Raw genomic sequence first — 72089 nt, forward strand, 5'->3', positions numbered from 1 at the left:
ACCGACGACATTATGTTCGAAAGACAATAATGATTAGCAAACTTCAGCAACTCTTCTTTACTTAAACACTCAGTTGTGATAAACTAAGTAACATAATGAAGTAAAACAAACAAGTTTATTAAAACATCCGAAATAAGTTAATTTCAAAGTTATGCAATGAAACTGTATGAGGAACTTGCAGTATTATGAATTGAATCCAAAATGATTTTAACAAAATATATTTAAGCATAAAAGAATCGAATGTTCCGATTAATATTCGTATGCTCGAATGAATCACAATGTCTTTGTAAATAACTCCTTTGAATAATAAACACAGAAGGACGTTCTAGCTCAATGATTACTTTGTAATTCCAATAAATAATCCTAACAAACGACTCCTCTCAAATTATCTAAATATATCATTAAACACATATGCAGACTCATTTTAACATATGAAAAAAGAACCAGAATAGAAATGAACTGAGTGCTCGAGTCTTTCAACTTATACACCTTAACAAGTCTATTACGACTATATGTCGCAATATATCCCACGTGACAGACCTAACTACTCTATCTAATACTTAAAAATACCAATTCACTTGACCTAACTCTTTTAATGGGAAATACCTTACATCTTCGAAGAACCCAACTGATACTACTAGCCAGTGAGAAATTATCCCACATTTGTCGACATATTTTATTATTAGAAATATATTTATAGATCGCATGCAATCAAGAGACACTGTATTATGATGAAACACAATTTATATCCGTGTACAAAATTATCTATGTATTATCTTTTTTTTCAGATGATCATAACAATTTACAGTCGGGTACAAAATATATATTGCACACCATAGTGTACAGTTTTGAGGAGCATTCTGAGTTTGTTGATTGAATCCCATGAAACACCAAAATGTAAATTATAAATTGATCTCACATGGCAAACTACGACGATCAGTCTAACTCAAACTCAGATATTATATTAATTATATCTGTTTTTATGAGAGTTAGAATTTTGTTTTATAATCTTGAAGGCAAGTAATGCATTCCGCTTGCTTTAAACTATTGCCATTAATTACGTTTTTTTAACATTTCCTGGTTGATTTTGAAACAAATTTGATAAACAAATTTGGTAAAATCCTACCAAAGTGAGATTTCCACACCTGGTGAAATTCTCCATCTTACCTTAATCACCCCCACCCCCATATGATAAGTAATACTCTAGCGACTTTTGAAGCGCATTAAAACTGATTGACTCACAGAATAGCCAACTTGAAATAACCAATGCTCCAGTGTTGTTCGTTTAATGTGACAGACGTGAGGCATAATATATTTATAATATATTTAATTTTTTTACGGCACTGTTGTCCTTTCCCTTGTAACGTTTTGTTTGTTCTCATTGTAACATCAGCTTGTAAATCACATTCATTTTATGAGATCTATATTCATATATTTTACATAACGTTTTAATCTTAAGCATAGTTTCTTCAAAGATATATATGAAGCTCTACACGGGAGCGTAATACGCTATATTTTGTTTGTCAAAGCACACATGATGAACTAACGGTAATTATTTAGAACTCTACGTGCACGTGCTATTTATCTAAGAACAGCACAATGACGTTAATTCCTACCTAATTACTATACACAATTGTCTTTTTGGATGCAATAACTGTAATGTATATTACGTTGCACACACGCAAAACTCTAGTTTGTGGTGTAGATCAGACAGACTGTGATTGATTCAATGGATGGATGGTACAGACACAGAATAACACATCCGTTTCTATTTCCTAGAAAACAGTGCATTTTCTATTATAATAATAAATGAACCAATGCCGGATCATCTTGACAATTAGATGTAGTTAGGTACTATACAGACTGCAGCCACCATTCCAAGTAAAAAGATTTCTTACCTGACACAATGCAGTAAATGTACCTCTTGAAATAATACGGCTGAAATTAAGTGGTTTACTAAGACTAGGCAATGAATTTAATTGCGAAATATTCTTCATAATGAATGTTTATCCTTTATTGTATGAGCCACTCATTTCTTCATGGAACACCTTTCATTGTGAAGATATGAGAGCTGCCTAAATAGGGATGACCACCATTAAATATCAGACGATTTCGTTGAAGGTGGAATATGTATTTACCGTTTATTTTTCAGCACCATTTACATCTAACATAAGCATATATATGGTATTAAGGATTTACAATTACTATAATAATTCATACTTGATTGAACTATTAACTTGCATGATTCAAAAAGAAAAGCTATTTTAACCTTCTGTAGATTTAAAAGAATAATGTTTTCGTAGCAATGTGTTACTGATGCTCGTGTTCTTTGATACGATCCCAGCATATCGGGAAGGCCAGAACTTTCCTCCTCCAAGAGCTTGTATCACCATGAGACAAAACGAATGACAAACAGCTGTATGAGATCATGCAAGGAATATTCTCTAATACATTAGTTGAACGTCTTACTTTTTGTGAATATATAATATGTTTTTGATGGATATTTTCTAGAATCAGGTCTTTCTTTATTACAAAATTTGTATTCCGTGTTGGTTTGTTTAACATTTAGGTTTTAATTATTTATTTAGAAAAATCGTTTTCGCTGTCTCCAATATTACTCTGGTTTATTAACGCGGTCCTGATATATCTGCGAATTCATGTCTCATGCACATTGGAATCACTGTACTAAGATCGTAATTCCACTAAGTATTTGTCAGGTGGATTATTAGCTTGTTTCTTCTTTTCGTTAAAGTTTGGCTATATAGATTAATGGATGAAAATACGACTGCGACATATTTAAATGTAAGTTGCATTACGTAGATCAGTACATATTGTCCATTAGATGCCTAAAGTCAAATAATTGCTATAGAGGAGTCAGACCCACCATGGAAGGGAGTCAAATAATCTGATAAGAATTGTTCGTCAGAAAAAGACGTCATGCGTTTAAATTTTCTATTATAAGACTTTATATTTGAATCTAAGGCATTTACAAAGTCTCTGTACAGTTTATGATACCTGCTTTCTAGTACTGAACTATCCGAAGTTTTGATCTGACACGTTTCTGGTAGTATTAGCACAATAAACTGCTTTCGTGCAAACAAAATATTGAAATATTGAATTACATCATATGTAATTTAACATTACAGCCCAGTCTAATACTCGTTTTCGTGAACAAACTTGTTTTAAAACGCTTATACACTCAGAACAATCGGTCTTATTGACATGTTTCATGTTGAAATGTGTAAGAGTTCAGGAATTATGAAATGATAATGATGATGATATAAATGCTACATTTTAAATACGCTAAAGTTTTGCCCTTGTAATTGTGTTCAGCTTTAGATCAAATAAAAGAGATGTTCTCGCAATGCATTTTCGTGTGATCGATTATTTAAGGTTTACACAAAACTGCATATATATAATGTTTCCTTGCAATCTCTCTTTGAATGTACATCCCTTTACTGACCCCTTGGCAGCATCCATAAAGAAATATGGCGTGAAGAACGTATAACTGTATGGCAGTTATATGTAGATATACTAAGTCTTTTCCGTTTACGTCGCAATACCTGACACGATGGTTTTTAACATTCATGCATGTTCATTGCAGTTGAATCACAGAAAATAGCTAGCATTTTTATTCGTGTATGCTTTTAAATAGCTCAGAAAATTGTTCTCAAACATTTCGAGAAGCACGATACGGGTTTTATAATCATGCCCTTCCTTGTACATGAGAATCAGCAATTGCTAGCGTGCGTATTTCATTTCACGAAGGTTTAGATACACCACAATATACCAAGACTCTATTCCCTGCCTTTTGTGTTAAAGTGATGTGTAGACTTTACATTTGTTTTTTATGTTTGATTAATTTTCCAGATACCGGTTGAAGATTTGGTGACATGAAAATAATTATCAAAGCTACACAAATACGGAATATCTTGTAGATTCCAACATAATCAAGATCAGAGATTAAGGGGAGTCATAAAGAGGTTTTATCATTAAGTGATTGAGAATGGGTTTTAAAAAGTACAAAGAAACTCACTGTTTGAAGAAAAGAAGCAGTGAAAGACGTGGTAAGGAACAAAAGTTACTAATTCATCAAAATTGCAAAGCATGGAGAGCTGAGAGAAAACGAATGACCAAAATGAGGAAATACTTTTATCGTTCTTTTATCACTGTATATGAAACGAAGGTTGATTACAATATCATAACGAGTTACAATACCGCCGAGAGTGTATTTTGCTTTTATTAATTTGTCTTTTACATATTAAACGAATATAATCATGTTTTATATACAAAGCATAATAATAATTATCTCTAATTCTATGAACTGGCAAACTATCAGCCAATCCTGGCAGCCGTTACATGTGTAACCTATTTTCGAAGTACAGGTTCATTTCTTAAAACGCCTTTTAGAAGTTTGTTTTAAAGTTTTCAGAGTGTTTACCTGCTATACATTTTATATTCCTATGCTACTCGTATGCGTAATTTACAGACAGTACACACATAATCATGAAATGAAACATCCACATTTAGTCCTTTTGTTAAAATATCCACTATCGTGGATTGGTCCGAGAGTTCTATACACTTTCACGTTTGCAATTATCTTGTCCATTGATGGTAGTGTTCTGACAAATAAGTAATTTTGCATGCTGTATGGATAATATGGTTGTAATATGGTTTTATTTTTATATGCAGTTCGGGCATTTCATACGACAATGGTGGTTGTCTGCAACAATTCACAACTATCGTCTACATGAATCGATTCAATTGTTAGAGTCTTAAATTATCATCATAAAGTTTAAATTCACATCAATTTGAACTCAAAAGATGTTCTTATTTGTTTCACAGACAGGCCCTTTACAATTTTATTTGTTATGTATTTTATGCATTTATAATGTTGACATTACATACCATGCAAACTGTATTGTTTACAATGCAATACATGACACACCATACAAGACATTGCTTGCTTACATGGTTGCCGTGCCTGCAGCGAATGTTTGTTCTGTGTCACTATTTTGTGTCCGGGGAATGTTATGAATAAGAGTGACCTGTCATTGGTGGCGCCATAATTCAAAGTTACAGAAAAGCAAAAACTCAAGTTAGTTTAATCTCTATCTTGAATAATATCACACTTCAATATCAAATAAACAATAATAGTAAATATATTCAAAAACAGTTGTCTCTAACCACATTTGACAGCTCCGCCATTATCCATTGTCGTATACAGGTGTTACAGAAATCGAGTTGTACACAATAACTATAGCTTTTATTTATTTATTTATTTTATTAAATATTCCATGATTTCTATTGACGTCATGTTAATGATACAACGCATCTCCTTCCCGCTACACTTTTGTTTTCTAGCTGGACACTCTCACTATCTATGTACAAGTAAATGTGGGATTTCAAAACGTGAAATAGAAATCCACCTCAAGATACGAATACCTCTATTTCGTCCCATTCTTTGTGAAGTGGGGTGGTTAATAAATAGTGCAAAGCAGATTTTCGTGTTGACTACCACACATTTAAATGGCAAAATCCACAGATTTTGAAATCCTATTTTGAGTGAATAAAGAAGACGAAGGCCATTTTGATGTGATTGATGAAGTTCAATGTCAACATGAAGTTCATATTTCAAGTCAAATTGACAGTGATGTAGAAGAGACAATGTACACTAGACTGAACAAAAATTATTCACATCAGTAATGACGGTACTATTCCTGTCCGAGTCTTCCATAGTTATGGTTATACTTTAAAGCCTATACAATTTAATGTTAAAGAAAGCAAGAAAGAATGCATATTGCACTTTGAAAATTGTATAGAAGTATGCAAGTGTACGAAGCGGGGAAAAATTTCTCTTTCTAGATGCAAGTTAGGGTGTCAAGCTCGAACATAATATAGGAGTTTGACAAATGAGGAAAAACGATTATTCGATGCACTTATTGCTTTACTTATTCAGTGATTTGACAGCTATATACATAAAAACCTGTGATTGGCTAATGAAATGAGAAAACGGCACTATGGTGAGCCTATTGTAACACCGAGAGATGACATTAGGCAGCTGGTGCAGAACAACTAATTTAGATTCTAAAGCGCAGTAAACTCTTGCTCTGAACCAGTTCTACAAGATAATGCCCATTCAAAATAAGTGTCGATATATTAATTAGAACTGTGAAGAAGGTATTGTGAGACAAGAAGAACATTCTTATTACATAAATTCCAAGATCGCCTCTTCAGACACTGTTCCACCTCCAAACCATGATAATCTCGCATCGTTCCTGTAAATGATTATGGAAAGAATAAAGCGTCAAGTCGAGGAAAGGAGAGTATATCTCTAACATATAACTAGGTAAAATACAAACCATAGATTCAACAGGCCTGGTGTCAGCGTGTAGAAATAATCCAAGTACCTAGCTGATGCAATATCAGTCTGTATTCGCAAAGTCATTAGCTGAGCTCAGTTAGACATATAAAATCAATATTGGAAAAAACTGCTGTATAAGTACGTGAACTCCTTTCTCTGAGTAAAGGGGCAACATGTCTATCCTGGTTGTATGTGACCTTTTAATCTATGGAGTGAGGTTATTCCCATTCCGGACCAAGCTGTGTAGCACCTTTAATTTAATTTAGTAAATGAATGCGTATATAATTTCGGCACACCATTACAAATCCTGACAGATCGGTTTACAGATAGTTCAAAATACGTGTGACATTCTGAAAGTAGATGAAACGGGAACAACAAGTATGAGACCCCTACCCAATGGATAAGAAAGTTGAAGGGTTTAATACAAGAAATGCTAAAATGTGCCCTAAGAAGGATCAAAAGTAATGGAATATTTACATGTCCAAGTCACGGTGGCTTACCTAGCTTCAATACACTTTAGAACAGGGTAAACGAACATATGGTGGTTTTGGGAAGACATATCTCATTATCAGTATAAACAGCTCTAGTGTAGTGATACCACTTTCCATTCTGTGATGATGAAGTAGACACATACATTTAAATATTGAGAATTCCTATTACATGATTAGACAATATATTCAAAAGAATTTTGATTACCAGAAAGGGTATTTTTGCTTGGGTGCAAAGAAACGTTCCCTATGACAGGACAGTCAGACTGGATCTGTGATTCATCCAACATAGCATATGCTATAAACCTACCTGAAAATGGAAGGGTCCATTTGTTGTTGATAAGATGATTATCGATGTCGCTTACTTGATTATGCGGTCAACAAACCATCTCGCCAAAGTATATCATATTGACAGGCTGATGCCTTACTAGGGTAGACACCCACCCACTGAGTTTGCTAAGGACGGAAAAACGTTAGAAATTAGAGTTATATTTTGCACATAATAGATATATACTTTTGGATACTTCATATAGATATTTTTCTAAAAAAAACAAACGTTTAGTTTGCCATAACTCCTGGAAGTTGTAATTGTTCCTTTTCCTTTTAGTTCAGAATTATACGAATTTTTAGTGATGTTACGTCCTAGATCCTTAAACGATGTATCGAAAAAAGGTAAAAACCCCAAATGGTTCAATATTTGAAAATATGCATTTATTTCTCTAAAATATATCATCAAACTTTGTGAAATAATTAAAAGCAACTTAAAGTGTAATATGAATTCCTATATTTTTTTGCCAATGTAATATCATTTTCGAAATAATCCGTGAACGATCGAAAATGTATTCCGAGTGAACGTTCTAATGTGCTTATGTACTTACATCACATAAAACACAGCTCTAATATCAAAATGTTTTTACTTCAAAGTAAATTGATTGAAAGTTGAATGTCATGAAGTCCTTGAATTGTTCACGGTAGTCCACTGAAATATAATTTCACAATACACCATCAAGATAATGTCTGTTTAGGATCAATGTTCTCAATTTCAACGTTCATTAAATAAATTAATCTAATTCCTGTCGGGATTCTTAAAAAAACTGAATTATTACTAAAGGATCTAACGCTGTGTATTGGCTTCCTTTATATAGCCACTATATACTGATAGGTTATTAAATACATTGTTGGCAATTCGTTCCAAGTAAATAATTTGTATCATGTCTTCGATGTACTGCATCTGAATTAGATTAACATTTTCTGTATGCATACTAGTTTTTTCTTTTTAACAGCAATATAATGTTACAGATTTCTGAAGGATTTCATGCTCATATTTTCATCTTTTAATATTCATTTTCTTCTTCGCGGTGACTTGTATACAATGTATGATTGAACAGTCATGCAAATGACTACGTTTCAAGCGTACATCCACCACCATGCATGTTATTATTTTTCAAGGTCATTATGCAAATATCTGCAAATTTTTCGACAAACAAATAGACTATAACATACATGCATTTTGGATTAGCGTCTAATTCTCATTTCTTCGTGATTTTCTGTAATATTAGCCATCTGCTGCTGTTAACTAGCTGATGTACATATCTGCTTTGTTATGCTTTCCTCAAAAAAGGAAATAAATCGAAACAAACAAAACGTGAATGTGAGCACATAACATTTTCGTGAATAATGCAGAGATTTTTTTATCATCGGGGAATATCTTATAATAGGATACGGAAAAGAGGCCACATAATTTAGGAAAATACCAAGACCATTAGAGTCGAACATAGAAGACATTACATTCTTTAAGGACAATAAATTATCATATGGACTTGTGCATCAACAATGTCTTGAAATCGAAAAACATAGAATTCGCTTACTGTTAGGATAGCTATATGATACCTTAGTCTTCATTTAATTTTGATGTGCTGTCAGTTTTTTGGAACAACGAATTATGTCCGTATGATGAGCCTATTAAAGTTTTCTAGATAAAACTACTTCTTTCTTGCAACATATAACAATACCTATTGAATAAATTGTCCTACATAGGTGGAATGAGCTGCAGCTATAATTTATCTCAGCTGTTTCCTCATATATTGTTATTTCTAAGGACTTGGTAGTGATACATTTACGTATGCATGCCACATACATACACAAGGGTTTGAAAAAAGATTTCGTTGGACAAGACAATATTCACGTTTCTCTTAGCTATTTGACGTTTTTAAAATGTGACACAGTTTAAGTTACGTTACATCAAACATATTAACAAGTATTGCATCTAGGATTAAAAATTCAACACATACAAACACACACACACACACACACACACACACACACACACACACACATATACATATTGCAATTTCATATTTTCAGACTTTTTCCTCGAGTTCTAGATACAAGGTTTGTTGTTGCGGATCTTAATACTTTTAAAATGTACCTCATAGTATTTAACTATCGGAGATAACACATCACATGAATCCGGTAGCACAATACTTTTTTATGTCGTCTAATGCTAATATCTTGCAGAGAAAAATTACAAAATATGACATATGATGAACAATTTGCAATGCAGTTTATTACTAATTGAAAAATCAGTCCTTATGAATCTTTATGTGTTGTAATATATATACATACAATTTGTATTAAGCTTTGGCTTTCCAATGTGAATATATATATATATATATATATATATATATATATATATATATATATATATATATATATATATATATATATATATATATACACACACATACATACATACATATATATATATATATATATATATATATATATATATATATATATATATATATACATATATATATATATATATATATATATATATATATATATATATATATATATATATATATATATATATATATATATATATATATATATATATATATATATATATATATATATATATATATAATTTGTATTACGTTTTGGCTTTCCAATGTGAATATATGTTACGTATATATTTAATGTGTGCTTGACCTTGATCAGTAATTGATTTAGGGCCTACCTAATTACTCACATATTTTTGTGTTGTGTAAACAACTATTACAAGTCTAATAGTTGTCTTTGATTTTAGTTAATATATCAGGATGTGTATTATTTGGAGGAAAACATGTCGTGGCCTTTCGAATTAGAAGTTTCCAGAAACGCATTGTGTTGATAGTTTGAAAGTAAGTTTCCATTCAGATGAAAGAGAATTTTCAAAAAAACGTAATTGGGACATTACGTCAAGTGGAGACGTATAAAATGTTATTTGCATCAGAATTATTCATCCTACATTAGCATCCTAAATATAAGAAGTATTATTGTTGTGTTCAGGTTTATTTTGAGGATTTATTTTTTTAAATTATTGACTGGAATTACACAGAGCTCATTAATACTTCTTGGAAAATATCACTATTTTCGAGGGATTGTGGGTTCATTCAAGGACATTTTTCATTATGTTATTGTGATTCAACACAGTCAGCACATCGCCACATTCCAGGCTATTGGTACATCAGTACATTCAATATCAATATTCATTCCGATCACCACTGGAATTAATTTGGAACCATATACATTTGGACAAGTGATGAACATTTCATGTCTATTTGGGATTTACTTCATCACATCGTTAAGTACGTTTCAAATTTTCATTTGTTATTCTTGGGAAGTAAATTGTGTCAAATTTTACAAAACGTGACGGGTTTCGCTCCTTTCCTTTACTTATTTTAATACCACAGGGTCGTAATAAATGTGTATTACCAGAGGAATTATGTAATGATGTAAAACCGAGCTTTTAACTATAATAGGGTAACACTGTGCACTTTGGTACACGTCTAGAATAGTTAGTAGAGACGAAGTATATGATTTTCTATGTGCTATTTCAATGTTAGCTTGCATATATATTATGCGCATTGCACCTAGATCTGAGAGTTGACACGAGTCAAGAATTATTTAAATCTTGATAAGGAACATGTACGAATGTTATCACTAGATGTAGAGGCGATTTGCAACCGAGGGTGGAAGACCATAGGCTGGCATATACGACATATTTATATCAAAATTAAAATATTGCCTTCGTATTTTCTTTCATTTTTACCGATGTTTTGTCCTTCCTCATAACGATGATTCATCTATCAAATCTAGTGTCATGATAATTATAGATATCACGTCTTTTTCCAACTGATGTTGCTACTGCTGACACGAGACCTTTATCGGGTAAGCATGTACATTAGAAATGAACCACACACAATAATGCCCACTTTTATTTGCGCTTATATGTCGATGTTCCAGAGTCCTTTCCAGTGGTACGTAGTTACTTGTAATCCTATCTTTGTAAGATCTTATGAATATAATGTATTTTTGCATGGCCTTCCATCATCTTTATTATCTATATAACTGTCTACGTATTGAATATATTTCCTTATACTTAAGATGTAATTCAATCTAACGTCGTCATAGGCGATAAGAAGTTATATATTTCAGCAACGTAAATCATATCACTACAGTATTCGACAGTGTTCTCCTCCATAATGCTTGACTTAGTATCAATTTGATTTAGTCAACGCAAACAAATAGAGCATGATTTATGTTAAGTCGCATGTTCTGGACAGCAGTGTAAACAGCTTTAGATTTGCGAGCTTTCATGATGCTATCTTTACGTAGTCACATATGAAAATACACAAGCACACTGTAGTCCACGAATCCGTTCTCGTGCATGTACTTCTAAGCGTGGATAAATCACGTTATAAATTTCTACATACAAATAAAGCCAGTAACATGCGCTTCAGTGGACATCTTTCAGTTGCCTTTGGTGTGATTTTCTGTAGCATCACACACTTGCAAACTATTCGTTCTTGAGATGAATATGGTAAATATCTCATACAGATATTTGCTGTACATCCTCAGAGACAGATGTATTTACAAAGTGATGAAATTATTCCCATTCTATATTTCATTCAAAGGTATTTGTAAACTCCGAAAAAAGTTCAGCGCTTAACTCATTTATTGATCGTCTTCTATTATACATAAAAGAGCAATTCTCTTATGCAACCTTTGAATTAACTCTGAATGACCTCTGCTAGCTAATAAAGGGGACATCATTTCAGACTGCAAGGGCTTGCATATTTAAGGACACAGACATGGACTAAGAGTTCGAGGAATGAATTACTCCTATAAAAGTAAAATGCTATTGTCATTGACGTAGTGCAGTGGCTTCATGCAAGTGTTGTTGCCCTTAACATCTTTTAGGATAAAAATATCATCCGCCAAATACATTAATCCCCGCTTCATTTTTACTATTCTGGCAACAATCGCAATTATGAATGCTCTCCATTCGAAATCTATAGCATGGTTGTCTTTTTTTTTAACAAAGATGCACCAAAGATGACATCGGCTGTAGATCCTCCTTCAACGTTTTCTTAGGAATTCATCTCTAAATTTCCATCCTTTGCCTTTAGGAAATCTAGTCATTAAGGACACTGTCACATTTAATGAGTCTTTATATAATGCTGTAATATTTGATATCAAATGAATATATATATATAGTTCTGGTTCAACCGTTTTGATTCATCTTTAAGCAATATAAAACATGTAGTTATATATACATGTATGATTGTGGCACATTGATTTTCTTTTTCAGGATGTGTAAAAAGAGATTACTGAGACACTTGACGCAATTTATATTGATGTTATTCACATTTACATTGATCGCATTGATCGGTGTCTATGCAAGATCACATGACTCACTGCTTCTTTCCGCCAAGAAAACAGCTACTCACACAATAAGGCCAGATCCTGATGTATCATGTCCTAACAACTTACCAGAATTGTGGGCAGAAATGAATTCATTAAATGATTCTCATGGGATATATCCAAAGAACGTTAACATCAAGTTAATCAAATCAGCTATAAGATGTGCCAAAATTATAAAAGTAGAATCATTAGAAGTTCAGAATTCCTTTAAATGGCTTCTCACACTAGAAGGTGAACAGAAGATCCTCTTTAAGCCTCTACTTTTGTGAGTATATTAACCAAATATTAATTTTGGTTTTTTATATTCGTTTAAAAACTTGTTTCATCACTAAGAGCTTTATTATCGCAAAATTAAAATTCTTTACTGTGTGAGAAACAGAAAGTGATTATATATATATATATATATATATATATATATATATATATATATATATATATATATATATATATATATATATATACATTTATATATATCAGTTTTACAGAACCTGATAGATTACAAAATATGAGCCAGAGTTATTGGGGGTTCGTGTACGAAGTAATGTGCTCAAAAATGTTAAGATACGACACTTTGTTTAGGACATGGACAAATATCTGTTTAGTATCAATGGTAACGTTTATCTCCAGCACATACTGTCATGAAATGCTGTGCTCGTGGTCAAAAATTTATGTCATTAAAAAATTAGCAGCTTGCATCGATCTTATCAGATGGCAGTATTACAGTCGCTGCAAATGGCAGCTACATATAGTATAAAAACAATAGATCAGGCATATCAAAAAGTATTATCAAACCTTTCTTGAAAACATCTTTAGCGTTGTTGTTTATAGAAAGATCGAAACGCAGTTTACATTGTAAAAGAGACCGAAATGAACAAATCATTTTACTCCTTAATAACAGACAAAAAGATCAACGCCAAATGACCTGTAATACTGGCTGTGAACATCCTGAGTATGAAATCACGGCGTTTGTCATAAACAGGTAAGGTTTATTGGTTTATATGGCTATTTAATCTTTCTTTACCTGACCGGAAGCTATATTTATCATAACTGTTTCTATGTATTATAACCAATATTCGCGTTTATGTAACAGGGCCATGCATGTGAAAGTTTGAAGTGTTGTTTCCGTTTTGTGTTATTTCTACAGGAAACAGTGAATGTTTCAATCATTGAAAACATAGTGACTTTGATAAATAATTAAGAGATTTAAAAATTTAGGTCCGTGTTATTGTTGTAGTTGAATATATGTGATCAGGAGGACATTTATACACGTTACTATATATAGTACTTCATCTATAATTAAGAAGTGCATCGGAACGAAATCCTATCAACATACATAATTATTGCCAATCAGCGATTGCCCACCAACCGATTTGATTCATCTTTAAGAAGTGAAAACAATCTGACATTTTCCTTGAGATCTTGTCGTTCCAAGTCATAATTGTGGAAGGAAACCAGAGGTTGTTGTTCCCGTTTGAATGGTCAGTGCAACACCCACCTGAAAGTCTTTATCTGGAACTGGCAACATCATAGTGAGGAGTCCATTGCTTCGCCTGTTGCAAACAATTCTAACGTCATGGTGATACGGCAATCAGAGATATTTTAAACGACAAAACGAGACGAGGGCCAGTCAATGTGCAGCCTTCACTATCTCAGTGATAGAAGTCCATTAGCACCACGCTGAGTTTGCCTGAAACATTCTACACTTGAAAGATGATTGGACAACGTAAACAGCAAAATAGGAATTTTGACACCAAAAACATATAAATCTAGTAAATGTGTTCCCTCGTGCTTTCAGATGCAATTTACTACACTAGTTTTATTTATCATAAGCAGCACTACCTCGGAACTTTGACCTCTCTACTAAAATATAAATGCATTTTCTATAGTGTTCATTGCGGGAACATTTATGGTCAGAAGTGTTTCATCTGGCTTCAAGAAAAAGCAGATTTAGACAACACGCCCAAATTTCAACTTTGTCCTCCAAGCTTACCGTTATATCGATATGGAAGGGGGTGTCCAGAGGTTCTCCTGCTGATAACCCTCTTTTAGCGATCACCGAAGCATGGACAAATTTAAGTCGCATGTGATCATAATATCATAATTTGATGACTCAAGTTTAACGAGATTGGCTATACAGTCCTCGAAATGTTAGCGGCAGTCCTTGCTTACGTGTGTACACACCTTCTACGCGGAATGTGACTATTTGGTTGATTTGCGTGTTTAAACATGAAGATGAGCACAACACATTCCATCTCTGGGTTGGTGAGATATTTGGAGTACAACATACTGGCTGTCTACTTGTTTCAATTGATTAAAAGTTTCAAATTAATAAGAATGACTGCAGATTCTTCACACATCATATTAAAAGTTTCGAGTGTTTCTGCAAAAATCGTCAGCGTACGCAATCCTGGGTCATTGTAATGACGTCAAGAGATAAAATGATCCAATATCATGCGGTGTACAAATAAGGTAGAATTAAGAAGTGTTTCATACATACACAATATGTCACAATCTCTCTAGAAGAAAATCTGTCAAAAACGTATCCCTCCATGCGTTGAAATAATAATAAAAATTCTATGTTAAATGATTTTTGTATATCCCATTAAATATCAAATGAATATTATATTAAGACACACTATGGAAAGACGATCATTTTATCAAATATCTAATCGTAACAAAACTGTTGCTACTATCTCCAGTTTTAAGCTGGATTTATCCGCAGAGCAATCCTGCTGAGAAGGACCAGACAGTGGGTACCGCAGACAACAAGCTCATAATATGGGGAAAAACCCAATCATGCTTGTTGCAAATTTGTATGACCATTACCTTATTCTAAGTACAAAAATAACATCACAACTAGCCTCTAGCTTGACAAAGCTAAATTCCCCATCTTCCAACAATAACAGGGGAACATTATTATTGGTGTTTATCAGAACATAGAACAACCTAAGTTTAAGTGTGTGTGTATATATATATATATATATATATATATATATATATATATATATATATATATATATATATATATATATAGTACATACGAAGTTATATGTAAAGAAAAAAGAACTAAACTACTTTTATAATATAGTTAAGTCTGAATTAGATAGACGTATCGGAAATATAATTTTCATATTTGTTTCGTTCCCATTTTCACATGAGAAAGATATACCCTTATAATTTTACATGGGAAAAAATATATCCTCATCTTTTTACACGTGAAAATGTAAGATTACCTGTAATGCTATGCGAATGTTCATTGTATGTTCCACAAAAGTTGTAACTGCAGCAGCGCTACCGAGTACATTGTGAGCTAGAACAAATAATTAGATTTTGCATTGCAGACATGGAAATTAATCTTTGAAGCAGAAATCTGACCAGATGCCTTTCGCGTCTGTCTGAAGTTTATTCCCTTTTACTTCCTTGACAACAACGACAAGCCGGTTGTGGATGCATTGCTGAATCGGAAATGCGTTGTTTTCAGAGAGGGTCAATATTATACAAAATGACAATAGTGTAATTTACTGCGATATATTTGGTCAAACAAATCCTATCGCTTTCTTTTGTCAAGCATATTTATATACCCGGGCTCTGAAAGTTAGCGAGTTTACGAAAATGGGGTCGGGTTGTGCCGGTGAGTGAGTTAAATCTGAAGAAACTTCGATATTGGAGAAAAGTTTGTATATAATAAAAAGAAAATTTTCTTTTCTACGTCAATACCAAATATATTTTATCTTGTGGTACCAAAGATATTTCTTTTAACGCGTGACTTCGCCACTCGGTAAAATATGTTTTGGTACTAAACGATTAAATAGATCAGGTATTAATGTACCAAATGAAAATATGCACTGTAAATTTGCCTCGTATAACGTTATTTAATGTATTCACGTTTTCTAATTGCGTGATTTAAATAATAATACATATTTTTGTAAAAGATGAATCATTATTAATTTAGTTTTTTATCGCTACTTATTACCCAATTACGCTAAATATATTAACTATACCAGTGTGGCCATCCTTTATGTATTTGCGATAGATATTAAGCAACCATTTTTGTCTAAACTCTTATATATTGTGCTGTCTATTATATAACCTTCTTTGTCTTAGCTCTGATGTATTGTGCTATCTATTACACAACCTTTTTTGTCTAAGTTCTAATGTAATGCACTATCCATTAAACAAACGTTTTTGTCTAAGCCCTGATGTATTGTGATATCTATTACACAACCATTTTTGTCTAAGCTCCGATGAATTGTACTATCCATTACACAAACCATTTTGTTTAAGCTCCAATGTGTTGTGATATATATTACACAACCTTTCTTGTCTAAGCTCTGATATATTGTAATATCCATTACACAAACTTTTTTTTCTAAGCTCTGCTGTATTGTGATATCTATTACACATCCGTTTGGTCTATGCTCTAAAATCTATTAAAAAAGTTTCAAAAAAATCATCAAACTAGTTTCATGTTTTTCTTATTTATTTTTTTCAATCGGTTAAGTATTAACAATATTTTCTCTTGGAATTAAATCTCTTTAAAGCTGTCTGGATCGACTATGTCCAATTTGGAGGCCAGGTGTTTTTCAATTAGTACTATTTCACGCCTCCTTTGCTGCATCCTTTGGTAGGTCTGACTGTAGAAATCCTACAGGATATGCTGTTCACAAGTACTTTGTCAGTCGTTTGATTTACCAGTCATTTATTCATTCAGCTTCATATATCATTATCATCATTATCTTTTTATCATTTTTGTTATTTATTATTATTATCATTAATTAAATAATTAATATTTTGTTGTTGTTCATGTTGTTATTACTATATATTAGTAGTACACATGCTAGTCTTATTACTGGAATATTCATTTTGCAGACTGCTTGGTTTTAACAACATGCCTTTAACAACTGGAAGACAGATTTCCTGGTTTGAAGAGATTTATCCCGTTGCAACGCATGATATCAAATCCCTGATTAAAAAAAAGAACAGTAAGTTTTTTTCGGAATGTTATTTTGCTCCATAAATATGTGTTTGGACCAGCTAAGGCACACATTTTGAAAGCAGAAGTATTTTATTGCAAAGTAATTAAATCTGATGCAATGAAAAGGTCGAAACACAGGAATTATATTGACATGCATTGACTTGAACGTTCCGAAGGTAAAGTCTTTTTCAAACTACAGAAGTATCGAAAACCATGATAGTAGGTAATTTCTGTGAATACTGAAGATGCCAGGCTATCTTTCTGTTCTTGAAAGTGAGGAGGTGTTATATATATATATATATATATATATATATATATATATATATATATATATATATATATATATATATATATATATATATTCATTGCTTTCTTTCCACAGATACTGATGTGTGTTTTAAATGGCAGTGCCCATATATAGATGGTATAAGCGAATTCTGCTTCACAAGAGGAATTATACAGGGTTCTGCTACGGTTTGGCTTAACAAAACCGTTCACATATTTCATCCAGAGAACAAGACGGAATTTCAGTATCATGACTTTCATTACTATTCAAGAAGAACAGTGTAAGATTACCTATTTATTCTTTCTAACTTTGAAATTTAGAGATAACAAAGGAAAAGGACATGAACATTGTTCTGATGTATAACAAAGTCTGTAGTCTGTATGTACACATAACACTGATATATAACAAAGTCCGTAGTCTGTATGTACACATAACACTGATGTATAACAAAGTCTGTAGTCTGTATGTACACATAACACTGATGTATAACAAAGTCTGTAGTCTGTATGTACACATAACACTGATGTATAACAAAGTATGTAGTCTGCATGTACACATAACACATTTCGATAGGAAGATGCGAAGCTCTTTCTTCTCTTTGTGAAATCAGGGTTAATTTAATATTCAAAAATGGGTGTGTTAAAATCGTTTTTGGCTAATGGTCTTTCTCATGAATGAACAATTTTGTCATAATGTACTCTTTGAATTGTTCTAAATGTTATAATGTGTTTATTTAATCATTTTATTGTGAAAGCATGTACAAATATTTTACAAGCAAAATATGTCTCCTTAGTCAAAAATGTAATTGTAATTTGTTGTTTGTTAAGATGAATTCATTGATCCTTACAGGCGAACAAATGTGCCATTTTGTCAATTCACAGTTTGAAATACCCAGAAACAGCGGGTCTAGAACTATAAACATTATAAAACTGTGTTCTTACGATTAAAATCATCTTCGTGTCTCTCGTATTTCCTTTAACTACAGGCAAACGTATGTAGTTTCCAGGATTTATATACTCCAATTAATACGTAACATGCGAAACGTAACATCTTTTTAACACTGCCTTTGTTTCACTATGTAACGGGTTACAGGGCATCTACACCATGTATAGAAGAAATTACGAGCATGCAGCATCTGCAGTCTATCATCATGCTTAATGTGGAAGGTGTTGATTTGTTTTTAAACGTACCTCAAATCGACATAAAAAATGTATCAAACATACGGCAGATAATCAGGCAAATGACGATATAGAATATGTGCTTTTTTCTTACCCATGTCAAAATTACTCCGTGTGATGTATAATACAGTGTGTGATGTGGTTTGAGGTACTTTCTTACATAGATTTTGTGTTCACATCCTTTGTTTTTCTCTGTCCTTAGAGAAATATCAAAGAAGATAAAACCAATTTACATTTTTCCCACGTATTTTTCATTGCTTCTGTCCTTAGAAAATATCAAAGAAGACATGTACGTTTTTCATTTTTTCCACGAATGTTTCATTGCCACTATCTAGCTTTGAACTATCACCACATTGGAAATGACATTGTGTATTTTTGTTAAATTTCTGGTATAATGCTGCGAAAAGTTGGATTTTAGTGTGTGTTTTTTTTAAATGACGGGAGATAAACCATGTGATTTCTAAACAGTCTTTACTAATGTATGCCCGTGTCATGGAAAAAAAGGTTAATGCACGTATTTTATTGTTAAATTAATGGCAAAATATGATTGATCGTTTTAAGCAAGGAACATAAATATACGAAAATGCTTGACTTATTTTGCCATCGCGAGTAAAACAAGATTAGTCAATACAACCGGGATAGTTTGATATTACAGGATAATAAAGGACTGACGTCTTTCTAATGCTATTCAGCGAATTTATTCCTGGTAATCGAAAGCATTGTCTATTTGTATAGACCTACCAGGTCAACGATGCGTTATGCGACAGCTAACCACATTTTCTGTGCCTTTCTGGATGCACTTCCGACAGCACCTACTGCAGCAGCTTTTGCAAGTACTGCTGCTAAACAACGCTGGAATAGCTGCAAGGAATGGAAATATTCCACGGTCTTTTATATTTATGTTACCTATGACTTTGATGATTTTAATGTCACTGCGGTATTGTTTTATTTGGTCTTATTAAGCTGAGCGAGTTGTGTTTTGGCTAACTACACGGGAACATTTCCGGTCAATTTTCCAGGTTAAAGTTTCAATGCAACCCTACCATTGTTTTATTGCATTTTCTATTGTTCTTATCTGATTTTCAGTTTAGGACTTCCTTCTCTTTGTGATAGGACAATATTATTGAAATCGAGGATCATAATTCAACCACTAGCACCCTCCAACAAGAGTCTTCTCAAACAGTATCACATCATATTCCAGTGAAAAGTAGTAAACTGGGTACGGTGTCACGAAGTCATGTTTGGAAATTTGCAAACCATGGTACATTTTTTCATGCCGGTCCAAATACGACCAAATATTTCAAACTTAAACAGAATTTCTTCAGAAGTTTCTTGGAGACTTTTTAAACGCAAAGAAATCGCAGTCACCTACAAGATATCAAATATCATTTTACTCTCATCTAGGAACTTATCTTTATTTGTAAGTTGAAACGCTATAAACACATATGTTGGTGCTGCAAGGCTGTGTTGGGTACTTATTTGCCAAGTAAATTTTCCCATAATAGTACATGGTGGCTGCGTGTCTGTAGCATTACGTTGAACGATAGCGTTGAAGAGGTTCCAGACTGTATAAATGATAACACGTGTAATTATGTAGGTAAGGAAGTGAATAACACAGGCATCTGCAATGTATGTTTGGCTAAAAAAAACAACAACATACGAACATCTCTGCAAAAGCAAAATATGTGACTGAAGGGAACCGCAAATGAAAATTGTAATAAGGTTCCTAGAAGATGTCCTTGGTGTTGAGCAAATTTACCGTTAACATGCCGTTAACACCTACACCAGCTTCTATATCTGCATCAGCGTTGCCTGCACGATTTTGAAGGTCGCCTACATGAATATGCTTGAAAGTCCTGTCGGTTGTTAAGTCGCTTCATTAATAATTTTGCCAACAGGAACCGGCACTATTTCTGCTGAAGGCACTGTAACCGTTTTGATGTGTGTCGAGTCACTAATCGTTGTAGTCGATAGCGAAGCTTTTAGACGTTTGCAATTCCTACATTGTCTTCATTCGATCCAGAGTAGAATTTCTGATGCTATCAACGACTCGCATTAGTTTATTGACTAGAGCAGTCCGTGATGATAAGATTACCAGCACCTTTGTTGCGTCTGTGAATATTCCACAAACACTGAGGCCAGTTCCATAATATGTCGCATAACGGGTTTTATCGCGTTAACATCATGCACGGTTTTAAACGTCAAGGTGATTAATAAACTCTCAGCAATGCTAATGATATCTCAAGTGTGCGTGATTCTCCATTTGTAGCTGGTGTAGCAAAAGTCACCCGTAATTCTGGTTATGTTGATGAGATTCTGATAATCGCGGTAATGCATTCAGTTGTATCTACAACAACCTGTTGCAATGCAGCATGGATTTGGTGCAAAACCGACTCAGAACTCATCCTCATTGATATCGTAACAAGTTCGTGCATCAACGAGCAATGTCTTTGTCTCTCCATTATGTCACATGTTAGCAGTCGCTGTAAAGTCGATGCAACTTCATTAATAACCTCTGATGCATTGTTGCTTGCACGAATTGATGCCCAAAATGTTTCCATCAATCGGTAAGCTCATTAGCGTAACGCAGTCCTCCAAGACCGCTTCCTGTGCCGGTGTACGTTTTGGTATCTGTTGCTGACCCCATCGTTTGCTTTTCATCCATCTGTCTTGTTCTTCCTGGTCTTCTTCTGACTGACTGAGTGTACGTTCTGAATTTTTATTTTCTTTAGCACACAAATTCTTTCCAATCGTCACCTGTTGACATACCCTTAATAAACTTCTTTTGATATATCCATCTGGTCCCGCTATCACTGGCAATAATTTTGAAAAGATTCTTATAACTTACCTTAACATAGTTTGTTCAATCAGCACGAAAATTGGCTGTAAAATTCATAAGATCCTTTCATCGTTATATATTCCAGCACGTGGTAACTTTGACTAGTGTTTGGAAGGTGTTGTTGTCTCAGCCGCCTTTTCTTGGACTGCAGCCTCCTCTTATTGGACCTCTGGGCCTGCTATACGTGTTGGTAATTGTTTAATGTCTCAGTGGTGTCACTTGTGCCTTTTTATATACTTGTTGCGTTGACCTATTTTAGGAGTTAGACCCAGTTCTTACGTTACCGTTAGCCCTGCTACTCTCATCTACCATTGTTGCTCGCATTGTCTTTTTAATATCTTCGGAACGATCGGCAATTTCTTTTGTTGGTTTAGTCAGTGGTGCAAATGTTTGTTTTCCTTCGAATCCCACTGTTAGGTCTTCTCGTGGAGTCTGCAGAGACTGAAACATATCTTTGAGACTTTTACGACCTGCAATAACACCCCCAACTAATTCCTGTTGTACACAAGCAACTTTACGGCGTTGCATTTCATACTCTTCAATGACATCATTGGGAGACATTTTATATAATTGTTTATTTTATTGTAAAATTGTTTTGAGAGAAATGTTCGTGTCCAGTTTCTCACGATATGTAAGACTGTGACTGGAAGTTCCAATCAAATCAATGGTAAGAAAACTATATGGGTCCTTAAAAATTCTCGCAAACATGTCAATAAATTTATCCAATGAATGTTTCCAAGACTGATTTGCACGAATGCCACGAAACATCATAAACATGTTGCAGTTGGCACGAATCACTTTAGGCATATGTGCGTATCGTAGTCAAATATCCAACATCAGTATTTTGTGCAACCTCGTGAAAATATTTGACTTGGATTGACCTGGATTGACTTGGTGCCCAAGCATCACTTCATCGTACACTACAAGATCGTTTTCTTTTTGCATTCAAATCGTCAATGTTAAGTGTTTCCACGAAGGTGGAAAATAAATCAACGGTGGCGTTGTCACTATTTTCAATCAATGAAAATCTTTGAGAACATCACAACGCGGCTGACCATCATCCAGTGGCGCAATCAGGTAAAACCTATCCCACTCTAACCATCCTAATATAATTTTCAAGAACAATTGAGTTTTTCCTGATGCAGCAGGACCATGAGTTGAGTTTGGAAATATATCACCACGCTTGGATGGTTAAGATGTCGCAAAATGCGTACTACAAAACCAACCCATATACAAACAGGCAATGGATGAACTGCAATTACTGGAACTTGCGTTCGATTTTGAGCAAAGGTCACGTTCATTAAACACGTCGGCGGTGATACCACTACTACATCCACACATTAACTGGTGACACTTTGGATTAAAATATCCTGGTGGAAAACGTATTCCTGGGTACATTTACTGCGGTTGGTTTGATGTCCAAACACCTTATGAGGTTTATCAGGCTGATATCATTTCTTCCACATGATCGTGTACGTAAAAGACAAGTTCGACAAGGACGATTAAACACAGACAAGTACACGTTAAATATAGTCAATGATGCCCACAGATACAAATAATCTGATCAGCACTGATACGGAGAATACCACGTAGTCGGGCACCGACAACGCTTCGGGTACTAACTGAAAATAATGTACTAGATATTCCAGATGAACTTCAAATAAGTGTCCGTTGTCACTGTTGATGATGTATTAGTGAACGTGCTTTTGTATGTCAATGTATTTAGGATTAGTCCGCCTAAAACCACCAACCGTCAACAGTTGATTCCACGTCCAATCGTTATTTGAATTTAATGTAAGTGTGCGGGGAAAAGGGGCTAATAATCATCAAGTTTTTAGTTTGTTTATGCGAGTATATCATTGACTCGCCATATAAATCTCGCCACGAAAAGAGTGCTTAATAACATATGTTGGTCAATATCGGTGAGCAATTCCAACTCGACTTTGACTTTTGATAACAATGCTTTACAGATCATTCGTGGTGTTGATATGTAATGAGCAGGATCGAGCTTATAACGTACATGGCAGTGTCCCACAAGTTTTCCAAAACGTCAGCAAGCAATTACACATCGGTGCTCAGATATAGATCGTTAGGGTCACCCATACTTTTGCAATCCTATGCAGTCCATCCTTGTTAGGTGGCATATTCAAATGCTCATTAAGGCAAATATCTGCTTTATCTCCAGATTGGCCAAAATGATGCAACACCGATGTGATTCCAGGAATAATAATTGTTAATAACAGCTGTCTAGCCTCATTTCCTAGTTTGTATGTGTTTAAGATAATTGCCATGCGAATTTCTAATTAACCACTACGTGCATGAAATTTCAATTCAGGTACTTGATATTGCTTTAGTAGCAATAACAGATTCTATACGTTTTTGTTCATTCATAATACATTTTTTTTTCATCCCGACGGCTGTTTTTATTCTTCCTCCATACTACGATCGTTTTGTTCAAACTTTGTATATTATTCTGACATGAAAATTGTTTCAGCTGCTGTACCATTGCTGTTGTATTAACTACCGCTGGTGGACTAACAACCGGTGGTGAAGTATGTTTATCCAGTGCAACTCTTGGTCTCAATAGTTCAGTTATGTCAGCTTTTTGCATACTTCTGGGTATTCGCATTCCTTGCTATTGTGCAATTTGTTTCAGCTGAAGCACGGTGTGTATCATTATATCTGGGAAAAGTCTTTTCTAATTAAAAACAGCTGTGACTGACTAGTTTACTTTTGTATTCCAGCAGAATCAGAAACTGCAAACGTTTCAATCCATGCAATTAGTTTGCTTATTTTTGTTTCATTTATTTCTGTATATGTTTTGTTTATTTATGTATATCGTTTCTGGAGTCACAAGTGTCTGTGTTAATAATATGAATAGATAGAAGAAAAAACCGGCAATGTTGCTTACATGATTTGACTCCCATGTCGCGTTTAAGACTGATTCGAGCACAGGGGCCAGTACGTAAAGCAAGCACATATGTTTTACAATATTTATAATGACATATTCTACCTCAGGGTTTATATTTTCTGAGGCATACGCCTTTGCCTTTGACCTCTTGATGTATGTAACAGAAAATCATTTGAAAAATTCATATCTCTAGATTCAACCCCTTCTCCTATTTTCTCAACATGATCGAGTGTAGAGATAACTGTTTTATCTCCTTCTCCTCTGTATCAAAGGGAAAAATTTATAATGAGGCTAGGCGGCCAGAAAACTTTACACGATCCATTGCACGACTTCATGACAATTGAAATTTTAAATAAGGATTTATCAAATAGAAAGGCATGCTTCTTTTGTATCGACATAAAATTTTACAAACGTAGATTTAAATTCATTTGCAAATGCGAATATGATAACTTTAAGTTTCTTCCAACCCAAAGTAACTAAAATGACCCATCACTGAGTTTTCCGCAAACTCGAGTACGACCATATCTTATACCTTTGCAAGAAATAACATCAAATGTCTTGGAGCGTTCATAAAGTTCCTCACTAACTCTGCTTCATTTTTTACTTGCTTCTGAAAATTGATTATGGTGCGTGACTCGTATTCTGCATTATTATACCAATTTTCAGAGAGATACTAATGACTGGTAAGTTTAAATTTTATTCATATGATAATATAAAAATATGGTTTAAATCATTTACTCTTGGATATCTTCATCATTAAATATCAAATCATTTAAATAACTTGCTTCACGTGATTTACTCGTCTTTGGGTATTCTAATTTTCATGCACAATATTATGTCCATTTGGCATTTGTTCTTTTCGTCTTTAGTCCTTTCCTTTGCTACGATTATTCCTTTTTTAATTCATCAGTATATTCAGGTTAGACTCACATACAACATTGTTTGAGCTTTGGTAAATCTGTATGATGATTTCGTATGCAATTATTGGCACACGACTAGTTGTAAACTGTTACATATGAGGTTTTGTGGTCAAGCTAATGTGTGTAGCCCACATCGTTTATATTGATGTCCAATGGAGTCTAAATGAACCGCTAGCGTTGCAAACAACATATTATTTGGTTCAGTGGTCACTGGAAATAACTGGATAAGCTTCATGGATTATGCTTGCCACGTATCCGTAACTGACGTCGACTTTATATCAACCAATTTATCTTTTTATTGCATATTGCACCGGCTTAAGCTGGTGGGTCTCCCAAATTATTAAAGAAAATTTTACTCCGAATGTGTTCATGGGCTGAAGTGTTATAAAGTGCTAAGAGTTTTATGAGATATGACAATACTATAATCCAAAAATGTTCTTGTAATTCACTGTAATTAAAAAAAACATGCTCCTGTTCAAAACTGTTATTGATAAGTTCTTTGTATTTGCAGTAAATAATAATCGAATAAATAATTCCACTGAGATGATCAGGTACATAATCACCTTGATTTTGAACTAAGGTCAATTACAAAGAACAATCATAAATAACTTATAATCATGGGAAAAAGAGAAAAAACCGATCCAAATTAAATACAGATAGCAATATATATGCCATTTCTTCTCTCTCGAACTGACTTTGTTAAGTAAAGAGGAGTAAATATATTATTTCCACTTCTTCAAGCAGAGCATTTGATGAGCTGATTAAATTGGTTGAAATGCCTTCACTTCCATATATCTTTAACATGAAAAATACCGCTTCAGGCAATAGCATTGCTTTCTTTGGAGTTTTATATCACTTTTGTCTTAATTCGAAATAAAAATATTAGTTCTCTTTTGATGTTATCCTGACCGAGTATAATCATTCATGTCAAGCCTATTTAGGAAATTCTGCTTCACTGGATTGCAATGTTTTGAGCATTACTTTACTTGTGTTTTGATTTAGCTAATTCCCTTCCAAATGAAAGACTGTGTTAATATACCCACTTAATTGTTCAGGAATTTATTTCTGTGCATACCATATCAGCAAAGAAGCTTACCGATACAGACAATGATGACTTTCTGTTGTTAACATTAAATATTATTTCTGGATTCAGTAATGCAAAAATGAAAATTCCTTCCGGTATCTTTTTAGATTCATGAACAATTTGCAAGGAGACGATAGATATTGTTCCGTGTTCAGATCACAACCGCCTTACAATGAAGATAGGATGTTTTATCATATCATTGACATGGCAGTTATCGACTACATACTGAACAATATAGACCAGAGACATACCTATATCATCAGAGACGACGGCAAAACGATAGTAAATGTAATGATTGACTTCGGACAATCGTAAGTATTGTTAGAAAAGCCACAACCAAAGAAATGTATTATTGCTTCAAATATACTAATACTATTGCAGACATTATTGAACCACGTTGAGTTTATACAGACTATGCTACTTCAAAGAGAACATACCATTCAAATGAAATTACCATAGTATTAGTGCAAATGTTCACTTCACTTCACTGTCTTTTGCTATATTAAATATATCGTTCAAGGCTGCATATCTTGAGCTGAGACGTATCAGCTCAATTCGCAAATATCTTTCAGTTGATGCCACTAAAACACTTGTGTGATCATTAGTACTTTCAAGACTGGACTATTGTAACTCAGTTATGTCTGGTTCATCTCAATATCTGCTCCAGAAACTTCAAAAAGTTCAAAACACAGCTACTCGGATCATACTTAGAGTACCACGATCAGAGCACACCTCCCCGCTGCTCTGTACCCTACATTGGCTATCCATTCGATCCAGAATCAAACACAATACGTTTCACTGTCGGACTCTAGTCCAACATATCTATCCGACCTCACCCATGTGTATGCACGAGCAAGATACTTACGCTCCTCTTCTGACAGTCGTATACTCATAATTCCAAGTATGCAAACAAAGTCATATGGACAGCGTTCTTTCGCATACCAGGGCCCAGCAACGTGGAATGAATTGCCCACTGAACTTCGACACAAAGACACAGTGATCACATTAAAGAGGGCTCTCAAAACTCACTTATTTCTCAAAACTCACTTATTTCGACTGCAAGAACAAGCTTAAAGACCTAATATGTTTTCTACCTTAAATATTCTCAGCATTTTTTAAATTTTTTTAAATGTTTTCTAATTTCATGGTGTTTGTTTTTTTTAATCATATCATTATATGTTTTTTATCTTATAGGTGTTGTCTAATGTTTAAAGCGCTTAGAGCTTCTAAAGATTAGGCGCTATACAAAGTCCTCATTATTATTATTATTGTTATTATTATTATTATTATTATTATTATTATTATTATTATTATTATTTACTGAGCCCTTTATCTCAATGCATAATAGATTCTTCTCTGTTCTTTCACATTTTAAAGATATTGATTTTCCAGATCATCTATGGTCGTATCTATAGCTATATTTACATTTTTCTATTTATTCCTGTTTGTTTGTGCATCCTATTAATATCACAATTATTATGTTCAGTTTTATTTTTATTTTTATAGGCTTTGTCCAACTCCAATCATGGTTCTGGGTGCACCAATTTACCAGTGCTGCAGGTATGAGAAGCCGTCTACTCACATTTAAATATAGAGTTGTCTCCACTCCTTGATATAAAGAATCCCCACTTAATAATTGCGTATTTTCTTATTGCGCGCCACTCTCGTGTCATCCCATATTCGTTGCATGCATTATGACTCCTCTTGCAGTGACGTCATGTTTAACATTAGGTCAAAAAATATTCCAAAATGTCCCTGCTATTGCTGTTGTTGTAGAGCTGACCTTTGGCTCCCGCCCTTCAAATGAAATAAGAGAAGACCAAACACTACACCTCCTCTAGTATATCGTTATCACACGGGCAACCTGTGTAGAAAAATCGAACATTTCTGCAAAGCGGTTTATGAGCAGACCGTTACAGACGGACGGATGGATAATATCTCCGTCAGAGGCATGTGGGAAAATGCCTTTCACACTTCACTTACTATTCAGATATTTGGAACAACATTCATGACCAAAGGCAAATTCAATGTGACTATTTTGCGACTGTATATGAGATTCAAACAGCTTGATTAACCTTGTTTAATACATTCTTATTTGTAATGAACATACAACATGTACTGCATTATTCGATTCAAAGAACTGCAGATGAAGCTACAGTTATCAAAGCTAGATGTTTGAACTGTACATCCAAATCCAATAATTTTACAAGTAACCCAATATGAATGTTCTTGATATATTTTACTTGTGTTACAACACTAAACGTTTGCTTCTATAATGACATAATATTCAAACATTGGAATTGTCTTATTTAATTGTTTTTATCGCTTCAGCATTCGCAACGCAACATTCAAGGCCGTATATCGACTTCGTGACTCTTTAGAGCAGGAGTTTGAAAAAGAGACCAGGGATGATCCAATGTATCCTCTGCTATTGCCAAGCGTTTTTAATCAGATGCAAAGACAACTTAAAGAACTCACCACCTTTCTTGATTTCTGTGTTTTTCACAAAGGACTGAAAAATATTATATTTGATTGATTTGACACTGAAATATATTCATTAATGCATATTATTGGGAAGAGTATTTTACCATTTTAGTGTTTATAATGATCTGCTTTTTTGATTTGTTGCATGTTTGCAGACTTTTATAGAATACATGTATATGCTATGTATGCTATATGCTCCCTAGTAATGTCTTTATCCCTGCATGATCGTGAGACATGGACCTTGATTGCAGAGCTAGAGAAGAGAATCCACCTAGTAGATATACGATGTTATCGAAAGATCCTAAACAGCTCATACTTAGACCACGTATCAAATGGGGGTGGGGTGCGCATTATAATGCAACGTCCATCTGGATCATATAAGGATCTAATTACCAGTATAAAGTAACGCAAACAAAGATGGTATGGTCATGTCTCATGCTCATCTGGCCTGTCTAATACAATTCTACAGAGTAAAGAGGAAACGAGACAGACAGAAATAGAGAGGGGGAAAAAAAACATCCTAGAGTGGACAGATAGGGACTTTTTTAAGTCTCAAGGAACAGTAAAGAATATAACAAAATGGTGAAGTCCTGTCGCAAAGTCATCAGTGGCGCCCTTCGACCAGCCATACTACCGGATAGATAAAAAATAAAACTTGTTTAAATGTTAATTTCACCCCGAGACTGGGTGATGTTTCCGGCCTATAAAAGCGTACACATATTGCAATTACAACTGAAGGTTTTCATCATTAGTAAGGTCGTTAGCTGCACTTTATACAGGAAACCAATTGTTATTTGTTCTTAAACTGAAAACTATTTGTATAATTATATGTTCTTGTCGAAACATTTTCATCATGCAAATAAAGTATTAGAATAACTATTGATAGCTACTTTCAATTTTAAATTCCTATATACAATTAAAATATATAATTATATACGTATTGTCTTTACTTACAACACGTGGACGAATCATGGATGGTATTGGAGAATTATATCTACTCTATAATTCAAAAATGTTTGGTGGGTGCAGAAGTTTGAGTGATTATTTCAGCTTTATATAAAATGTGGCATGTACATACATTACTTTCTATATCTTTGGATAAATTCGATAATATAAAGAAAATATAAGCACAGGTGAATTTCAGAAACAAGTAGAGTAAACGCTAGTTAATTGATCCCTTTATTACTTAAGAATAAGTAACTAATTAACTGGAATTAGTACTAATTTTATTTTGAAGAAAAATTAAACGTCATAACATGATCGTACAACTTTTCTTGAACACTCACGGATATACCAGAAAACACTTTAATAGATTACTGTTCCTTTTTGTTTATGCCCAGTGGATCATATATGCAAGTTTAATGATTATTATTCACACGACATGCGTTCGGTATGTTTGGCAACGTTTCATGACTTGAAGTGAACTTTTTGAATACGGAATATTACTAACACTTTGAAATAACATAAAATACAGTTATGTACCTCAAAACATATTAACTGAACGAATGCCTGCTAATATGAAACTTCTCTGAAAATTATTGTCTCGTATTTTTTCAGATTAATATGTGAAATGTATAACCAACACCAGCAGAAGCTGCAATCGAAGGCAATTGGTCCTTTTGAAATTACTGTAATTTAGTTGCATTTTTCAAACCTTCCATTTAGTTGTCATAATATAGTCACTGTTGTTATTGCGCTCATGTGCCGCAAACTGCTACATACATATATACATACATACATAAATGTATGTACATGCTGTTTTTGGCCCCTTTAAACTTCAAGTTACTTTTTAAAAGCACACAGTGTCCTTATTGGTGATTCATATTCAGTGCAAATCTTATTAAGGTTTGAGGAACACCGTTAGCAAATAACATAATAACTATATTTTTAGTAATGTTAATATCTTGTCCTCGCATCAAATATATATATACACAACTGAAAGAAAGAAAAATAAACTGAAAACCTTAATAAATATAAAATTATGATTCCAGCTCCGCCTATCTATAAACTATCTAACACAGCTGTTGTGTTGACACGTAAATCACAAATGAATTTTGAAACCTTTTCACAAAATTAAAATCAAAGAACGTCATATCTTCACGTGCAGGCTTTAACTATAAAAATATATTCTGGTTTGCTTTCAGAACGAAGCATCAAATACAGATCAAATTTAATGATGAGAACATGATAGTAATCTTACACAGCTGCTGTGCTGACAAAGCAAGCACAAACAACATTGAAATACTAACACACAAAACATACGTCACTGCTTTGGCAAGATGCCATTGTGGTTTGGTTATGATTTATTCCAGGTACCTCGCCTTCAGGTACGATGTTGCTACTGTCAAATTTGCCAGTGCTGTACATATGTACATGCATACATGCATGCAAGCATGCACACCTGCCTACCTGCATGCATGCATGCATGCATGCATGCATACATACATACATACATACATACATTCGTTGTAGAATTTTATTACAATACACATACAGTGTAAATCACAATGCTGACTTTGTAGATTTGTATTAAAATACTCGTTTCTACAAAACCTCATACAGTATAAATCACTGTTGTGGTTGTAGGTTTATATTACAATACTGGTTTCTACAAAGCCTCATACAGTGTAATCATACTGTTGACGTTGTACATTTTTTATTACAATATTGGTTGCAACAAAGCATCATACAGTGCAAATCAAGTTGATATTACTGTGGACTTTTATTAAAATTGTCGTTACTGGATAAAGTGAAACTCATAATGTTTCGACTTCAATGCGACATTCTGTCTTCGGAAAACAATATAGTAGCAACAATTCTTTTGAAGCGACACTTAGACAGACCCATCCATTTATTGGTGAAATTAACAACTCGTAGCAACCTTCGCCACGCACATGTTGAATAAAGTGTAATGCACAGAAAGCATGGTTCTTATTTTGACAGCTGACCCCAACAAGGGATATGTACAGTAGGTAAGAACAGCTGTCGAGTCCTAATATGACCACTAAATGGAGACGGCAGAAACAGATCAAAGGCACTTCTTTCGATAGGAGTTCACTTTCAGTTATGTTTATTTATTGCCTTGTTATGTATAGTAGTTGTTTGGAAAGAGACAACATATTACAATTGAAATGTTGGTGATATTTTCCATCTTTGCAGGAGTGAAAAAGCTACATTTATTTTGAAATGATAGTATTAATGAACATCAGAGACATTTTAAGGAGGGGATATAATTCAGATAAAGATGAGAAAATTCGGTTTATTTATGTCTTGTTTGATATTTATGATATATTTGGTAAATGTAACTTACATTGCTCAAGAAGATCATAATTTCTTCACAGAAAATGGCAATTTAATGTATACGGTGTCAATCAGAACATGCGTTTCGTCTCAGGTTTATCTCCACTGATTTTATTAGCCATAAATTAAGGTTTGTTTCTAGCTTTGCATCATGATATGGAAGCGTGCGTTAAACTGCATTATGTCAAATAGGTTTAGAATGGCAAAGTTTTGCATTCATCAAATCAATATACGCTCTTTCACATGGACAATTTATATTGAATTCGAATCAAATGCACCTAACACCAGTTTTTAATTCAATTATCTAAAACGTGTTACGTCGCAAAATGAGTCGGTCTTTTCATATTATATCACCTACAAAGGACTTGAAGCAGATGTTGTAATGAGAACTTTTCAGAGACGTTGGAATTTTACTGAACATTTTTATGATAGCACGTTTCGTTTTCCAATATATTGTATAATTTACATAATTGGTCATTCAAGCTACCAAACATTAACATAAAGATTTCCTTTTAAGTATGGAATCTTTAATGATTTGCTCCCCGTTTAATGAAAATTCCACACCGAGTCGTGCTTGTTGGTGTAGTTCAGAACACTCACGAAACATGACACGTCAAGCTATGTTTTACACACCGAACGCACGCTTTCAAAGGATACGAACAATTTTTAATTGAGAAATCGGCTTATCAGTCTCGAAGACGTAAGTCTGAAAAAATTATTGTTTACAAACTAGCCACATAATGATTACCTACCACGATATTATAGCAAGTCATCCAAGATAGGTGGCACTCTGATCCACATCCCAACTGCCTGGGTGTCCTCTGATGGGTACCACCTTTGGAGAAAAGCCCATTCCCGCTTACAAGATCCCTTTCAATTGTAGCTTAATACAAGGAACAGTTCGGAGACAAAAGTAACACGAGAGACAGAGTATATGTATTTTTGTTACATATTTCAACCAAGTTTTAAAAAATATTACGAGGGTGTGCTCGAAAAGAAAATGCTAACGCAATTTGAATCACATCTCTATACTCAGTTTTATTCCTTTTTATAAACATAATTTGTTATCAAAAAATCATCAGGTTGTAGGAAATTCAGCTACTGTTAAAACAGTTTTATATTACAACGAGGTTGTAAATGTGGCGGGTGACTCAGCTGCTCTAGCTGTGTTGTGTTCGTGTATACTGATAGCATAACTACTTCATCTGTAAATATAAAGATTGATGATGTTGAAATCAAAATGCAAACATGGTACACTTTCTAATTTTGTGTGATTACAATGATATGTGTATTCATTACGAAAGAAGACAAAGTTCATAAATTGGCAGTACTCAGAAAAGACAGATGCGTTAAGATCTTTCTGCATCACATTCCTGAATGATTCACTCAGATATATATTTTAGGTGTCACAGTTTGAGAACCCTTTATCGTGCAATTAAATACAGCTTGTCCGGTCAAGTTCATCTATAGATAAACGATATTTAGGTGTGACGTGACGGGTTGTTATGCCACCATGTGGTAAAGTGTGTAATGGTTGGGGTGGGGTGTTCCCAATACAATTATTATAGAAGCCCCACCTAGGCTCGATTTTGGTTGAAAGTGAAATTAGTGAAAGATAGATGTAAAGCTCAGAGCCCCAAGTCAGCAATGCCGACGGGTACATGTTTGAATATACAAAAATATTGAAATTCAACGAATACAAATTTAATGACATATCAATAATCAGATGATTAAAATTTACCAAGTACTCTCCTTCCGCTCGACCCTGTGATAGCCTATTGCATCATTTGAATACTAGTGGGAGATAGCTTTCCACATGTCCTTGTATTCTACTTATCTGTGTATTTTCCTCTCCAGTTCTTCCAATTCCTTCTCCTCTTCCTCCCGACTTCCTCCAAATTCCTTCTCCTCCTCGGCTTATTTATACTCCTCCTCCTCGACTCTCTCCACCGACTAGACATGTCGACTCCGACTGCACTGCTAGTCCCACTTCCGTCTCCCCTCTTAGATACTCGGGACTTATCTGAACCGGACGTTCTGTCCCCCAAAAGGTTTCCTGTGAAAACACAAGGACGGTACAATAGTTTCCTTAGCCCTCTCATCTCACACTACACTCAGCCTAACAGCAGATAACGGCTATTACATTTCTTTGGTCATGCATTCATTCACAATGAAATACTCATACATTTTTAATACAAGGAACAGTTCGGAGACAAAAGTAACACGAGAGACAAAAGTACATGTATTTTTGTTACATATTTCAACCAAGTTTTAAAAAATATTACGAAGGGTGTCTTCAAAAAAAAAATGCTAACGCAATTTGAATCACATCTCTATACTCAGTTTTATTCCTTTTTATAAACACATAATTTGTTATCGAAGAATCATCAGGTTTCAGGAAATTCAGCTACTGTTAAAACAGTTTTATATTACAACATGTGCGCGCCATTGTTGCACGAGGTTGTAAATGTGGCGGGTGACTCAGCTGCTCTAGCTGTGTTGTGTTCGTGTATACTGATAGATTAACTACTTCATCTGTAAATATGAAGACTGATGATGCTGAAATCAAAATGCAAACGTGGTACACTTTTTAATTTTGTGTAATTACAATGATATGTGTATTCATTACGAAAGAAGACAAAGTTCATAAATTGGTAGTACTCAGAAAAGACAAATGCGTTAAGATCTTTCTGCACACTATTTGCATCACATGCCTGAATGATTCACTCATATATATATTTTAAGTATCATAGCTTGAGGACCCTTTATCGTGCAATTAAATACAGCTTGTCCTGTCAAGTTCCTGTATAGATAAACGATATTTAGGTTTTTGGATCACATTGTTACTCTTCGAGCGCAATGCTTCATTTTTACATGAAATAAAGTTATAATTAGGTCAGAGAGAAGAAACCATCTGCCGTTCATATTTTTCAGTCCTGAGAATATCAAATAACCGAGTTTCCCTGATGAAGAAAACAGTGAAATAGTTTTCTTTTTTATATGTGTTTTTTTTTTCTTCTTCACGGAGACAGTAATGGGCGTATATATGAGGAAACACACACACGCCTCGGATGCGGGAAGTCATGGGTTCGATCCCCGGCCGAGTCATACCAAAGACTTACAAAAATGGTACTAACAGCTGCCTCGCTCAGCGCTCAGCATTAAGAGGTTATTGTTAGGACTGGTCGGCCTGGTGTCAGGATAATGTGGCTGGGTGGGACATCATGATACATGTCTGCGGCATGATGCCGCAGTGCTAGACATCACTATAAACTGCCACACTGCATACATCGTAGCGATATGACTGACAAATTGTTAAAGCTACGTTAAAAATCCAAATCACACACACACACACAATACACTGACTTGGTTTTGACTAAGAAAGCATCGTCCTACGAGAGTTATGACTGTATCATTTAAAAAATGTAACAGTCATCGTGTGCAATTGATGCAAATATACCTCTTGCAAATAAACAATTTTGCATTCCTGTCTTTTAGGCATTAATATTTCTCAAAGAAAATTGTTCAGGGTGACTGACACCTAATAACGTTATAGTAAGTGTAATGTTTTTTTTTTCCAATGAAAAAGATCAAGCATATTTTAAGATTAAATAACAGATTTGATTTATAATAAAGTATACATTTAGCAGAGATGACCTAATGACATCTTGACATCCAAAATGTGGGGAAGTGGATGATCAAAGTAAACATTCATGCCTAGCATGACGATATGATTGGCCTAAAGAGAATTCGATTTTGCACTCTTTAATAATTTGTGTATATCTGCAGCGTTATGTCGAGAGTTCTACTTTTGTCCTGTCTAAAAAACATCATGCGACTAAGGGTATGACAATGCATCCTACCGTGTGCCAACGATGCAAATTTACTTCTCGCAAACACATAATTTTATAGAGCGACTTTTAAAGCTTCATTTTTCTCCAAAGAGAAAATTACATGGTGACTTATTGAGAACTTTAGAGAAAGTTTAAATTTTTAAAATGAAAGCTGGACAAGAGATTTCAAGATGATATAAAATATTAGATTTGTTGCATTACAGTTATATTGCAGAGGAGACATAATGATCAAGTAACACTCACACCATTTATGGCGATATGATTTATCGAAATACATTGGAAATTTACATTCTGTGCAAGATGGTTGACAGCATCTGCGGTAAGCAAAGAGTTCTAATAATGACATATCCTTTCCGTTATATGTCGCGTTAATTAAAGTGAATGTTCTATGGACCAATGGTCGCAAAAATATCTAGGCACTTTATCTACTAGGACACGGAATATACTGAAGGGGCCCCTTTTAGCAATATGACTAAAGATATCGCTTTTACCGATCACATCCATCCCATCTCTGTCTGCGTGGTTTCAAGTCTTGTGTTCGGCCAATACAGGTTCGTCAGTGTGACGTGACGGGTTGTTATGCCACCGCTGTGGTAGGTGTTTTATGGTTGGGGTGGGACGTTCCCAATACCTTTTTTAAATTATTATAGAAGCCCCAGCCAGGCTCGATTTTGCTTGAAAGTGAAATTAGTGAAAGATACATGTAAAGCTCAGAGCTCCAAGTCAGCAATGCCGACGGTTACATGTTTGAATATAAAAAAATAGTGAAATTCAACCAATACAAATTTAATGACATATCAATAGTCAAATGATGAAAATTTCCCATGTACTCTCCTTCCGCTCGACCCTGTGATAGTCTATTGCATCATTTGAATATTAGTGTAAGATAGCTTTCCACATGCCCTTGATTTCCACTTATCTGTGTATGCTCTTCTCTTGTTCCTCCAATTCCTTCTCCTCTTCCTCCCGAATTTCTCTAAATTCCTTCTTCTCCTCGACTTCTTTATACTCCTCCTCCTTCTCCACTTTCTCCTCCTCGGCTCTCTCCACCGACTAGACATGTCGACTCCGACTGCTCTGCTAGTCCCACTTCCGTCTCTCCTCTTAGATACTCGGGGAGACTTAAATTAACCGGAAGTTCTGTCCCCCCAAAAAGCTTCCTGTGAAAACACAAGGACTGTACAATAGTTTCCTTAGCCCCCTCATCTCACACTACATTCATCCTATCATCAGATAACGGCTATTACATTTATTTGGTCACGCATTCATTCACAACGAAATACTCATACGTTCTTGTATGGTACAACAACGTCGAAATAAAACCACGGTGTCAATTACTTCTCATACATACATCAATAAATTGCGTCAAATCAGTACATATTCTTAATCCCAGTATACTGCACAATATCACAGCAATCAGACGGATTTCTTCACATTATAACTCATGCAAAGTATACAATTATTAAAATATCCATGATCTGATATATCCGTACATCCACAGTAACTAATCTTACACACTCCAACCATTTTCCCAATTCCCTCTGATCTTAGGGCAAAGCTGTAAGGCATAGGTGAGAAGTCGCTCGATCTATCGGCTGTGCAGATTTAAGATGCCAGGTCTTCTCTCTGGTGACGGTAACCTTGAGTAAGAGATTAGCTCTAGCCTACGGCAATGTCCAGATATCAAACCATGGCTTGTAATAATACCTTAGTTTATAAACGACTTACGAACTGGGGCTGAGCAAACGTGACAATCAGAAAGCTTGCCAGTAACATACCATGAGGCAGTGGTTTTCAATGAGGCTTTCCCGGGTTCTGCCGTCACCACTTATACTGGCCACAATGTACTGTGTGCTGAAAAACGTCGTTTATACAACATCAACAATATGCTGTATTTACGGTCGAGTGTAAACAGCTCAAACTGCATATGAACCTGGAAATCATAAACCCGTGACGTAGAGATTGAGCGTGAATTTAACATCACACCACATTTTGTTTTATGCCCGGACCGCCGCCAGGTTTTCATAAACCTTTCCCAACATGAGAATGTACTAAACGGTCAATTTATTTTGTTGTATTCAGAAAATTTAACCGTATAAGCTCCTTCAAGCTGTTTTCATAGAGGGCGTTTCGAATGGCTTAGACATTCCGTCTAAAATAAAAGTTTTACAAAGTATTATTTTCTCGGATGTTTGAGATATACAGATCTAGAACATTTTGAATCCAATTACGATCACATTATATTTTTCATTCGAAAATTTGTTCAAAATAGGAAAATCGAAATAATGTTAACTCTATTATTGACTACATGAAATCACTATGTTAATATTTCATAAAATGTTTTATAAATCACGAAGATGCATTTTACATAATATCCCTCACTATTTAAATCATCGTCCAGAAAAACAAAATTGACTAAATGACCAGTGAATCCCCTGGTCTTCATTTCTTTGGTAAATTTAAATCTTGAAGATGAAAAGAAAAATAGTAAAGGATTAATTATCTAAAACTTATTCACGCCCACAGGTTAAGAACAATTTGTAAAATGCTAAGCTTTTAATTATATGAAATAAGGATATAGGCTGAATGAAAGGATTCGCTATTCTGCAATTATTTTTATCTCATAATTTTTAAAACAAATTGATTACACCACCAGAAACATTAACAAAATATCTGCGTCGATTTTTAATGTTAAGAACATAACAAACTGTAACGCAAGAGGGAAAGTCGAGCAAATTTATAGAACGCTTCCTAATAAGCACTCCTGAAAGGAGTTTAGTTTTAGGAAAATATTATCCAATCTTCTGTTACGCGTGTTGTGCATTATCGTCGATTCCGCAAAACGAACATATTTGATATTCTGTGGCCATTAATATATAGCTTTAAAATCAATTTATATAATATAAACTAGTTTAGTTCTGCTTTTAAAGATGTGACCTATACAGTCATCCAAGACAGCTTTCCCGAAACATGACATGTATATGTATGTAGCGCAATTCCGCAGGATTTCTCTGTCGCGTTGATACTAAATTTAAGTCCCAGAACAACACCATTCTTGTTTAGACAAAGTCAAAACGATGCCTATAGACAATGCCTGACACAGTGCTAATATCCTAAACGCAGGGAGGCAATTCACATCTTTCAATTGTGTCTAACCGCAAATGTTACTACGTTCATGTTACGTAGGCTAAAATCATATTTGTGCTAGGATAGGCTCAATTCTCGCTTATAAACTTTTATTAGAGTTACAATCATGATGACTTTAATAAAAGATCTACACCATTTGTCACTTCAGTCAATGCAAATCAACAGCATAATGATTACGGATACACATTTTGAAACTGACGATACTTTAGCAAACAATGGAGAAGGAATCTCATTGGCATGTTAGTATCTATAAAAATGAAGAACGAATCTCATTTGCCAGCAAGTATTTAGAAAGATGGAGAACGAATCTCATTGGCCTGTTAGTATCTAGAAAAATGGAGAACGAATCTCATTGGCCAGCAAGTATTTAGAAAGATGGAGAAAGAATCTCATCGGCCAGCTAGTATGTAGAAAACCTGATTGCATTACAGACTCATAGTTCGCACCAGATCGACCTCGACTTTATACGGAGGAAATAGGTTACAAAATGTGATTGATGAGGACGTCTCGTTTGTACATACATAACACAAGTAGATTTTAGTTTAATTGTTATATTTATGAACGACCTGTAAAACATATTACCTTTAAAGAATCTGTTAAATTCGCCTCGTGGATAATAAGAATACTTATTACACATTTCATAATGATATCGGTAAGTATCAATGTGTGTGTTTGTGGCGGGGATAATAATATTACCTGAATGGCGATACCACTTGTGTCGCTATTGAAGCTACTTATTTTGCTATTTATAAAGTACATATGTCCTTATCGATGTTTTTCAAATGTATTTTCCTATTCTTCGTCCTATTTCATTTTTCTTCCCCCCCCCCCAAATGAACAGCCCTTAAAATAAATGTCGTGACTTTACTGTGTAATAGATGAGGAGGAACCATCAGTAAACGCCAAAATATTTCAAACAATAAAAAATAATTTTCAAATATTAACTCTTTTATGATTAATTTCCCACATGAATCAGTGCAATTGTCAGTGACTGATTTTACATGACCTGCTGCAATTTGGTGCTCTGTGATACAAATCCATGATGGTATTCCTACTTCACTACGACTATGGGTATACGCGTCTTAGAAAAGGCCTCTTTACGAAATATTGTAATAAAATTGTTTGTAAGTAGCGATTCAAATCCTCGTCACAACCATAATCAAGTTTGAAAACGACGGACGAAAACATTCGCTGACAGATGCGGTTCTGTTAAAGGTGGCACAATCTACTTATTGTATATTTAAGCCACACATTTTACACCAAAAGACACCACAAAGGTATTAACAGCTCAAAATATGTATCGAAATTATCATCAACAATAATTTGCTTTACATACTGAAGTACGAATACGCAATTACTATTATAGTTTACATTTGTAGGACATGTCATAAATTAATAATGCATTAGGTGAACGTATTCATTTTTAAATATATACAAAATAACGGTAAAATACATTTCCTTGTTATTTTCTGGAAACATATGTTTCGTTATGACATTTTGTTTAAAATTATCGATTAATGTCTAATTTATGTAAACTAGCTTCAGCTGTTTCTAAACTGACGCTATTTATGAGTACTTAGGCCTGATTCAAATGCGTTTGCATGCCACATGCATGTTGCCGTTGTTGGAAGAAGATTGCATATTGAAAAGACATATTTCTGGTTTATTTCAGCTTTTCGTCATATACCGGTTACAATGAAAATTGTACTGCGACATATATTAAGGTATGTTACATCAAACGTGTATATAGCTTATGATCCTGATTATCAGTCTGACGATAAGAATATTTGCGAATGAAAACGTATGCAAAACATGGTTTCATAATGTAATTTGAATCAAGGTCATATAAAATAGTCTTCCGATTTTGATATCAGCTTCTTTATTTAGTCCTCCTAAGTAAGATGTACGTATTATCGACTTCCACACCTTCTAATGTGGATATTGTACGTAATGATTAAACTACATAAATATAAAACTGAAACTTTACAACGCAACTTAAGTTCATGTAGATGATGTAACATGTTTAACTTTGATCTTTCGAAACATCGACTCTAACAATTCCTTTTGGGTTTTAATGTGTATTATCAGGTATAATCTACAACAGCAATCACATTGCTAATTATGGAATCCTCTCGAACAATTATTAGCTATGCACTCTACGACTTTTGGATTTACTTTTTTCAATGTTTTCATGCACACGTAGTACTAACATGAGAAACAGGTATACAGTATAAAAGTAGACACAATTTCACATTTTTTCAATATAATTCTTAAAAATGATCATGTCAGTGGGATATTGCCACTTGTATGGGCGAGGTGAAGTAGCATTTTGGCACTCGATGGTGGACTATTCAAGACAAATATAAACCACAAACTCAATTGATGGAAATTTTAGCTTTACCTTTCTTTTGATCTAGAATTCCACAAAAGAGCGGGACAAAAAATGATGTACCTATATTAGCCAATGCCGCATGCCAACAAATACATAGTGCCACAATCGACACTAAACCTTAGTCATTCTCGAAAAAATCTTTTTCTGTTGTCTAGTAATATTGCATGAATAAGTTGCTAAACGGTGCGTCATTGAATGACATAAATCTTATAAATTCAATTATACAAACTGACATAATGCATAATAGACAATACAGCACATCATTGAGACGAAGACTGTAGCAGCAAAATGGATGTTGTAGTGACAGTTGACCTGGATTTTAAATCTGGATTAGTCTTTGGACATTTCTGGGTCAACTTCAATCCTTAGTCACAACTTGACAGGTAGAAAAACTACCCAAACACCTGCATTTTTAACTTTGCTTACATGGTCCTAGATGTTTGTAAACTCTTATAACTGAACCTATTCCACATAGAAAAAAGCTGTAATATAACTTTCTTTAATTATGTTAGCTTCGTAGTAAATTAGTTTTTAAAAGCTCTGTTGTCTCTTTTCCATATTATATAAGCATAGATTAATGCGCATATTGTCAATTATTTGTGCGCCACATAAGAATGAATCTTGTTCAAATTTATTGATGTGGTTAATTCTATCGAGCAAAACGTTTTTCCTTTGTGCATGTTGGTTTTGTTCTAACATTAGTTTCATGTGACGGCTATTAGAAGAATAGCTTGATTTATTGTCATCTTGTAGTACGTTTGCAATTGCCACAACAATGCATTCACTCCAATTGATATTTCTAGAAATATTGGTTTTGTTTATCACGAAGATGAGTCGTGATTTCAGCCGATTTAAGATTTGTCGACAAAAAAAAAAAATCTGAACTTTTCCATCTCGTTTTCTAAGGAAATCTACTTATTTACCACACCCTCTCATGGAATGTACGCCTACAGTGTAAAGTATTCCATGTGTTGTTTCTTTTTTCATGAACTTTTTTTCATTAATTTTAGACGTATTTCATGCTATTAGTTTGCAAAGATTTTATATAATAATTTTCTTTTTCAGGATCTTTAAACGGGGAATTGTAAGATACCTGACACTGTTTAGTTTGCTGTTATTTACACTTGCATTGATAGATATTTATGCAAGATCAAATGGCTCACTGCTGACTCGTGTCAATAAAACAGAAACTCACACAATAAGACCAGATCCAGAAGTATCATGTCCTAAAAATCTACCTAAATTGTGGGCAGATATGAATTCCTTAATTGATTCACAAGGACTATATCCAAAGGACTTCGACATCAAGTTGATAAAATCAGCAATAAGATGCGCCACAATACTACATGTAGAACCATTAAAAGTTCAAAATACCTTTAAATGGCTTCTCACACTAGAAGGGGGACAGAAGGTCCTTTTCAAGCCGCAACTTTTGTGAGTATATTGATCCAGTATTAATTTTTATGTTTAATATTAGTTTTCAATTTTGGAATGTCAATAAGAACAAAGTGTATGTGTCTTCTTTCGTCATAATGTCAGGAGGTGAAATGTATCTGTATTCTAGCAACGTAAGCTATGAACATTAAAAGTATGGTTTTGAGAATTTAAAGAGAAATTATGACAGAATAAAAACGAAGTACCGTGATCAAAAAGAAGTAAAATCGCGAAATTACAACCCAAACCCCATGTATCTGTCGATATAGCAAATTATGGGGTTCACTTTAAGTTTCCAATCAATTTTCATTGCCTTTCTGTTATGATTTGCAAATATCAACTGTTACAGCATGAAAATGACAACACCTCCATTCTTCCACCCCCACAACGATTATGAATTTCAATCAAATGTGTTAACGGTCAAGACAGAGAAGTTCAAACATTGCAATCACATGTCCCCCGTGGAACTAAATTCTCGCCTCTGCTGCCAAACAAAGTATATGCCAGGCTTCAACAGTACCGCGTTTTCAATCAATTATTTTGGATCATATCCCCATAACGAGCGAGCTCTGGATTTTACTAAAAGCGATTCGTTGAGGGTATTTAACTGTATAGAAATCAGAATAATGAATGTTAAAACACATAGAATATATTTGTTTAACTAAAAATAAAGGTGACCCATTTGACATTTGCGCTGTGATTTGTATGGGTTAGATCATCCTGCCTTGCCAGTGGGGGTTGATTCATTTAATTCCACATCGATGATAAAGGATGTGAGTCTACAACTTCGGCTAGCGATCATGGATCCTATGTATTCTAGTGCAATATGAAAGGCTAAAAACGAACATTGCGAACTACCTGCAGAGCGTGCAATGTCCGTTTAATGCGCAATATACAAGTTTGGCGGTCTCATTATTGTATCATTTCATGTCCAAATATCCAACTGTGAACTCTCTCTGTGCTTCATAAAAGCCCCGAATTCTGCAAGCTACAAAAGTAATGTTTTATGCTACTCACAAATGGAAACATATTTATTAAAGCATGATAATAAAAGTATATATGTGACAGAACGTGGACCCTTGTTCGAACTTCAACAGATTGTGGAATGATGCAGCCTAATGCTGTATCTACTATCGAGTTCTGCATATTACGTACTATTTTCCAATCTGAGTAACACCCAAATTATTATCGACGAGTGTTAGGATAAATGTATATTTTCTTTGTGATGGTAAGTATGTTTGCGTGCGTATGTGTGTGAGAGAGACTTTTATATACATTTTTGTTTTCACTCACAAAATTAACATGGAGTCCTCCGTACTTCATTTATTTTGTGCATGATTAAGTGATAATGTACACTTTGATAAATGCTCAATCTTGGCATAATAAAACCATTTATAACAGAATCAGATACACAAGCATGGTGCTATCAAAATAGATTTTTAAAATGTATTAAAAGTTGATGGTTATACACAGAATGAAAGGTATTTGTCATTGCAATCTTAACGAAGTAAAGCGCACTCGATATTTCCTTCTCAATAACAGACACAAAGATGAACAAGGGAAGCAGTGTAATGTTGGCTGTGAACATCCCGAGTACGAGATCACGGCATTTGTCATAAACAGGTGAGATTTGAAAATTGTATATTACTATTTATCATACTTTCCATGGATTAATAACTATTCTTGTCTAAATTGTTCTCATGCATCATACCCAAAATTTGTAATTATGTAAGAAACATGCGCAAAACGTTTCGGAGAGAACTTTTCCTGCTAACCTCTGATTCACAAACAGACTCAACCTCCATCACTTCTGCAACTTCATTCTCTTAAATATTATTTGATTCATGGAGCTTTGTGCGTAACGATTGATAAAGCTACGATTATCAGCACTCTACATCAATATTTAGACAAAATTATACCGCTTGCTTATCCGACCCACTCATTTGTATGTCTGCAAATTACTTCTCCTGATTATCATTGGATTTCAACCATACATAGTATCATCCTTGAAGCTGACTTTGATTTCCATTATTGCTGCGTTAGATGTTCAGCACCTACGTCACTTTGTAAAAGAACTTTTGGCCTCTAACTGTCTGGCTCTTAGCGGCGTCGGTATAAGGATACCCATCCACATATAATTTACCCCATACATATTCTTGATCCTCTATTGTAAACTCCTTCCAATCGAATGACTTTTCTATCACTGCACATATAGTACGATCTCAAAAAGCTCAATCCTTGTCTACGTTTCCTTAGCAGATTACTTTAATTTATTGCTATGTTCGTGTCTTACCCAAACCGGTAGAGTATAAAAGTATATTTATGATGTAGGGCATGTTCTTTCTTATTCACTTTGTACTAAGTCGGGCCTCCTGTGCTGTTTTCTTTGGTGGGACTGGATGAGTAAATGCAACAGAATATGTTGTTTTGCTGCCTTATGATCTGCTGTATGTTCGTACATTCAACTCCATGCATTATCATTGCCTGTATTAACATGAGTTTTAGTAGTAGTAGTGGTGCTGGTGGTGTTTACGTTGATATCGAACCTTGAAATTGCGTTACAGAAAACATTGTTTTTAGGTTGCTTGGTTTCAACAACATGCCAATAGCTACTGGAAGACAAATTTCCTGGTTTGAAGAAATTTTTCCGATCGCACCTCAGGACATAAAAGACGCAATACACAAAACGAATAGTAAGTACTTACATTATAACTCACACGAAATATATAAATATGTGGTTTAACGAGTAAAGGCACATTCATTAAATGTCAAAACAATTTTATAGATTGGTAAAGCTGAAGTAATATTATTGCGACAAGACTACGTTGAGAAGCATATTATTGCGACAAGACTACGTTGGGAAGCAGGATGAATATTACCTGTAGACATTTGCTGAGTTGGCGTTCAGTCGATATTTATAGGTTACTGCATTTGTATGGGAAAATATGAACGAAGTTTTCGGATGGAAATACTGCACGACCTTAGGAGTGCAGTGTAGCTATCAGACAAAACGAGTTGATATTTTGTGTTTTTCATTCACATTTTTCAGAAATGAATGTTACAAAAGTCATTTCTAAGAACCATTTATAAATATCTTTCTTGTGCGCTGAGATGGTAAACTGGGTATGCAGGCTGTGTTTCTTAATGGTATTGCGATTGTTTGGTGATATATATATATATATATATATGGTCACTTTTTTCTTCCCACAGGTACTGATGTATGTTTTAAATGGCAGTGCCCGAGTACAGTTCTTATACGCGAATTCTGCTTCTCAAGAGGAATGATACAGGGCTCTGCTATGGTGTGGCTTAACAAAACCATTCGCGTAATGTACCCAGAAAAGACACGCATTCAGTATCATGACTTTCATATATATTCGAGAGTAAGAGAGTAAGATCAATTTTTCTTTATTTCAAATACTCGCAAATTATAATGGCAAAGGGAAAGGGCCCAAACATTTGATATACAACAAACTTCGAATTTTAGACATGTGTTAAATTAATTTTTAGCATGGTGCGAAACGTTTGTTTTCTTTTTAGGAAATTCGGACGTAAATTATTCCCAAATGATACTCTAAAAATATATGTTTTTATTGAATGGCAGTCGCTCTCCAGGATCGATTGTTTGGACCATATGTATACTCTAAAATGTTTCAGAAAGGATAATTTGGCTTCTTCTTCAAATGTATGCTTAACGCTTAATTCAACACTTTTGACATTAGTTTAGTCTATTCAGTTTTGCAGAAAACACGATGAAACAACAAGTATGTGACTGCAACAAATAACGAAACAGTTCTATTACATCAATGTATTGTATCACATTTGAGCCTTCCGTCTATCCATCAAGAAAGAAAAATATACTGCCACTAATTTGTTACATTAAAAAAGTAACATTTTCTTAATACTGTCTTTCTGCACTCTGTTTTGCTTGTTTAATTATAAACCATCGATAGCATCTTTTGAAGGACCTTTAAGCATGTAGCACCTGTTAAAGTAGGTCTCAGTAAGCAAAATGTGCAAGGTGTCAACACTATTAGAAACAACTATGTACGGTCAGTAGGACGCAGTATATTAAAATAGCAGAAGGAATCAATACAATGTGTTTGTCTAAACCATGAAATGCTTGCGTAATACAGCATTTGTTGCACAAATATTTCATTCCACAGGCAGATGAATGTTTTCTCTTTGCCCCATTCACGCTGCTTAGGACTGAAAATATAATTTATATCTTCTTCGAAAAAAAACTTTGATGCTCTACTTTGATAGGATTTCTTCAATGTGTCTTTGAAGTACTGGTTTACTCTAAACACAACTTTCACCGAAACTTCTTATTTTCCTTAATAATTATCAGCAATAATCGTAAATGAGATATAAATATTTTTCTCTACTGATATTATAATCACCCAGCCAGATCGATCCTATCAAGTCTATGTACTAAATTAAATCCCAGTAGCTTAAAGAGGATTCCAGTCATATGTGTAATATTTTGTCTTAATCAATATATTTCCTTTTCAGGTGATAATTTTGTGTAAACAAACTCTTTAAAATGGATAAAGTATTAATTACTATTTACATAAGGACACTAAAGAAGCTTACTGATGTAGACAAAGATGATGTTATGGTGTTATTCTTAAATAAATTCTCTTGCTACTTTAATACAATATTGAAAACCCATTTCATTTTTCCAGTAAATTCAAACACTCATTGCAAGGCCAAGATGGATTTTGTTCCGTGTTCAGATCAAAACCACCATACAATGAAGACAGGATGTTTCACCACATCATTGATATGGCAGTGATCGACTACATATTAAATAATATAGATCAGAGACACACCTATATCTTTGGAGACGACGGCACAACAATAGTAAACGTCATGATTGACTTCGGACAATCGTAAGTATTGTCCTGTATTTGTTTGCTAACAAATAATGCATTTCTCAAAGAATACATACCATTGTCTTACCTAACGTAGCTAAGACACATTACCAACTTCAGAAACAGACTGATTTTATACAGGCTATGATACTACAAAAAATTACATAAAGCTAAAATAAATCTACCGTAATAATAGTGCAGCATCGGAAAAGTTACATTATACTACGCTACGTTGTGTCTAATTCAATGTATTGTTATGTGACGGTTTACAGTAATGATACTTTAAATCCGATATCTAATGGATTCTATTCGATACTTTCATCTTAAATCATTTTCAAGATAGTTGTAAGTATTATTTACCAACATATTATTGTATTGTTATGCATCTGTCCCTGTATAGTTTACCTGTTCTTTCATATGTAAATTCTTATATTCAGTTATACTTTCTCTAGGTTCTGTCCACATCCGCTACTGCTGTTGGGCGCACCAATTTATCAGTGTTGCAGGTAAGAGAAGCACATACTGGAGTTACTTCCGTGGCTTGTAATATATTTTAATTTGCAATGAACAGAACATATGTACCTTATCAATTCAATACAAAGCACTAAAAATGAAGTCTTGATTACATCAACTGGATGTTTGAACAACACAACTTTATTCAATGATTATTTTAAGTAACATATTTCGATCTAAACGTAGCTCCGTTAGGATAGGAATGCAATAAGTTAGTAAATTTCCATTTTCCTGGCTAAATTTTAGTTGTTTTACAAATTTACAAGTTTATTTTTCTGCAATGATATACTTTTCAAATCGTTACAATGGTCTTATTTGTTTTCTTTGATTACTACAGCATTCGTAATTCAACATTCAAGGCTGTGTATCGACTTCGTGACAGTTTAGAGGAAGAGTTTGAAAAAGAAACAAAGGATGACCCAGTATATCCTGTGCTGTTGCCAAACGTTTTTCACCAAATGCAGAGACAAATTAAAGAACTCGTTAGCTTTCTTGATTTCTGTGTTGCTCACAAAGGACTGAAAAACGTTGTTATTGATTGAATCGAGAACAGAATATCAGAAGAGAGGTTTATAGTCGCATATTAAAGGAAACACTTATTAGCACAGCAATATTTTTAGCTATGTACTTTTTTCCTTCTTTTTGCAGGTATAAGAACTTTAGACGTTCTTTACACAATTTAAAATATATTCATATATTGGGAAACGGAATCAACTCTACATTTCAAACATGTCAGGTGTACAAAAAACATAGAATATTAAATACAGTTTGATAGAACAATAATGCCGACTTCCATTACACTCTCATAAGAAATTAATTATTCTGCTACAAATATAGTAAGGTTGATTTTTCAAACTTTTCTAATACAATTTTCATATCTTATCATATAATACTTGTAAACTACGTAATTTATAATTCATTGAAAGACTATATTTTAGTTTAAACATATGTTATGACCATGATAACACAACACGCATGCGTTGGACTCAAGTTCTTCTAATGTATGGAAATAATATTGATATTCAAAATATCTAGCAATCACATTTTAGTTACATCATTGCATGTACACTGAGTAATCCACATAATAAATATATAAATCATAAAATAAATTAAAGGATAGCTACTGATTAATCAACCTATCAATGGATGTGAATTGTATATTACACATAATACATACACACACAAAATATCATTTTGTGTATTCGCTTAATACTAATAGATCATCAAATATTATATCTCTAATCAAACAAATGAAGGAAACTTAGCTGGTTAACATTAATCGTGCCTGATCATATTGTAATGACACTGTCTGAAAGCAATGCTAAAGAAGCTTCATATATCTGGCTTAAGGGCTTTTCTGATACAATATGAAATAGGTCTCTAGCCATATCAAAAGGTGTTCACATTTCCATCTTCAAACAATGTCATTTACAGTTGGAAAGGGATATAAGAATTCAAAAATAAGTTTGTGTCTAAACAAAATAGAATGTGATAGTCAAATTATTTAAAATCTTTGATTAAAGCACTAATGCATATATATACGCGCGCTGGAGCAATTAATAGTTTGTTTTCATATTAAGATGACAAAATTAAGACCGTTTGCGAAATTTTGCAGAAGACGTTTTTCTTAATAATTTTGATTCATGACGTGAACGTGATATTTTATGTGATGAAGGATGGAAATTTAGTGTGTAATTTACTTGAAGTAATTCTTAATATACGATTTGGCTAATTTCGGACTTATTTACACTGAATTTTAAAGTACCCCCCCCCCTTTTTTTGAGCTCTGTTTATGTCAGACCATTGTTACCGGTCAGCGCACGCGTCCACTCTCTGCGCATGTCGGATAGTCCATTGGCGGCGCGTGTATACATTTCATTTTATATTTGCTTTTCGACCGGTCCAGCGTCGGGTCGGGCGGAATCGCTGTTTGCGGTTGTTGAAGGTAGTACAGTCGCCATTGCTTGGCGTTAGACCAGTCCTGTGTTGTTACAGAGTTACTATATCGAGACGATACGATCGTCTGGTTTGTTTTGGCGTACAAGAAGGTAAGAAATTCAGCTTGGTCCCATTAATTACATGACTTATCAAATTATTTCATACTTTCCTAATTTCCTTCCTAAATTTAGTCTCCATCCACCTAAAATACATCCTTAATTTGTAACTGCTTATTTAACTAATTGAGCTATCTTTCTTTCTCTTCTCTCTGTCGTTCAACTGTTAGAACTTTCTGTCTTACTCTCCCTCTCTTTCTCTCCAATAACTAAATTCTGTCACTGAGTACCCTTTTATTAGAAACGAACCTGGGTTAGAATAAATGAAATAAGTGGGGAGTATTTCAAGGCTTCACTCCGTCCATTCGTCCACTATCTTCGCCGGTGTACACCGCCCCCCCCCCCCCCCTTCCCATCAAGCGGAGAAAGCCCTATTTAGATTTTGTAAAGAATTGCCCCCGTTACATTTGATTAAGGAGTAAACTAACCTGGGATTAGATAATGACAAATAATTTCAGAGTCGCTCATCATTCCGTATAGAATTGTGACGTCTAGATTTTGCTGTTACGATTCCTACAATATTTTCGATGGATACATATCGCCCTTAGACATTTGCGTTTGTGATACCATTCTAATTAAAATACGTACCATAAATGTGTAACTGATGCTGCTAGGTTTTAATCCATAAATCTGACCTTTCGTCCTGCATTATATATTTTACTTTATATACATGGCAGCATAATTCTCTGTTAACGATTGTGGACTTTGATTATTGCATTCCAACTGAGTGGTACCTTTCAACTTTGTAGTAATTAAGACCATTACGTTTAATATATTTAACATGTCAACGTAATTGTGAAGACGATGTTTAACGTATCAATTGATTCACCAACAAAATAGTTTTGAAGAAGTAACAAACCTATTTATTCGGAGTGTGAGGTCCGAGTTCACAAATGATAATCAGATAGAACAAAAGACACTACTAGGAATATCGATTAAAGTAAATAAAGGGATGCTTGTTGCCCTCAGGAGCATTATTAGGTTTCAATTTTAAAACTTAACAAAAAGCGAAAAAAGCAACAAGTTAATGAGTAAATCTGAACAATAAAGTCTTGATAAATCTGATACCTCCGACGTTTTTACAAACAAAAGTGTTTAATATCCCTCTAGCCTTTATTTGGTTCTGAAGCAGCTTTAGTAGATTTTGTTGCAAACGTTTCGAAGGGAACGCTACAGTACTGTAAAGTATTACAGTATAGTTACATTGTAACCACTGCTGTAAGTAACTTAAAAAGTATATATGACATGGAGAGTAAAGCAGTAAGCTATTAAGAGAAATGTAATATGATAGTTACTAAGTACAAAAAGTACAAAGAAACAAATAATGAAATTATGAATAAAGTTGGCTAAACAGAAGGACACAGTTTTAAACGGCTTCTTAGAGGCGGGAATGAAGTTAACGAATAAAGGTTTAAAGAAGATTACAACGAAATGAAGGATACAAATTAAAAACAACCTCTCTAATCCTTGTATATACACGTTTCCTATACAATGGAAATGTATACTACATAAAAATAAAAGCTTCACTTGAGAACCTGAATAGTTTTACAGTCATTATATTATAGAATATATATTTTACAGCTAGTTATTCAATATTTCAAATTAGCATCGGACAAAGCAAAACAATATATTATAGTAATGCTGCGAATGTAAGAAAACATATTTTAATTCCAGATGGATTATATAACCTTAAATGCTGCGTGAGCAAAGTCAAAGAAGAATAACTCTCAATAATCACGATGAAGAAAGTAATAATATTAAGTGCTAGGAAGACAATTAAAAAGGTCCTATTAACTCAAAGAAATAATTATAGAGTGTATTTAACCGACTATTTCTCTAAACTAAGATTCAATAGTCAGAGCTATGTACAAACCTCTAGTAAATTGAATGCAGTTTGCGGAATTTGAAACCTATTAATATGTATATTTTCTACGACCAGATCAATAACAGCAACTTACTCAAGCAGCAGCTCCAATGAGTCTTCGACGTCTTTTTGTCCAAGCCTATAAGCAGAACTTACAGTATTGAGAATTATAGGGCCCAAAATCATATACGTCTCTTATAACAAGTTCAAAGGTAATGAGTGTTCCAATTAATTCCAGTTTTAAATGTGTTCATGTACTGATGGACTTGACAGAGCTGATGTGCAAAGAATCGTTATGTATCATAGGTAGATCCATGTAATCCCGAAAGTTCTTCAATGAATTCACAATAATCCAAGATGAGTGTTTTATCGAAAATGTCAATTACAATCAATATTTTGTCAACACCTGATTCCTTTTAAATTATATCTGAACACTACGGTAAATAGTTTTGAACATTGAAATTAAAGGAAGAAAGGCTAATCTTGGTGATCTCAAACTTCTATACTTCTCTCATTGACCTATATAGCAATAGTAATTTCAGAAAACCTTTATCATCTTAATTGAAAATTATTCCAAGCTGTACACAAGTTTGCTTCTGCAACCCTCTAATGTCAAAATGTAGGCTTATTAAAGCTCAGTCTTCAGCCGAAAGCCACGGAAACATATGTTTACAACTTACAAGCAAAAGAAAACTAAGTTACGAACTAAAACTCCAACTTCATTCTCGGACATGACCATATACCATCCCCTTACAGGAAATGGTAAAGAAAACTTTATGACGTTCCACAACAAAAGCGGAAGTCGAACTTTCTTTCCGACCTGAATTAAGTACGACTTGAGTTAGCCAGCCCCACTTATTAACATAACCTTATCTACACATTTAAGTATTTAGTACTAAACTTACTACATAAGTCACCAACCACAGTGACATTAAATTTAACTAATTCATCACTTCAACTTCTCTAGCTTGCTAATTCGCACATTACCGGCTAGAATCTGGTCAGTGTATGAACATCGCTAAACGGTCAATACCAAATGGCATTTAATAGTTGAATAATTACATTGTCTATATATGAATGGGAGTACTTTGAGATGATGCACTCATGTACTTGGCACTAAAAAAGAACGTTTGTTATAAAGCTCTCTAAAATTCTGAACTTTTTAAATACAATTTCTACAGACGTGTACGTGTTTTGTTTTTCATGTGAGCAGCATTTCTTTTGTTAGAAAGGTGGGCTTTTATCACCAGGCGTATACTCATTTAGATATATCATACAACATTTATTATAGTAAAATGAGTCCATTCTTGGCTTTATTTTTGTCTGCAGGCACAGGGATCATAAAGCAAAGATGTGCGATTCGGACTGCGAACATCCAGAGTATGAAATCGCAGCCTTCATGTTGAATAGGTGAGGGCTGTATTATAATATGCAAAGTGTAGCTACACTTTTTATATTTTGAATCTGATAGATTGCAATTCATCCAAATGAGATATTAATATCGACCCTCTGAAAGCTGTCTGTCATAATTACCTCGCAGTCAACACACATCAATGGATCATCAGAATAAATTATGTTACTGATTGTTTCGGAGCAAACAAATTTCACCTATTGCTCATTGCTACCAATCTCTCTAATACATCTTGCGAACTATGACAAAAGACTGTTAGAGGTACCTATGGTGGTATGCGTGATTTCACAAAACTGCAGACAACTGAGTTTGGATCATTTGTTTTAATTTAAATGACGCATCATATGTTAACTTTCTCCAAGTTTATGATTTTATCATGTATTTTACAGACTTTAAAACATGATAGTAATAATAATAATAATAATAATAATGAGGACTTTGTATAGCGCCTAACCTTTAGAAGCTCTAAGCGCTTTATAACATTAGGCAACTTTTATAAGATAAAGAACATATATAATGATATGATTACAAAAACAAACACCATGAAATTAGAAAACATAAAAAACATGCTGGAAATATTTATGGTAGGAAACATTATTAGGTCTTTAAGTTTGTTCTTGCAGTCGAAATAAGTGAGGTTTGAGAGCACGCTTGAATGGGATCACTGTGTCTTTGTGTCTAAGATCAATGGGCAATTTATTCCACGTTTCTGGGCCCTGGTATGCAAAAGAACGCTGCCCATATGACTTTATTTTAATAGTGGGAATAATGGATATACGATTGTCAGAAGAGGAGCGTAAGTATCTTGCTGGTGTGTATACATGGGCGACGTCGGATAGGTATGTTGGACTGGAGTCCGTCAGTGAAACGTAGCACAGAGAACACATTTTGTGTTTGATTCTCGATCGAATGGATAGCCAGTATAGGGTACAGAGCAGCGGGGAGGTGTGCTCTGATCGTGGTACTCTAAGTACGATCCGAGCAGCTGTGTTTTGAACTTTTTGAAGTTTCTGGAGTAGATATTGAGACAGAACCAGACAGAACTGAGTTACAATAGTCCAGTTTTGAAAGTACTAATGAACACACAAGTGTTTTAGTGGCATCAACTGAAAGATATTTGTGAATGGAGCTGATGCTTCTCAGCTCAAGATATGCAGCCTTGCATATGTTCATGAAATGTTGGTGCAATATGAGAATACTGTCCAGAGTAACACCTAGGTTTCGTACTGATTGTGTGAATTTAATGTTGGTGTTGCTCATATTTATTGTTTGAGGTAAAGGATGTGAATGAGGAAGCCTTTGTGTTGTGATCAGAATGGCCTCAGTTTTATCATCATTCATATGCAGCTTGTTACATGTCATCCATGATTTCACATCAGAAATGCACCTCTCTACACCTTGGATGGTGGCATCAACTTCAGGTGGGTGGTTAGATTTGTATATTTGGGTGTCATAAACGTACACTTGGCGAGACACTGAATGATGATATATGACACTTGAGAGCGGCTGAGTGTACATAATGAAGAGAACAGGTCCAAGAACAGACCCCTGTGCAACAACACAACATAGATCAACTGGGCTGGGGTGTATTCCATTTGCAGACACAATTTGTGTCCTGTTGACCAAGTAGAACTTCAACCACAGTAAGGCTGTATCATGAATGCCAAATACATGCTGGAGACGGTGAAGTAATATATCATGGTCTATTGTGCCAAATGATGCAGACAAATCATGAGGGTGAGGACTGTAAACTCTCCGCTATCCAAAGCAGAGAGAATGTCATTAACTACTTTTTGAAGAGTAGTTTCAGTACTGTAGCAAGGGCGATATGCAGATTGTACATTGTAAAAAGACTGTTTGAATTCAGATGAGATACAAGCTGGGATAGAACAACCTTTTCTAAGATTTTTGATATGAATGGGAGATTAGAAACTGGGCGGTAGTTCTTTAAATCGTTATGGGCTCGTTGGTTTCTTCAGCAGCGGCTTTACAATGGCAGTTTTGAAAATATTTGGGAATTCCCCTGATGAGAGAGAGGTATTAATAACATCAGTTAGTGAATGCAATACTGGATCTAAGCACTCAAGCAGCAGTGATGTTGGCATTGGATCAAGTTCACATGACTTTGGTGCATTCTTCAACATGATTGTACTTACGAAATCCATAAAGACAGGTTCAAATGCTGCTAATGGTTGCCGCTCAGATTCTGTATCCCAACTGTATGGTGCGTCGAGTCAATTGAAATCGTGGTGTCAAGCTTATATCTAATGGTTTGTACTTTGTCACGGAAGAAATTTGCGAACATGTCCGGCAGGTCGACTGGAGAGAAGGTAGTTGTAAGTGGTGTAGATTTGTTCCTTGACATTAGCTTGTTAGTAATCTCGAAGAGCTCTTTGCAGCTGGAACTTTTCATGATCTTAATAGTGTAGCTGGTTGATTTCGCTGCATGGACTATATTTGTGACACTCATCTTAGCGACTTTATAGATTTTCTTTCGAATAGTGAGTCTGGTGGAAAGCCAACGCCTCTCAACTTTATCGCGGTCTCTTTTAGCAGTGCGAAGCTGGTCCCTAACACTGCTATGCCATGGAGAACACTTTTGAATTGCTACTCGGCACTTGGTAGCTGGTGCATGTTTGTCGAGCAATGAACGCCGGAAGTTATCGAGTTGTTCTGCTGTAGGAGGTAAGCAAGTTGTTAGGTCTTCTTGGATGTCACGCATTAGTTTGGTTCTGTTTATCATACGGAGATTTCTCTTAGTAGCAGATAAAGGTTGAGGGTCAGGGACTGATACGTCAAGATGGCATATAATGCTGAGGTGATCTGATTCAATTTCATGGGATACCAGGGAGAACCGTAGAATGTTATAATCAGGTCTATGCAGAACCAGTCTAAAATGTGACCATGTTTATGGGTGGGTTGGTTAACTGACTGTTTGAGGTTGAAAACATTAATGAAATCTAGGAGTTTTAATGTATTTGGGTTTCCGGGACAGTCCAAGTGAAAGTTGAAATCTCCAAGAATAATCAGTTGCCACCTATCGAATTTCCATACTCCAGGAGATTTGGAAACTGCTCCAAAAAGAGAGAGTCAGTCAGTTTTTTTATCTACTAGGAGTAGGGCAGTTTAGGCAGAAAAAATGGACTGACCTTTGCTCCAGTGTGAGTCTGGTTTGGACTTGTTCAAACGATGTGTGGTCGAAATAGAATGTTGTAGTGTGGTTAAGACGTTTGATCATGGAGTTCTTTGTGATGACAGCAATTCCACCTCCACGAGAGTTACGGGGGAACGACTTGATGGAGTAACCAGTGGCTGTTAGATCCACACACTTGGGTTCATCACCTGATGTTTTTAGCCATGTTTCTGTCAGGAAAAAGACGTCGATATTCTGGTCGTTGATAAAATTAACTATTTCTGTGCGCTTTTGCGGTGGTCCTACTGATTGGGCATTGAATAATGCAATAGGCAGAGTTATCTCTTGGATAGTTGACACAAGGTTGACGAATTAATAGGGATTTGAATTAGGTTATCTAAATTAACGGTCGAATTTTTAAATTGTTGAGTTGGAAAGGGCATAAGGGAGATAACTGGAATTCTTCTTCCTGTTCTACGCCGGCCAGCTTTGAAACAACGTTTCTTTTTCGCTTACATTTACATTTAAGTAATGATAAATGTAGTCCCAGTTCATTTAGTCTAGAACACAATGTAGTGTGGAGAGCCAGGGAGTGATCATTTAAAGCCATTAATGAGTGTCCATCGTAACATAAACGGGTTGATTGGCGAGTATCGCGTGATGGTGGTTTGTTCAAAAACGAAGGAAGTTGTAGCAGTGGAGCAAAACAGCTGAGAAAAAGTCTAATTGTTCTCGTTTCCAAAACAAGGAGATGAAGAAACCCATACAAACTGAACAGCCAATACATAATGAACACAATAACGAAAACAGGCAACAAGCACAAATATCATGAAAACAGCACAAGAAACGGAACAGCTGCTTCAAGCCGGTTAAGCGATAGCGGCCATCTTGAATGATCTGCATAACGGCGCAAGAGAGTGCATCCGTACTTTCTTCGACAAGGAATTTCTAAGTAAAACTCCTCATTTTAAACAATACATTACGGAACTTTCTCTATATAGTCTGCGCGAAAAGGATACGTTTTAACCAAAACTAAAAATGCGGTTTCAAACATAGCATAATCGTTTGGGTTGTCAATATGGCTCTTAGCATGAAAGCTAGGTCATCCGCCACAGTGATTGGAAAGTGTAACAAAATATCTTGTGCTCGAATCTCGTGCAGAAACATACTTTATTGCACCCGACATTTCTAAACTGTCAAAATCGCATTTAACGTGGGGAAAGCGGTTTACATGCAAAAATCGCGATTAGTGTTTTGGTTTCTTGCATTTTGATATTTAAATATAACATATACAGAATATTACGTTTGCTCAGCCCCAGTTAGTGTCTTAGAGGGGAGACGGAAGTAAGACTAGCAGAGCAGTCGGGGTCGACAAGTCTAGTGGGTGGAAACAGTCGATGTGGAGAAAAAGGAGAAGGAATTTGGAGAAAGTCGCGATGAAAAGGAAAAGGGATTGGAAGAATAGGAGAGAAGAATACACAGATGAGTAGAATACAAGGACAGGTGTGAAGCTATCTAGCAGTACTAATCAGTGATGCAATAGGCTATCAAAGGGTCGAGCGGAAGGAGAGTACTTGGGTAATTTTAATCGTTTGACTATTGAATTGTCTTTAAATTTGTATTCGTTGAATTTCACTTTTTTGCATATTCAATCATTTAACCATCAGCATTGCTGACTAGAGGGTCGGAGCTTTACATCTATCTTTCACTAATTTAACTTCCAAACAAACTAGAGCCTGGGTGGGACGTCTATAATGATTTAAATATAATATTGGGAGCACCCCATCTCAACCATAATACACCTAACACATTGGTGGCATAACAATCCGTCCCGTCACACGGAAAATAATGTTATCAGAGCCTAATAGTTGGTTCCCAGCTAGAGCATAAGACCTTTCATAGTTGGTACGCTTCAGTGTGACACTCAACCCAGGAGATTTATCAGTTTTATCGAGGTCGATTTCGTATGAAACAGTGTCTTATTCTAAGCAATATTTAATATAACTTTCTTTAGTTCATACAACTACAGAAGAAAAGAATGAAAAGAGAATGAATGGATTTTGACTTGTCGTCATTTAATAAAAAGGTGTGTGCGACTGCATGAATATATACAGCCGAATCCAAAGCAAATAGATACAAAAGTTCTAACAGCTCATAACACATTCATCGAATTATATTACAAATGTTAACTTATTATGTAACAGCTTTCCTGCGGTTATTGATATTTGTTTATTTCATAATTGGGTGCCTCGTGCAGATGGCATGTTACGGATTTCAAGTAATTATTTTTTTTTATCATTGAATAGGATTATTCGACTGTGTGAAAGTATTGGTCTAAATACAAACGACGTGCGCCAAATCATGCAGCAGATGGCCAAGGAACAGAGGAATATCTCTAGCAAAATGTTTCAACTTGTCAAACCCATATATCTGTTGTTAGGTTATTTCATAATTTTGTTGGCGACATGAAACCAATAAATGAACTGGGTTTTGTATATGTCAAGGAAATTTCGTTTTTTACTAGAGACCTAATAATGCATGGGTATATTTTGTATCATTAAAGAGTACCAAATGTTAATGTTTGGATTTAATGGTTTTGATACCCTGAATAATATGCAATATGGCATGAGAGGCTGGCATACTCTGCCAAATATATACTCACTTATAACACTGCATATGTGTCTTAGTCCACGTCCATATATCCAATGTGTGCTTAATTTGAATTCGTAATTGCATATTGTATTGATCACGTTCAAACAACATATTAGCTAATTTATGTTCATGATTGAAACTTCTTTTTCAGATAATTAAAGATATAAATAAGCCATTTATTTGGATTTTAGTTCTGAACCCAGTCTTGATAATGAACCTGTTTGCAATTTGGAGTAAGTTTCCACTGCTGGAGGTTGTATTTCGAGGTACGGCAGCAGGTGGAGAGGTATTGCTAAATAGATCAAGAAAGAAGGTATTGCGATATAGAATCGTAATAGAATCCTGGAGATGTATATAAGATCAGAAGTGAGAAGAAAAAAATTCATATTCCTATTCCTGTTATTGTTCTTATTTTAATTTTAGTCTGCATTTGCATTTAATGATGTGTATAACTTTAGTTTGATAAGAATTGTTTATTTTAATTATTTATTCGAATTACAAAGTACTCATCTAGCTGTCTAGACCAAAACAACATTTTGGTTTTTTTCGGAATTCACTTAAATACGTTCTTCACAATGCCATTGTGATACATTGAGACGGTAGTCAATTCAGCACAGTCAAGGATATTGACAATTAAGCACAGTCAAGACCAATAGATCATCAGTACAATCAAGACTTTAAATTTATTCGGAATTTATTCGGAACACTATTCGTTTTGATTGGCGAGGAACTTTCATGATTATTTTGGATCTAGTTCACAATACTTTAAGTATCTCTAAAATATTCACTCTATGACTTAGAAACTTCAACTTTTTGCTACGTTCTTTCTGTTACTTAGTTTAAGACTATAGACTCATAACAGTATTTCAGTAAAAACAAATACATTCTTACCTCTTCTCTGAAAAGAAATGAAAAATAGCACTCCATCTTTATATTTATTACATATCTACTCTTTGACGTTTTCTATTTCCCTTAGTAAACAACGAATGTTTCACACCTTTTCTTATCCATGTTTCATTTGATTATCTTCCTCCCCCATCCGGCCTACCATTCGGTTGAACACGTGCATGTGTTGTTTAATTGGTTTTGACTGAGTCGTGTGCCTTGGTTATATGCATTGTAAAATTTTTGGCATATTGTCGCTTCCAACTAATTCTTAATCTTTAGCTTTTCTGTGTTCTTTTTAATGTGTTTCCCTTTAAATCTTGGAAGAGAGCTATGACGCCATTAGAAATACGTCTTAAAAAATAATATGGAAATTTTCAATTTTAATCTACGCGATTAGAAATCTGTTGTGGCTGGGGGTCAATAATGACACTTGGGGGTCGTACGACTATTCCTGTTAAACGAATCTATAGATTTAACATATGAATGTGTGCTTATGAAATGAAACGTGTTTATAGAGTCACATGTTAACAATGTTACAAGTGGCTGACTTCAACTGAAGGGACTTAGTACAAGTGTTCGAGTTGACCGCAGTAGGCATCCCTGTATACATGCATGGAAATCCGATGTTAAATGGTCCATAAGATTAACATGAGCAATGCGTTTATAGGGTCACATTTTACCATATAAATACTTTTGACACCCTACAAACTACTGACCCCAAAAAATACTTTTGATTCTATAAACACTTTTGACCCTAACAATTCGTTCATACGTTTAATATGGGTGCGCCACTTGGGAGTCAGGAGTTTACAGTGTTTCAATTGGATAAACTCATAATGGTACACATAATATTTAGCACCCAGTTTGTACGATAACCTATCGCATAATGACTATATTCTTATATCCCAGATTTATATATAAAGCATTACCTAGATTATGTTGCCGTTGTTGGAAAATTTGCATCATTGTAATGATGATATAAGTAGCTATGATCATGGAAACCAACTTACAATAACTCTAAAATAGATGTGACTCAAATTAATGCAAAAATTACGAAATTGCTACAGAATTTAAAGGAGACAGAAAAATATCCTTGAACATTAGACAAAATTGGCTTCGACCAAACGTGGTACTAAAACTATGAAAACGTCAGGGACCCAAGTGAGCATCTATGTAGCATTAATATTCAAATCGTCAAGACAAAATAAACAACAAAATTCCGAAATAGCACCGGACTTTAACGGAGAATGGACTTTATCCGGAATCGTTTCTTTCTTTAAAAACTGACCAAGACTAAAAGTAGCACTAATATCCAGATTTTATACTGGACTTTTAAAAATATCAATAAGTCTGTTTAAGCCAGGACTGAAAGTATTACTAAAATTCCTAAGCTAAATAACCTTTAGCGGTTATTGAAAAATTGTCCTCAAAAATTATAAATGAGGTGGAGACAAAAAGTAAAACTTCATTTCTAATCCAGCATACCACATGTACAATTCAGCATCCGTTTTTACATGACGAAGCACCCATCTAATTATAATTATCCATGCATACCATATGTACTATCTAACGCAACATTTTAACAAATATCCAGCACCTACGATTTGATTACAATCATACACATCACATACATTATCCAGTACACTTTTACAAGTGTTCAAACACTGATAGGGGTTTACGTGCATTGATCCCGTGAATAACTATTAAACATACTAAAATATACTTTCCAACGCGCTTTGTGTAGTGTCCACGCACTTACTATAAGAAGAAACAAGTAGCGTTTGAAGACAGGAAATTATATCGCACTCATATACTTTCCAACACACCACATATATCATCCAACACCCATACAGTCTTAAACGCCTTGTGTAGTGTTCCCACACCAACTATCAGACGAAATGTGTATTGTGTAAAGCAAGAAGAGAAAATCTACTATTGACTATCCTATATATGCTATCAAAAATCCCTTTACCCCAACATGTTTGAGTGTGTAAATGAGATAGTGCGAGTGTGTTTAAGTCACTGGATAACATTGTCAAGGCAAAGCAACATTTACGTTTTCTTTAGCATCAGCCCTTTTCTGAATCACAATGAAAATTTCACAAGTCATCATATAAGTCCATTTTCTTCTTTCACTTACGGTCTCACATTTTGAATTTCGTCATCGGCAGGAGTTTTTCGTCGCCTTCTGTTTCTTCTCTTGGTCTGGATTTCTTGCATTTCTTGACGGGGATGTGTTCTTCTGATTTTGAAGACCTCTTCTCCTCTTCCTTTTCCTTCATTTGTTTGTTCTCTTTTATCTCAGGACATTCAGAAGACCCGTGAACTTTCTCCAAACAATGATAACAGGTATTGTTGCCTTTGTCTCTTTTTTCTGCCATATGTTCTTTGCTTTGATGATGTGGTCATTCTTAAGCTCATTATCCTTGCTCCTAACAGATTATCTCGTAAGGACGAGAAGAACAATGTTTTCTCTAAAGAATACTTACGAATGATTCTCACTAAATTACCGATGGTAACAGCGGTCTGTTGTGCTTAATCTGGAACAAGGAAAGCAAGCTGTGTTGACTCTTCCGTCTTCACCAACTTCACCGTTTGACAGCTGAATGAATTTACTTAGGGTAAGATAAGTGTCCCATCTACAGTGACCCGCTGGGCATAAAACTTAGTAAAATCAAATTTCGCAATCAAGATGAAAGGATTTCAGTGAGAAAAAAACGAAAATGAGAGGCAATGACATGTCATGTTGCCCCACACACGAGCATTAAATCAAATTCATGCTAGAGATTTGAAAGACGACATGAATACGCCTGAATCAACGCTCTCCATGTCTGCCACAAAACCCAAGTAGTGTAGATTTACCACAAAATAAAGTAATTTTGCAGTTCCTGAAAATCAATACAACATTTAAGAAACGCAAAAGCCCGCTTCCAAAAAACTTAGAACGAAGGCTTACACCTAAACCAATGCATTTAAACATTTTAGGTAGTGTCCGAAAAATAGTCAAATTAAATTTTGCAATAAACATGAAACGATCAAATATTTAAAACGAGAAATAAGAAACCAAACAACGACGAAGATCCGTGTCACAAAACACTCTCCAAAAGTGTTGGCAGAAGTTCATGCTTGTAATCTTGAAGAAGACACGATGTTCCCATATTCAACGCAATCTACATCCACTACAGAATGAGATCGAGTGGGTTAGAGAGAAAATGTTCATAAAGTTACCACAAATAATATGTAAGTAAGTGAAAGCTAACACACTCACACTCACACAATCACACTATGGCGTCCAACATTAAAATGAAAGAGCGCATCTAGTGGAATCAGCTGTTTTAAAAGTACTTGGTAATCCGCTAATTTTTCAAAAATGTCATCAAGATTCTTCAATGGAAATTAGCGCAACTCTGATGTCTTTACAGTTGATCAATATATGACTATTTTCAAAGTACTTAGTCTTCTTAAAACATTCCAATACCGATTATAATAAAGTCTATGCCTTTGTTGATGCTGTTCTTCTTTGTGTTTCATTTGAAATCGTACAAAGTAGTCGAAAATTGCGTTTTCGCAGTTCAGGAGATAGACTCAATGTTTCCCTTCAAACCACCCGTTTACGAGAATATAATCATTTCCAAACTAATCAGCTTGTCTATATAATTTACATATAAAATGTTAAGAGCTCTATATGGTAAATAATACAATATTTCAATTTTGAAAAAGTAAATTTTCAAACCACACTAATCTGATACATTTTTGTTATTGATACATATTACCCACAAGTTCTAGTCTAGTATATCCTAATATCAAACGGTTTTCGTAAGATATAAACGAAACGTGTGTCTCACTTGTAATAAAACATTTTTATGCATAATAAATATCTATATTATAATCGTTAACCAAGATAAATAAAGAATAGGCTTGCGAAAACAATAGTTCATAAAACTTGACTGCGAAAATCCGAATTCCAGTACGTAGGTAATATATACGAATTATGTATCACTAGTAAATTTAAAAGATGAGAATATACCATTGAGACTCTAATAATTGGTTTTGGTCTCTATGACCTCCTATAATGGTAAAGATATCATATGTTTAACAGTATGGCTCTGGAGCTGAAGATTCAATATTAAAAATACATGCTTACTGTCCAATATGATCATACAACAAACACCATCAACGTATGTACTATCCACAATTTACACATGAAAGGGATAGGAATATTCACAAAATATATTTACAAAAATATAACGTTACACAAGAGCTTAGGAAGTAAACTAAAAGTTCAGTTAGATCACACACACACACATGCAAGCATGCAAGGATTGACATGATCAGTCATAGTATACCCACAAAGATATGCACACACTATCAGACGAGATACATAAGTGTGGTTTCAAATTCGGTGCTTTTGAGGAGGTCGACCAGTTTGTTTTAAAGTCTTTGTAAATCTCGTATTAATTCTGAACATGTTAGGAAAGCTAAATATTGGGATATCTCAATCGTCACTTTCAATTTTTAGCTTTTAATTTAGTGGAATTTGATTTTCATTTTTTTATTGTTTTTATTTCATATGTTTGGTTTTAATATCCATCTTCATATGTAGTTTCTCAAAATTAGTTCCTTTTACATTTTTATCCTCAATTTTTATTTGTTATATTAAATTTCAAGTTTCCTTTTAAACTATGGGGTATTAGATGGTTGATAGCTATTCCCAGTTTCAATTCACGTAGACCCTTATAAGTGTTTGGATAGTAGTCTAAACCTTGGTGCTGGATAATATATATGATGCGATGGATTGTAATTAAAAAGCAGGTTTTGATTAGTGTCCTAAATGTCGGTGTTTTACTGTATATGTGGTATGATTTGATAGTCATACAAATAGGCTGTTGGATTGTATGAGTTTCGTGCTGGATAAGAAATGTAGTTATACTTTCTGGTCCCACCTTAGTTTAATATTGTATAGTCAGGTTTTTAGTTATCGCTAAAGCCCATTTAAGTTTAGGACGAATTTTTTTTAAAGATTTACGGATATTTTTTAAAGTTTGGTATAGATTAGGAATATTAGTAATACTCTTGTCTTGGCTAATATTAAAAGATACAGTTCCAGATAACTCCTCCATTTGAGGAGGTCCACCAGTTTAATTTAAACTCTTTGCAGATCTCGTATTAACTCTGAACATGTTAGGAAAGCTAAATATTGGGATTTCTCAATCGTCACTTTCAATTTTTAATTTTTAATTTAGCGAAATTTGATTTTAATTTTTCATTGTTTTTATTTCATATGTTTGATTTTCAATTTCCATCTTCATATTTAGTTTCTCAAAATTAGTTCCTTTTACATTTTCATTCTCAATTTGTATTTTTGATATTAATTTCCATGTTTCCTTTTAAACTTTGTGTTTATTTCTCTTTCTCGATCTCCATTTCAAAATTTAGTTCCTAACGGTATTTTTCCTCAATCTTCATTTTTAATTTTTTTCAATTTGAAATGGTATAGGTAGTGTGTTGAATAGCATGCTGGTGATAGTCCCTGCGTTTACACACTACTCCTTTCTTCCGATAGCACGTGTAGGGCATGAGGGACTACTCAAGACGTTTGAAATAGTTTGTTTGGGTTTCGAATGGACGAATATTAATGTTTTAGAAAGTATGCATGTACGATTTCATCTCTTTCTCTCGCACATTACCCATTTTTTATTGTTGGTGTGGGATAATAAGCACTACACTAGGAATTTTAAATTGCATTCCGGTTATTGGCTGGTGTAAATATGTTTGAATATTATATCTGTGCGATTTAATCCTCTTTTACACAATACTTATATCGTCTGATAGTTTGTGTGGGGTTTCAGACACATCAAAGGTGACTTGTTTGTATGGCTTGTTGATGATATGATGTGCTGAATAACATGTTTATCAGATTATTCATTCTGTCCCTTTCTGCTGATAGCGTAGATTTTTAGACACTATACAAGTCGGTTTGGATAGTGTGCATGTGAATGTTTGGATAGGATATTTGTGTGATTATATCTCTTTCGTTTACACAATACCCCTATCGTATCATAATCTGTGTGTGATTTATGGCACTACATAAGTCATTTGGGATTCTATATATTGGATGATATAAGTGATGCGTTGGATAGTATGTCAGTGCAATTTAATCTACTGTCTTCAAACCCTATAGCTTTATTCTGAAAGTAAGTGACGGAGACACTACATAATGAGTTTTAAATAGCGTGTATGGGGTATTGGATGGTTGATAGCTATTCCCAGGTTCAATTCACGTGGACCTCTATACGTGTTTGGATAGTAGTCTAAACCTTGGTGCTGGAAAGTATATATGATGTGATGGATTGTAATTAAAAAGCAGGTGTTGGTTAGTGTCCTAAATATCGGTGTTTTACTGTATATGTCGTATGATTTGATTGTGATACAAATAGTCTGTTGGATTGTATGAGTTTCTTGCTGGATAAGAAATGTAGAATTTTTATAAATTTTTATATGTTTTAAAGTTTGGTATAGATTAAGAATATTAGTAATACCCTTGTCTTGGCCAATCTTAAAAAACAGTTCCAGATGATTTTCAGTCAAAAAAAAACTCCGGTACAATTTTGGAATTTTAGTGCTAATTGTGGTCTAGTCAATTTAAATATTAATGTTTCAGATTTTCTCATGCTTTGCTAGAGTCCGGAACATTATAGTTCTACTTGGGGGTATTTTCCGTTCTCCTTTAACTTCTAGGACAATTTCCTGATTTTAGCATTACTTTTAGTCAACTTCCATATTATTGTTATTATGAGTTAGTTTCCTTGGCTATAGATATTCATAGCATCATTAATGTAGCGACACAGCCAACATAATTTGAGAAATATCTAATACTTTGTATGCAAATCTTGGATACAAGAATATAATCTTGATGCAACTAGTACATCATGTCCCGAAGCCAAAATTCCTATATGTTAACCCTATCTACACATTGGCGGATCGAGCAGTTATTTTTGTGCTTTGTCCTAGCGACATCTGGTGGATTTCATGAAATGCCTCCCTTGGTTTGCAATGCTGACTTACCAATACAAGACAGTAAATGTGCCATCTGAGGTCAGCCACTTCTAACAATGTTACTATCCAATCCCTATTGAGGTCATCTGTTGTTAACAATATTACCATATGACCCCCATGCGTCGTACGGTAAACAATTCATAGGGTCAAAAGTATTTATGAGGTCAAAAGTGGTTATAGGGTCAAAACTGTCAATGGGCTGAGAAGTATTTATGGAGTTAAAAGTGTGTATAAGGTCAATAGTGTACATTGTATCATAAGTACAGGATCAAAAGTGGCCCTATAAAACCATATCCATGTTAAACCCATTTAAAATAAGATTTTGCATACGTACCTACGGTGGTTTCTTTCCAGGCCATTTCGAAGAACACTGTTACTGTGCCACCCCAGTTGAGGTCAGCCACTTGTAACACTTAATGTTTGACCATATAAACATTTCTGACCCATTCCCGTGTTAAACCTATGGACCCATTTAACAGGATTTCTCGTATGACCTATGTGTCATTTTGACACCCTGGCGCAATATGTAACTGCTAACATGCCTTGTTGAACGTCTTTAATGTGTACCTGTTTCCTATGAGGGTGTCCTACTATAATTTATGAAAAGTTACTTAAAGTGTGTTAGCATGTTTTAATATCTGCTTCAGACAATATTCCATTATTGAATATAGCCGGTGATCGATAAGAGTAGCCGCTAGTCATTTGTTGCTGCTGTGAGTTCTAGATATACAATTATTGACGTTGCGATTGAGTACCTAATATAGATTTGGTGATGTGAATGCAAGACATATATTGCCTGGAAACAATTAAAATTTGTTAGGAATATATTAATGACTTTAAGGTTACTTTACGAGTTTTAAATGAAAATTTCCTTTAATAGAATACATGCATAGTTCAGAAACCATATAAACTATATATATTACACCGTACAATACCGCAAATGCACGACTGAGTATAAAAGCAAACCTAAGAGTTCTAAACTGGATAACCATTTACAGAAAGGCTAACAAAACGGAAAGAAAATTTTGGTTTATTTCTTATGCATATATACAAGTAATGTGAAAAGACCAAAGAGTCACGGAATACCAATTTTAGGGTTGGTAAGTTATCATTGTTGCATTTTTTTAGTTAGATTATTAAGTAATTATATCATTAAAATATATTATCGTTTGTTCCTATATATATCTTGCAGACCATCATTCATTCTGTACTTTTACAGAATTATTACCATATAAATACTGTTATGAAAATATATTTCCACGAAAGATCCATAATACATGAAACATTTACATCATTCTGCATATCAGGGATATGGTAGGTAATGAAGATACACATTATGTACGCTTGTTTGATTGTAGATGAAGACCTGTGTTTTTACTGGCAGTATCCTAAGGTAGAAAATATGTCATACTTCTACTTCAGCAAAGTTGTTGTCTATAGGTCAGCGCAGTACTGGGTCAACAAAAACAGGTGGCCTTCCAATGACTTTCACTTTTTCTACGACAAAAAAAGAGTAGAAAATACTTGTTCTGTCTTTTTTTTATACGTGCACCAATATAAACAACTTGTTTTTGTACATATGAAGCACATCATATGTTGCACCAACACAAAATACAATAAACATTCTCAAGTTTACATTGTCACTTTCTTAGCTTGTAACACTTCTGCTTAATTATAATAAAACATTTGGATTAACCATGGTCATATGCGTAGACTCCTATGCTGTGTCAAGGATTATTTTTTAAATTTAATTTCAACGATGACCAAATGTTTGTACACTTGTTATTTGGCGATGGTATTATGCTTTTTGCAATTCCACAGATAACTGTAAGTAATATATGTTACCTATGGCGATTAACTAAAATTTCTCTAAAAGCTCCCATAATTATGTTTGTTCCAAACATGAATTTCAAATATATTACGTGGAATTCAAAGGACACAACAGATTTACAGGGTCTGTATTCAGGTGGGGCGACAGGAAGGTAGCATCAATGAACCTGAACAAACGGAACGTTACCTAACCAAAGGTTTCTTTGTAGTCGGATGGTTACAAATATGCCGGGTTACGCTTAAAATTCACTGCGTTGCATTGTTCCATGGGCCTAAGATTGGGATCCCGTCCCGGAGACCCCTCGCCGACCTGGTCTTGTTCTATCACCCAACCATCACCCTTTCCATCCCCCAACGATACAAAAACATTATCTGGCCACTGATTAGAGTGGCATTTCGAAAATATGATGTTAGAAAACAAGATGAAATTTGACGCTGTAATTTGATAGTTATACATGGGAATATGAATAACATTCTAAATATATTTAGCTTCGCCTTCTCGATAAATATAACCACTAACTATATACAGTCTCCAAAAAAAGAATTTTTGGGTTTGGTCATACCCGAGATACGGGTGCAGCAAATTGGTGGAAATATTATAAATTACCCATTGAAACACTAGCATGTAGACACATTCTGTTGTTTCAGTATGGCTTACCACATACGGTGTTAAGTACAATATTTACCTATGCAAATGCTGGATGGTGGAAGAAAATATTTATATTATGAATCCAGAAAACTCATTCAACTTTTTCTCTTTGAGTGTGGAGGTACAGAGTGACAAACAATTATTTAAATACAATACCGATTACATTGAATATTGATAATTGTTTTGGTGTCTTGGATACCAGTTTCATTCAAATATGTATTGTGCATATATAAAAAGGTACACGAATACTTGCAAAGCTATTAAATATATTAAATTCGTTGAAACTAAGAAAAACTATTATTTATCCAGCCGCTGAAATATGCAGTTGAACAAAACTGGAAACAATTACAGTCAACATTATATGAAGTATCCAAAACGAAAAGGTGTTTTCTGTTCATTAATTTCGTGTATTACGTTTGGTTGCTAGACAGATTCAAAGTTCGAATAGATATTCTTCTAAATCACTATATATCATTAGTGAAATAGCGATTTGATTACTATTACGAAAACATAATGTTGATGTGTTGCAAATTAAAACCGAATTCAAGGTAGTAAAAGCGAACGAGATACGCTGGTAACTGCGACGAAAGAGAATATTCCAATAATATAGAATTGTAAATAAGTTTGAAAGACATGTTCATGTAAGCTCTTATTCGTAATTGTTATTCAAAATTTAGAATGTATTGACACATTTTGGTACTAACTTAGTTTTCCTGCACAACTATAAAATGTCAAACACATTTTTCAGACTATCGAGTTTAAATTATTTATTAACGACATTTTCTTGAATACTTGTTTACTTTGTCATCTGTCATTAGTCAGTGGTGGTAAAAGTAACTGACAGATGGCAGGTTATAAATTAAAAAATTATTCTCCCCACCCAAAAAATGAACAACAACGTGCAAAAAGGTATTAGACGACTCTTAATATGAATAACAATCACTTTCTGGTGTACCTGCATCCACAACACAAACACATAAAATATGTGATTAAATGACTACATGATTCTCAGACGGTCGTGGTAAATCCTATGTGTCGATAGTAGTGAAGTGGGATACTATAGCATCAATGGGAATTAGCATTACAGACCCCCCCCCCCCCCGGAACATATAGCGTCAATGGAAATTTAACATGGAGAAAAATCGTGGGACTGTTGAGCGTCAAGGGAATTGAACATGGGAATAGGGGACTGTATAGCGTCAAAGGAATTTAAACAGGGTGGGACTGTATAGCGTCAAAGGAAATTGAACATGGGATTTTTTTTTTAAAAAAATAAAATAAAAAAAGGGGTAGGCAATTGAAAGTCATTCTCTTTTCGAGAAGTGTGGGTGGCCCTGAAAAGGGCCTTCGGGTTTCTTCTGCTTCTAATTTTTTCTATTTCTCCACCAACTTCTTATTTTCTCTCCTACACTCTTTCTCTTCTTTTCTTTCTTTTTTTCTCCTCCTCTTCTTTCTTCTTCTCCTCCTCTTCTCATTTTCTTATTCTTTTTCAATTTTTTCATTCCATTCTCTTATCCTTATCCTTTCCTCTTCATCCTTCTTCTCCTCCTTTATTTCTTTCATCACACCACTTATCATGTCCTTTACTTTTCTTAAGTTATTAATCTCCATCTTTACTCGATGGGGACTATAAGAATAGTGGTCTTCATTTAGTCTCACTAGCATTTGTTCCATCATGCCCAAATTGTCCAGGACGTCTTGCAATGTTTGCATTTTATTAAGGTGGTTTGAAGCCATCTTCTATGTAGAATGGTT

At 34.4% G+C, this 72089-nt stretch overlaps 2 protein-coding genes and 1 long non-coding RNA gene across 5 annotated transcripts; all 3 read left to right on the forward strand.

Moving 5' to 3' along the window:
* Positions 1-17475: 17475 nt before the first annotated feature.
* On the forward strand, positions 17476-30084 carry LOC149804874 (glycosaminoglycan xylosylkinase-like). Its single transcript, XM_089935131.1, has 5 exons — positions 17476-17585; positions 17961-18144; positions 26904-27107; positions 28303-28356; positions 29128-30084. The coding sequence occupies exons 1-5, from the start codon at positions 17492-17494 to the stop codon at positions 29330-29332; spliced, it is 741 nt and encodes a 246-aa protein (XP_089791257.1). The 5' UTR covers positions 17476-17491; the 3' UTR covers positions 29333-30084.
* A 9978-nt stretch (positions 30085-40062) lies between these two features.
* On the forward strand, positions 40063-49408 carry LOC149804875 (glycosaminoglycan xylosylkinase-like). Of its 3 annotated transcripts, none has more exons than XM_089945480.1 (9): positions 40063-40111; positions 41254-41305; positions 43039-43407; positions 44950-45030; positions 45988-46100; positions 46618-46798; positions 48096-48302; positions 48737-48790; positions 49135-49408. In XM_089945480.1, exons 1-9 carry the CDS (start codon positions 40078-40080, stop codon positions 49337-49339), a joined length of 1296 nt encoding a protein of 431 aa, XP_089801606.1. In that variant the 5' UTR covers positions 40063-40077; the 3' UTR covers positions 49340-49408. The 3 variants fall into 3 exon arrangements, with proteins under 3 accessions (XP_089801606.1, XP_089801615.1, XP_089801597.1); XM_089945489.1 differs by lacking the exon at positions 40063-40111 and adding an exon at positions 40140-40233; XM_089945471.1 differs by lacking the exon at positions 40063-40111 and having other exon boundaries at positions 41152-41305.
* Positions 49409-55415: 6007 nt separating this feature from the next.
* LOC149804876 (uncharacterized) lies at positions 55416-60703 on the forward strand. The gene is made up of 2 exons (XR_016416886.1): positions 55416-58837; positions 59566-60703. It is a non-coding gene; the product is annotated as an uncharacterized LOC149804876 (long non-coding RNA).
* Positions 60704-72089: the final 11386 nt, after the last annotated feature.

Source organism: Sinohyriopsis cumingii, chromosome 2 (genome assembly GCF_028554795.1).
Source record: "Sinohyriopsis cumingii isolate HCF-2022 chromosome 2, ASM2855479v2, whole genome shotgun sequence".
Classification (NCBI taxonomy): domain Eukaryota; kingdom Metazoa; phylum Mollusca; class Bivalvia; order Unionida; family Unionidae; genus Sinohyriopsis; species Sinohyriopsis cumingii.

What these genes read in the sequence shown, in the direction of transcription:
- LOC149804875 (XM_089945471.1), top strand. Translation starts at nt 41,190, where the DNA reads ATGCATGTTGCCGTTGTTGGAAGAAGATTGCATATTGAAAAGACATAT. An exon ending in ACGGCATTTGTCATAAACAG is followed by an intron (nt 45,031 to 45,987) that starts GTGAGATTTGAA and finishes CATTGTTTTTAG; the next exon opens with GTTGCTTGGTTTCAACAACA. An exon ending in CGCAATACACAAAACGAATA is followed by an intron (nt 46,101 to 46,617) that starts GTAAGTACTTAC and finishes TTCTTCCCACAG; the next exon opens with GTACTGATGTATGTTTTAAA.
- LOC149804874 (XM_089935131.1), top strand. Translation starts at nt 17,492, where the DNA reads ATGCCTTTAACAACTGGAAGACAGATTTCCTGGTTTGAAGAGATTTAT. An exon ending in CCTGATTAAAAAAAAGAACA is followed by an intron (nt 17,586 to 17,960) that starts GTAAGTTTTTTT and finishes TTCTTTCCACAG; the next exon opens with ATACTGATGTGTGTTTTAAA. An exon ending in CCAATTTACCAGTGCTGCAG is followed by an intron (nt 28,357 to 29,127) that starts GTATGAGAAGCC and finishes TTATCGCTTCAG; the next exon opens with CATTCGCAACGCAACATTCA.